The 56,634-nt window shown below is 43.2% G+C and overlaps 1 protein-coding gene across 1 annotated transcript; it reads left to right on the forward strand.

Annotated features, from left to right (window-relative positions):
* The first annotated feature begins 20,386 nt into the window (after nucleotides 1–20,386).
* LOC139382394 (glutamine amidotransferase-like class 1 domain-containing protein 3, mitochondrial) lies at nucleotides 20,387–24,896 on the forward strand. Its single transcript, XM_071126405.1, has 5 exons — nucleotides 20,387–20,485; nucleotides 23,312–23,424; nucleotides 23,763–23,934; nucleotides 24,127–24,328; nucleotides 24,416–24,896. The coding sequence occupies exons 2-5, from the start codon at nucleotides 23,317–23,319 to the stop codon at nucleotides 24,606–24,608; spliced, it is 675 nt and encodes a 224-aa protein (XP_070982506.1). The 5' UTR covers nucleotides 20,387–20,485; nucleotides 23,312–23,316; the 3' UTR covers nucleotides 24,609–24,896.
* Nucleotides 24,897–56,634: the final 31,738 nt, after the last annotated feature.

A 56,634-nucleotide genomic window follows, 5' to 3' on the forward strand; every position in this document is an offset into this window, starting at 1 on the left:
TCGATGGGAGATGGAGGCTAGGTGGTTCGACTTGAATTCACCCGCTTAGACACAGCTAATCATCCGTAGCTCGGGTAGAAAAATATTTCTTTGTCTTCAATCTTGTGTTGCGTTTTGAGTTTGTTGCCTTTTTAGACCTTGGCTGCAGCTTGGGTCACGTAGTCTTGTCTGTAAATTCTTTACTCACAGGTTTTATACCCTCGTGTCAGAAGTGGGCGTAACCGCCTTTAGGGCACTTCTCTGGGCGTACCAAGTTATGAGGGCAAGGTCTAGATTTGACTCAAATCCAATTTTAGACAACTAACTTCACATTTCATCTTTACCGAAACATTCTCTTTGATTTGTACATTTTCCATACAACGTACAATGTATAAACATCAAACATACTAGGTAAACTATTGACGTTACAATGTTTTTGTAATAACGTCATCTATTAACCTTTAATAACAAAACAAAAATGACACATTTTCACATTCCATCTATTGTCATGACCACCATTGTGGATGACGGAAACCATTGTTCCAAGGTCCCTTTATTTCATTTTTAATGTTCTGAGGCTGGTTCTCCATAGTAACAGGACAAAGGAATTTGTCTGTGGCCTAAGATTTACCAGGGGTGTGAGGGGTCATAAAACCCCCACATCTTCAGACCCCTAGATCTCTCCTCCTCTGTTGGGGTTGAGAGATAATCTGTAGGGTTGTAGTCTCCTGTAACCTGACCTGATCAGGACATTCATAACAGTGTATATATACTGAGATCATGTGACAGATCATGTGACACTTAGATTGCACACAGGTGGACTTTATTTAACTAATTATGTGACTTCTGAAGGTAATTGGTTGAACCAGATCTTATTTAGGGACTTCATAGCAAAGGGCACGCACCACTTTTCGGTTTTTTTGAAACAAGTTATTTTTTTCATTTCACTTTACCAATTTGGATTATTTTGTGTATGTCCATGACATGAAATCCAAATAAAAATCAATTTAAATTACAGGTTGTAATGTAACAAAATAGGAAAAACGCCAAGGGGGATTAATACTTTTGCAAGGCACTGTACATTACATGACACTAAAACATTCTATGGCAGCCATGTTAGCTCCCAATTAAGAATAAATACAAATTTGACTGCAATATTTAAACAATTCTACTGTATGTAAATTAATTAGAAGTAGAATATAAAAAAAATGCTAAAAGTTGTAGCAACGTTCTAAACATGCAACAATTTCAACGATTCTACAGATTTACAGTTCATAAAGGAAGTCAGTCAATTGAAACATATTACTTAGGTACTGCTCTATGGATTTCGCATGACTGGGAATATTGATATGCATCTGTTGGTCACTGATACCTTAAAAAAAAGGAAACCAGCTGTTACTGTCATGTACTGTCATGTTGTGTCTTGTCTCTGTCCTTTCCCTTCACCCTGTCTCCCTCTGCTGGTCGTTGTTAGGTTACCTTTTCTCCCCCGCTTTCCCCCAGCTGTTCCTTGTCTCCTCTGACTACCCATTCACCCCGTTTCCCACCTGTTCCCTTTTTCCCTCTGATTAGGTCCCTATATCTCTCTCTGTTTCTGTTCCTGTCCTTGTCGGATTCTTGTTTGTTGTGTTTCATGCCTGAGCCAGACTATCGTCATGTTTGCTGTAACCTTGTCCTGTCCTGTCGGAATCTGCCGGTCTATCTGAGCCTACCTATGTTTGGTTATTAAAGAAGCTCTGTTTAAGTTAGTTCGCTTTTGGGTCCTCATTCACTCACCATAACAGAAGAATCCGACCAAGAATGGACCCAGCGACTTCGGATCCTCTCCACTCAGCCGTCGGGATCCAGGGAGCGATGCTAGGCAGACACGAGCAGGAAGTGTCTGCTGCTCGACATGCCGTTGAGACCCTGGCCACCCAAGTCTCCAACCTCACAGAACAGGTTCACCATCTCCGCCTCGATCCACCGGCCACTTCCAGGGCTTTCGAATCTCCGGAGCCCAGAATCAATAACCCGCCGTGTTACTCTGGGGAGCCCACTGAATGCCGCTCGTTCCTCACCCAGTGTGATATTGTGTTTTCTCTCCAGCCCAACACTTACTCCAGGAGCACTGCTCGTGTCGCCTACGTCATATCTCTCCTTATTGGACGGGCTCGTGAGTGGGGCACGGCAATCTGGGAGGCAAGGGCTGAGTGTACTAACCAGTATCAGGACTTTAAGGAGGAGATGATACGGGTTTTTGATCGATCTGTTTTTGGGGAGGAGGCTTCCAGGGCCCTGTCTTCCCTATGTCAAGGCAATCGATCCATAACAGACTACTCTATTGAGTTTCGCACTCTTGCTGTCTCCAGTGGCTGGAACGAGCCGGCCTTGCTCGCTCGTCTTCTGGAGGGTTTCCGCGCAGAGGTAAAGGATGAGATTCTCTCCCGGGAGGTTCCTTCCAGCGTGGATTCCTTGATTGAACTCGCTATTCGCATTGAGCGACGGGTTGATCTTCGTCACCGAGCTCGTGGAAAGGAGCTCGCGCTCTCCGTCGCCTCCCTCTCCGCATCACTACCATCTTCCTCTGCCGGCTCGGGTGCTGAGCCCATGCAGCTGGGAGGTATCCACATCTCGACTAAGGAGAGGGAACGGAGAATCACCAACCGCCTCTGTCTCTATTGCGGTTCCGCTGGTCATTTTGTCACTTCATGTCCAGTAAAAGGCCAGAGCTCGTCAGTAAGCGGAGGGCTACTGGTGAGCGCTACTACTCCTGTCTCTCCTTCAAGATCCTGCACTACCTTGTCGGTCCATCTACGCTGGACCGGTTCGTCAGCTTCCTGCAGTGCCTTAATAGACTCTGGGGCGGAGGGCTGTTTTATGGACGAGACCTGGGCTCGGGAACATGACATTCCTCTCAGACAGTTAAAGGAGCCCACGGCCTTGTTCGCCCTGGATGGTAGTCCTCTCCCCAGGATTCAGCGTGAGACGCTACCTTTAACCCTCACTGTTTCTGGTAATCATAGTGAAACCATTTCTTTTTTAATTTTTCGTTCACCTTTTACACCTGTTGTTTTGGGCCATCCCTGGCTAGTTTGTCATAATCCTTCCATTAATTGGTCTAGTAATTCTATCCTCTCCTGGAACGTCTCTTGTCATGTGAAATGTTTAATGTCTGCTATCCCTCCTGTTTCCTCTGTCTCTTCTTCACAGGAGGAGCCTGGTGATTTGACAGGGGTGCCGGAGGAATATCACGATCTGCGCACGGTGTTCAGTCGGTCCAGGGCCACCTCTCTTCCTCCACACCGGTCGTATGATTGTAGTATTGATCTCCTTCCGGGAACCACCCCCCCCCGGGGTAGACTATACTCTCTGTCGGCTCCCGAACGTAAGGCTCTCGAAGATTATTTGTCTGTAGCTCTTGACGCCGGTACCATAGTCCCCTCCTCCTCTCCCGCCGGAGCGGGGTTTTTTTTTGTCAAGAAGAAGGACGGGTCTCTGCGCCCCTGCATAGATTATCGAGGGCTGAATGACATAACAGTGAAGAATCGTTATCCGCTTCCTCTTATGTCTTCAGCCTTCGAGATCCTGCAGGGAGCCAGGTTTTTCACTAAGTTGGACCTTCGTAACGCTTACCATCTCGTGCGCATCAGGGAGGGGGACGAGTGGAAGACGGCGTTTAACACTCCGTTAGGGCACTTTGAATACCGGGTTCTTCCTTTCGGCCTCGCTAACGCTCCAGCTGTCTTTCAGGCATTAGTCAATGATGTCCTGAGAGACATGCTGAACATCTTTGTTTTCGTTTACCTTGACGATATCCTGATTTTTTCACCGTCACTCCAGATTCATGTTCAGCACGTTCGACGTGTCCTCCAGCGCCTTTTAGAGAATTGTCTTTTTGTGAAGGCTGAGAAGTGCACTTTTCATGCCTCCTCCGTCACATTTCTCGGTTCTGTTATTTCCGCTGAAGGCATTAAGATGGATCCCGCTAAGGTCCAAGCTGTCATTGATTGGCCCGTCCCTAAGTCACGCGTCGAGCTGCAGCGCTTTCTCGGCTTCGCGAACTTCTATCGTCGTTTCATCCGTAATTTCGGTCAGGTGGCAGCTCCTCTCACAGCCCTTACTTCTGTCAAGACGTGCTTTAAGTGGTCCGTTTCCGCCCAGGGAGCTTTTGATCTCCTCAAGAATCGTTTTACATCCGCTCCTATCCTTGTTACACCTGACGTCTCTAGACAGTTCGTTGTCGAGGTTGACGCGTCAGAGGTGGGCGTGGGAGCCATCCTTTCTCAGCGCTCCCTCTCTGACGACAAGGTCCACCCATGCGCGTATTTTTCTCATCGCCTGTCGCCGTCGGAACGTAACTATGATGTGGGTAACCGCGAACTGCTCGCCATCCGGTTAGCCCTAGGCGAATGGCGACAGTGGTTGGAGGGGGCGACCGTTCCTTTTGTCGTTTGGACTGACCATAGGAACCTTGAGTACATCCGTTCTGCCAAACGACTTAATGCGCGTCAGGCGCGTTGGGCGCTGTTTTTCGCTCGTTTCGAGTTCGTGATTTCTTATCGTCCGGGCTCTAAGAACACCAAGCCTGATGCTTTGTCTCGTCTCTTCAGTTCTTCAGTAGCCTCCACTGACCCCGAGGGGATTCTCCCTGAGGGGCGTGTTGTCGGGTTGACTGTCTGGGGAATTGAGAGGCAGGTAAAACAAGCGCTCACTCACACTCCGTCGCCGCGCGCTTGTCCTAGGAACCTTCTTTTCGTTCCCGTTCCTACTCGTCTGGCCGTTCTTCAGTGGGCTCACTCTGCCAAGTTAGCCGGCCACCCTGGCGTTCGGGGTACGCTTGCTTCCATTCGCCAGCGTTTTTGGTGGCCCACCCGGGAGCATGACACGCGTCGTTTCGTGGCTGCTTGTTCGGTCTGCGCGCAGACTAAGTCCGGTAACTCTCCTCCTGCCGGCCGTCTCAGGCCGCTTCCTATTCCCTCTCGACCGTGGTCTCACATCGCCTTAGATTTTGTCACCGGACTGCCTTCGTCAGCGGGGAAGACTGTTATTCTTACGGTTGTCGATAGGTTCTCTAAGGCGGCTCATTTCATTCCCCTTGCTAAGCTTCCTTCTGCTAAAGAGACGGCACAAATCATCATCGAGAATGTTTTCAGAATTCATGGCCTTCCGTCAGACGTCGTTTCGGACAGAGGTCCGCAATTCACGTCTCAATTTTGGAGGGAGTTTTGCCGTTTGATTGGGGCTTCCGTCAGTCTCTCTTCCGGCTTTCACCCCCAGTCTAACGGTCAAGCAGAACGGGCCAATCAGACTATTGGTCGCATCTTACGCAGTCTTTCTTTTCGTAACCCTGCGTCTTGGTCAGAACAGCTCCCCTGGGCAGAATACGCCCACAACTCGCTTCCTTCGTCTGCGACCGGGCTATCTCCTTTTCAGAGTAGCCTCGGGTACCAGCCTCCGCTGTTCTCATCTCAGTTCGCCGAGTCCAGCGTCCCCTCCGCTCAGGCTTTTGTCCAACGTTGCGAGCGCACCTGGAAGAGGGTCAGGTCTGCACTTTGCCGTTATAGGACGCAGACTGTGAGGGCTGCTAATAAGCGTAGAACTAAGAGTCCTAGATATTGTCGCGGTCAGAGAGTTTGGCTCTCCACTCAGAACCTTCCCCTTAAGACGGCTTCTCGCAAGTTGACCCCGCGGTTCATTGGTCCGTTCCGTATTTCTCGGGTCATTAATCCTGTCGCAGTTCGACTTCTTCTTCCGCGATACCTTCGTCGCGTCCACCCGGTCTTCCATGTCTCCTGCATCAAGCCCGTCCTTCGCGCCCCCGCTCGTCTTCCCCCCCCCCCCCCCCATCCTTGTCGAGGGCGCACCCATCTACAGGGTCCGTAGAATTTTGGACATGCGTCCTCGGGGCCGTGGTCACCAGTACCTCGTAGATTGGGAGGGGTACGGTCCTGAGGAGAGGAGTTGGGTTCCCTCTCGGGACGTGCTGGACCGTGCGCTGATCGAGGATTTCCTCCGTTGCCGCCAGGTTTCCTCCTCGAGTGCGCCAGGAGGCGCTCGGTGAGTGGGGGGGTACTGTCATGTACTGTCATGTTGTGTCTTGTCTCTGTCCTTTCCCTTCACCCTGTCTCCCTCTGCTGGTCGTTGTTAGGTTACCTTTTCTCCCCCGCTTTCCCCCAGCTGTTCCTTGTCTCCTCTGACTACCCATTCACCCCGTTTCCCACCTGTTCCCTTTTTCCCTCTGATTAGGTCCCTATATCTCTCTCTGTTTCTGTTCCTGTCCTTGTCGGATTCTTGTTTGTTGTGTTTCATGCCTGAGCCAGACTATCGTCATGTTTGCTGTAACCTTGTCCTGTCCTGTCGGAATCTGCCGGTCTATCTGAGCCTACCTATGTTTGGTTATTAAAGAAGCTCTGTTTAAGTTAGTTCGCTTTTGGGTCCTCATTCACTCACCATAACAGTTACGAATCCCTCTTGGCCCGACAGTCTAGGGGGGATGGTAGTGAGACCCGTAACATAACTCATGTAAATTATAATTGTGACAAAGTAAGTGTGAACGAAATAACCACGACAACCAAAATAATACCGTCAAACTCAGGGTTTATTTATAAACACACGGTAATGGGGGGGAGCAGGAAAAGGGGCTGAGCTGGACCCAAGGAAAGAAACAATAAGTATTCAAAACACCCCTAAGCTAGACTAGCCTATTTCAACAACAGCTAACTAACTAACCAAAAATACAGTGGGTGGTCCGCCCAGTTCTAACTAGTGTATTTAACAAAATTCACCTACGGGTAGTGTATGCCCATGGGCGACTTGTCTTGGTTTCCCCCTTTTCCCACCAGCAACAAACAAACACCATAACCAAAACAATACTCACAGGAGATGACAAAGTGATTTGGAGGTGCTCAAACAAAAGAAGAGGTTAAGACGCAAAGAGAGAGATCTACATACATGGCATTTACAAAGAGATTGAGCTACTGAAATCTATAAAGAACAGAGATCTACCAACATGGCATTACAAAGAGATTGAGCTCAAGAGCAAACAAATGATGGGGTTTTTAAACCATGGGGAAGGAACTGTGATAGGGTAGGAAACAGGAGGAGGTGTGTCTTCTGATTGTTGATTGGATTGTTGACTGATTGGGGAGTGATGATTTTCACCTGTGAGGGGAGAATGAGAGAAAAGAAACACACACACACACAGGATACACACACAGGATAACTGTATCATTAACACTCCCACCCTTAAAAGAGCAACCCCAGGGGTTGCGACTACAGTATTTAAATGAACACTCACAACAAAACAACAACCTTGCAAAACATACAGAAATCATCTTCACACACGAGACAAAGCATCTGCCAACACATTATCTGAACCCTTTTTGTGGCGGATCTCCAAATTATAATTCTGTACAATCAGCGCCCAACGCATAAGGCGCTGGTTCTGGTTGTACATACGGTGGAGAAAAACTAAGGGGTTATGGTCAGTATATACAATCACGGGTAGGACACTGGAACCAATGTATACTTCAAAGTATTGCAGAGCCAACAACAAAGCAAGAGCTTCTTGTTCTATTGTCGCATAGTTTGTTTGACATTTATTAAATTTACGTGAAAAATAACAAACGGGATGATCCACTCCACTCTTGTCCTGCTGCAGTAGAACAGCACCAGCACCTCTGGCACTAGCATCTACCTCAAGCTTGAACGGTTGTTCAAAATCCGGAGCAGCAAGTACAGGGGTACTACATAAGAGTGCTTTCGCTGATTCAAAAGCTCTCTTACAATCAGGGGACCACACAAATGGTCTTGCCGGACTGAGCAAATCAGTCAATGGAGCAACTACCGCAGAGAAATTTTTACAGAAGCTACGGTAGTAGCCAACCATCCCTAAAAAGCGGCGTAGCTCTCGTCTGGTGGTAGGTGCAGGGAATGCAGTTATAGCCAAGACCTTGGCATCAACAGGGCGCACCTGTCCATGGCCAACCTCTTTACCGAGATAGGTAACAGTAGCCTTCCCAAACTCACACTTTGCCAAGTTCAGGGTTAGAGAAGCAGCTGCCAACCGTTCACATACTACCCTTAGCAAGTCAACATGATCTGACCACTCAGACGAATAAATCACTAGGTCATCAAGGTATGCACTACAATTAGGAACGCCAGCTAATACGGAGTTAACCAGTCGTTGGAAAGTGGCTGGTGCATTTCGCATCCCAAAAGCCATGACTGAGTACTGTAGGAAGTTGTCTGGGGTCACAAAGGCAGAAATCTCTGAAGCACGTGAAGTTAACGGAACCTTCCAGTAACCTTTTAAGAGGTCCAACTTAGTTACATACTTAGCAGCACCAATAGTATCGATACAGTCATCCAGTCTGGGTAACGGGAACAAATCTGGCATTGTGACAGAATTTACCTTTCGATAATCCGTACATAACCTGGACGTACCATCAGGTTTAGGAACCAGAATGCAAGGAGAACTCCAAGGGCTGGAACTTGGCGTAGCCAGGTCATTCTCCAACAAATATTTCACCTCATCCCTCATTATCTTCCTCTTGGAAGCGTTGATACGATATGGGTGTTGCTTGATAGGTGTAGCATTTCCAACATTAATGTCATGTTCCAACACATTTGTGCGAGTAGGAACATCATTAAAGAGACATGGAAAACTGTGTAATAGCCTCACAATATCATTAGCCTGTCCATCCGTTAAATGAGCCAGACCTGACTGGATAGACCGCAGCATTTCTGAGTTGGGCAATCTAACACACTGCTGCTGAGTATTGCGCAACTCCAAGCCATCAACATCATCAATTTGACAGTCCACTATCATCGCAGTAGTAGCAGAGGAGACAGCAGTACCTTCCTCTGTTTTTGAACTATCTAACTGTGTGATGGGTCGGGTGTGGTATGCTTTCAACATGTTAATGTGACACACACGAGATTGGCGTTTTCTATCAGGAGTTTGAAGCACATAGTCAGTTTCACTTATTTTCTTTTCAATTAAATAAGGACCAGAGAAACGAGCTGACAGTGAAGATCCTGGAACAGGTAATAACACCAGTACTTGGTCACCTGGCTGTAATGGACGAGAAACAGCCTCTTTATCATAGTGTCTTTTCATGCTCCTCTGTGAGGAAGACAGAGCTTCCTTTGCAAGAGCACAAGCTTGGTGTAGGCGCTCACGAAAGCGACTAACATAGTCCAACACATTCTCATCTCTGGTACACAACTCTTGGGACAAGAACTGTTCTTTAAGGACTTTCATTGGTCCTCTCACTGTGTGACCAAACACTAGTTCAGCCGGGCTGAAACCTAGGGACTCCTGCACAGTTTCACGAGCAGCAAACAAAACTAGAGGAACTCCCTCATCCCAATCTTTCTCAGATTCCAAACAATATTTACGTAGCATAGACGTCAGTGTCTGATGCCATCTTTCAAGCGCACCCTGAGACTCTGGGTGATAGGCGCTTGATACACGGTGCGTAATTGATAAGGATTTCAACACCTGCTTGAAGAGCTTGGATAGGAAATTGGTACCTTGATCGCTTTGTACCACCTTAGGTAACCCAAATGTTGTGAAGAATTTTATTAAGGCTTTACTCACTACCGGGGCTGTAATCCTTCTCAGAGGAATAGCCTCGGGGTATCTTGTAGCCATACACATTATCGTTAACAAAAACTGGTTACCCGATTTTGTCTTCGGTAACGGTCCAACACAATCAACCACCACATGCTCAAATGGTTCACCTATGACAGGTATGGGACACAGAGGAGCGGGAGGAATAACCTGATTTGGTTTTCCTGTTATCAAACAGGTGTGGCATGTCCGACAGAACTGAGCCACATCTTGTTTTAAACCCGGCCAAAAGAAATGTCGAAGGATCCGATCATACGTCTTTGTAATTCCTAAATGACCAGACCACTGGTGATCATGAGCAAGGGATAACACATTTTGTCGAAAGGCTGTAGGAATCACTATTTGGTAAACAGCATTCCAATCTCCACCCGGGTCAACATGGGATTTCCATTTACGCATGAGGAGATTACCATCAATGAAGTAAGCCACATTCTTCTTCTTCACCTCTTCTAACGAGACAACACTAGAAAAACATTTAGCAAGTTTGTTGTCAACCTTTTGGTTAGCAATCAGCTGCTCACGAGTGACTGGTAAATGTATTGCATCAGCAATAAGTTCAACGTTCTTTGATTCTTTCCTGGGCTGTTTGTCAGAGGTGATCAGCTTCTCAGAGGTATCACACAATCCATCCTCTTGATCATCCTCTTTGAACAGAACAGTGTTCAACAAATCTATCACGTCACCCTCTTGTAGTGCCTGAGCACGAGTGACAGCACAAGCGGGGAACACATGTGGATAACTCTGTGCCAACTCATTCGAGAGAGAGTGGTCACTTTTATCCAATACTTCCAATACGGGTACTACCTTTCCTCCGGCAATATCGTTACCCATTATAAAGGTCACACCTTTCACTGGCAACATAGGACGTACCCCCACTCTGAATATTCCACTGATTAACTCAGAGTGTACTTTCACAAAGTGCAATGGCACTGGGACAAAACCCATTTCAATACCCTGCACTAACACACTGGAACCACAGTATGTATCGTCAGATAAGGGCAACACATCAGACAATATAAACGACTGCGCCGCACCAGTATCTCTAAGGATTTTAACCGGACGCTGAGACGCTGAGACGCTTCGTCATTCGTTAGGGACACAAACCCCTCGAAAATGAATGGTTCATAACTGCGGTCGGGGACTGAGACGTTCAAACTACAGTTACCCTTAGGCACCTGTTTTGTTGCAGACCTCACAACCGTACGAATTAGAGCAACACCTGTTGGTGGCTTGGCACGAAGAGACATCCCTTGTTTGCGTTTAAGCAGGAAGCAATCATTAATCATATGTCCTACTTTATGACAATAGAAACAGGAACGCTCAGTCTTCTGGCGTGCTTGATATACTACTGCTGGCCGACTAGGGCTAAAGGTAGGAAACTCAGTGGTTCTACTCTCAGTTTGAGCCGAAAACACACTCTTGTGCGTCAACACAAACTTGTCTGCCAACACAGACGCTTCTGCCAGGGAGGATACTTTCTGTTCGTTTAGGTAAACTACAATGCGTTCGGGTAAGCAATTTTTAAACTCTTCCAACAAGATTAACTCCCGGAGAGAGTTGAAATCAGTTACCTTACTAGCAGCATGCCATTTATCAAACAGATTTCCCTTGTCTCTAGCAAATTCCACATAAGTCTTACTAGAAGACTTTCTATGAGACCTAAATCTCTGTCGGTATGCCTCAGGCACAAGCTCATAGGCACGAAGAACAGTAGCTTTGACTACTTCATAATTCAAACTGTCCTCTAGAGGTAGCGCTGACAAAACCTCTTGGGCTTTACCAGTTAATTTACACTGAAGTAATAGACACCATACCTCTTCAGGCCACTTCAATGCTACGGCTATACGCTCAAATACACAAAAATAGGAGTCAACCTCCGACTCTCTGAACAAAGGTACTAAGGCAATCTGCCTACTAATGTCAAACGTGTTTGAGGACACAGCTGGTGAGGACGACTCACTAACAGGAACAGTAGGAACGAAGGCTAGCCTCGCTGTCTCTGCCTCCAGTTCCATCTGGCGCATTTTAAACGTCATCTGCCTCTGTTCTCGTTCTCGTTCTTTTTCTGCCTCAATTTTACACATCTCCAAATGCTGCTGTTCTTTTTCTGCCTCAATTTTACCCATCTCCAAATCTAAATGCCGCTGTTCTCGTTCTTTTTCTGCCTCAATTTTACACATCTCCAACTGGAGAGTCTCTCGCCTAATTTGGGCTCTCTCTTCCACCTCTAGTTGGAACTGTGCTAAATGGACATCCCTCCTGGCATCACCATTTGACAGTGGGGAGAGTGGTTCAAAATGGTACAATGTGGCTGGTGTTTTAGCCTCGCCCTCATTCTCAGATACCAATGGGCTTACAGGAGCAGCAACATCCCCTACAGGGGTAGTATGCTCAGGCAGCGGTAACACAAGCACCTGCTCTTCCAACAATACATTTAACACCAGCTTTTTAACCTCCGACTTAACTACATTCTGTGGAATCGATACTGAATAATGGTCAGCCGAGGTCATTAAATCAACTCTACATTTGTCAAAAACCTCCCATAAAGGGTTATCCAAAAAGGACTTCAAATCAAAAGTAGCCATCTTACACTACTTCACAAGAGCCAACAAAAATAGCAAACACTAATGCTACTTCAGCTATAACGTTCAACACTGAACTATACCACTATCAACAATCTACATGAGCGGCATGGGTGTCAGTAAAGACATATCCCGGATGAGCCCCCACTTATGTTACGAATCCCTCTTGGCCCGACAGTCTAGGGGGGATGGTAGTGAGACCCGTAACATAACTCATGTAAATTATAATTGTGACAAAGTAAGTGTGAACGAAATAACCACGACAACCAAAATAATACCGTCAAACTCAGGGTTTATTTATAAACACACGGTAATGGGGGGGAGCAGGAAAAGGGGCTGAGCTGGACCCAAGGAAAGAAACAATAAGTATTCAAAACACCCCTAAGCTAGACTAGCCTATTTCAACAACAGCTAACTAACTAACCAAAAATACAGTGGGTGGTCCGCCCAGTTCTAACTAGTGTATTTAACAAAGTTCACCTACGGGTAGTGTATGCCCATGGGCGACTTGTCTTGGTTTCCCCCTTTTCCCACCAGCAACAAACAAACACCATAACCAAAACAATACTCACAGGAGATGACAAAGTGATTTGGAGGTGCTCAAACAAAAGAAGAGGTTAAGACGCAAAGAGAGAGATCTACATACATGGCATTTACAAAGAGATTGAGCTACTGAAATCTATAAAGAACAGAGATCTACCAACATGGCATTACAAAGAGATTGAGCTCAAGAGCAAACAAATGATGGGGTTTTTAAACCATGGGGAAGGAACTGTGATAGGGTAGGAAACAGGAGGAGGTGTGTCTTCTGATTGTTGATTGGATTGTTGACTGATTGGGGAGTGATGATTTTCACCTGTGAGGGGAGAATGAGAGAAAAGAAACACACACACACACAGGATACACACACAGGATAACTGTATCCGTAACACCAGCTCAGAAAACTAATCAGTGTCTGGTATGACCACCATTTGCCTCATGCTCATCTCCTTCACATTAAGTTGCTGTTGATTGTGGCCTGTGGAATGTTGTTCCACACCTCTTCAATGGCTGTGCAAAGTTGCTGAATATTGTTGTGAACTGGAACATGCTGTCCTACACGTTGATCCAGAGCATCCCAAACATGCTCAATGGGTGACGTGTGTTGAATATGCAGGCCATGAAAGAACTGGAACATGTTCAGCTTCCAGGAATTTTGTACAGATCCTTGAAACATGGGACCATACATTATCATGCTGAAACATGAGGTGATGGCAGCGGATGAATGGCACGACAATGGCCTCAGAATCTCGTAACGGTTTTTCTGTGCATTCAAATTGCCATCGATAAAATACAATTGTGTTCATTGTCCGTACTTTATGCCTGCCCATACCCTAACCCCACCGCCACCATGTGGCATTCTGTTCACATTGTTGACATCAACAAACTACTCCCCCACACAACGCCATACATGTGGTCTGCGGTTGTGAAGCCTGTTGGGTGTACTGCCTAATTCTCTAAAGTTACACCGGAGGTGGCTTATGGTAGAGAAATGAACATTAAATTCTCTGGCAACAGCTCTGGTGGATATTCCTGCAGTCAGCATGCCAATTGCACGCTCCCTAAAAACTTGAGAAATCTGTGGCATTATGTTCTGTGAAAAAACTGCACATTTTAGAGTGGCCCTTTATTGTCCCCAGAACAAGGTGCACTGGTGAAATGATCATGCTATTTAATCAGCTTCTTGATATGCCACACCTGTCAGGAGGATATATTGTCTTGGCAAAGGAGAAATGCTCACTAACAGTGATATAAACACATTTGTGCACAGCATTTTAGAGAAATAAGCTTTTTGGAGCATTTCTGGGGAAAAAACATTTCAGCTCAGGAAACATGGGACCAATGCTTTACATGTTGCGTTAATATTTTTGTTCACTGTATATGGCTCTGACCTGAACTGTGTTGAACATGACGACCCTGTTATAATGGCAGCTGTCTGACGCTCTGTTGAGAGACGCTATCAACACTGTCATTCCTTAAAAGGTACAGTTGAAGGATCTTAATTTAACCCTGCTTCCCACAGCAGGAAACTAATCCTTCAGAAACAGGAAATGTGAATGATTGTGTGGATTATAACAAATGGTAATTTTTGTAGGGAAAATTAAGTCTGACAATTTAAAGTGGAAATTATCAACTTTAGAAGCCTTTTTATACCTTGAATACACTACATGTTAGCATTACCTACTATGCCTGGAATGTCCTGCAACAAAAGGGTGATCAAATTAAGATCCTACATCTGTACAGTACATACACATGTAAAACATGCCCTCTAATTCTCTACATTGACAATATCTTGTGGTGGTGAGCCATTCCAAAAGGTGAATAAGTTATAAGAGTTGTTATTAAGACGGTGCTATCACTGTTCAACATTTCTGCCATCACCCCCTTGGTAAAGAAACCATTCCTTGACCAAGACCTCTCAAACTACAGGCCATTTCTACCTAAAGTTCTGGAGAAGATAGTGGTAACTCAGTTTCACTCACACCTCAATGCCCTTGCACAGTACTGAGACAGCTCTGGTGAAGGTTATAAATGACCTGCTCATGGCTGCAGATACAGGATCTCCCACCATCTTGATTCTTCTGGACCTCAGTGTTGCTTTTGATACAGTAGATCACACCATTCTATTGCAGCGCTTCAAAGAGCACATTGCCATCTGTGGGACTGCACTAAACTGGTTTAACTCCTACCTCTCTAACCACAATCAGTACATCACCCTCGGTGATGCAAGATCAGAGGACTCCATCATAGCCTTCAATGTCCCACAAGCAGGACCCGACTAACGCATTTGGGCCCTGGGGCACTTACATTCAGCACCCCCAAAATAATTATAATACATTTTTTAGGAAAACATTTTTTGGGGGAGTAAACAGCTAACTTCCCGCATTTCAATGCATTTTGACATAGGACAGAGAGAAAATTTTGAAGTCAATTTACACATTCTGTCATTTATTATTTATTATTATTAATTTGCTATCTGCAGGGCTCTGGGAACATGCCCTGCATGCCCGTTCGGTAATCTGGCCCTGCCCAAAAGAGTCAGTGTTAGCACCTATCCTCTTCCTGCTCTACATGCTCCCACTTGGCCAGATCTTCAGACAGTACAGTGTCCAATTCCACTGCCCAGCACACGACACACATTAAAACAAAGCCTGATACAACATCTGATGTCAACATTGTCCAACTGTCTGGAAGAGGTCAAATCTTAAAAGCAGAACAACTTCCTCCAACTCCAATATTGATTATGGGAACGTAGTACTTGAGGGCCTGCCTGCCATTTAAATTCCTCATCTACAGCTCATTCAAAACAGTGGCGCATCGATTCTGACAGAAACAAAGAAGTCTGCCTACATCACCACCATCCTTGCTGATCTCCATTGGCTACCTGTTCCTCAAAGACTTGATTTTAATATTCTCCTCCTCTTCTGAAAAACTCTAAATGGCATCTGACCCAGCTACCTGTCAGACCAATTCTCCCCCATGAACCTCCACGCCCCCTACGTTCAAGCCACGTTAAACTCCTCCATGCCGTCAGGACCAGGCTCCGCACAATGGGTGACCGTGCCGTTTCCTCCCAAGCACCACACCTATGGAACTCCCTCCCAAATAATGTCAGGGCTGTTCAGACTGTTGGGGCTTTTAAAGCAGGCCTTAATGTTCTTCTCTATCATCAGTCCTATCATCTGTCCTACCCTTCCTCCTACACTTTGATTGTTGCTGTTATGATTTGGTTAGACACACAGTACATATTTGTTTTTGAACTACTTTTCAATCTTTTATTAAATGTTATGCACATTGAGATTGTTCTTGTATAATGGATGATCCAAGGAAAGGGTAGATGGGTTTTGAATAATTTAAGAAAGAGATAATAATTTCTTGGGGTCAATTTCCAATTATTATTAGTCAATTCTATAGTTTGGGAAACACCAGTGATTTAAGTTAGAAGGTAATGTCATCTAAAACAATAACATGTTTCCATTAAGTGGAACTATGTCCAAAATTGAAGTAGATCCAAGTAAATGTTTTTAGTACCAGCAGCAACTTTTTGAAGGACCTAGCAGATTTGTTAACCAACAGGTTTCATATTTTGACTAGCTGATGTTACAGGGACAGTCAGTACAGGACATATGTCCAGTTCACTGGTCACGATGGCAACACCCACCCGTAGCATGCGCTCCAGCAGGTGTATCTCACTGATCATCCCTAAAGCCAACACCTCATTTGGCCGCCTTTCGTTCCAGTTCTCTGCTGCCTGTGACTGGAACGAATTGCAAAAATCTCTGAAGTTGGAGACTTTTATCTCCCTCACCAACTTTAAACATATGCTACCTGAGCAGCTAACCGATCGCTGCAGCTGTACATAGTCCGTCGGTAAATAGCCCACCCAATTTACCTACCTCATCCCCATACTGTTTATATTTATTTAATTTTCTGCTCTTTTGCACACCAATATCTCTACCTGTACATAACCATCTAATCATTTATCACTCCAGTGTTAATCTGCAAAATTGTAATTATTCGCCTACCTCCTCATGCCTTTTGCACACAATGTATATAGACTCTCTTTTTTTTCTACTGTGTTATTGACTTGTTAGTGGTTTACTCCATGTGTAACTCTGTGTTGTCTGTTCACACTGCTATGCTTTATCTTGGCCAGGTCGCAGTTGCAAATTAGAACTTGTTCTCAACTAGCCTACCTGGTTATTAAATAAAGGTGAAATAAAAAAAAATAAAAAAAATTGCAATAGGTCAAAATGATAAGATTCCCAGAAAGGGGCTCTGGGATTGTTTACTTTAGAAGCTGCCTATTCTGCTTAACAGGACACTGTATCATCTGATGTGTCTGAAGTAAGATGTTTTAAGACTGACTAAGTTTACCAATGATTCTGTATATCTCCCTTTGAAAGGCTTCCTGAGGCAGGTGCCTTAATAATAAGCAGGTTTAGCATAGGTGGAGTTGCGGTATAAGTTAATAGACCAGTTCCAAACCCCTCTGCTAATAACAGCTAGTTTCAGGTTTGACTACATTTCCCTCCCATTAGGCTCTTCTTCTCTGATGACTTGATCCACACTGTGGTTAATGCACCACGTTGTTGCCCTTCCCGTCCCCACTCAGACCACACCCAGACAGTCCATTAACATTTTGCCATGAGAAATAGTTTTTTGCTAAAAAACAACTATTTTTGTTTCTTTTTGACCCCTTTAATAGAAAAGTATTACAATAAGTTCCAGTTGTTAACTAGAAATAATTTAATATTGAGATAAAAAAAATAATTAATCAAATAAAAACAGCTGCATTGGGCCTTCAACATGCAGGAAATTCGTTTTAAATGCAATAGAAAATTACTCCTATTTACTTCAGAGAAACCTGGGCTTGGTTTGCACTCTGTTAACCCTGACAAAAAGTTACACTTCCAGTGTAGCAAGTAAGACAATTGACTGCTTTTGCGAGTCCCCAGTATAGCTCCTAGTCCTAAACTAATCTACTGGAATTATTTGCTGTTTGGTTATTGTTTAAAAAAATCACCTGCTTAATGCGGCAACCCTGGAGCAGAGCAGGCTCAACCAGCCCGGCTGCCAGAAATGCCAGAAATTGTCCATCTCTTAAACAATGCGGATTAACCAGAAAACTCAGTTTGAGGTTTACTGGAATTCTTAACAGTTTTGTTGTTTTCAACAAACAACTTTAGAGCTAGCTCAACTTCCCAAATGACCAGTTTACTTTCCCCAGGCAATTGGACAACTCTGCTTCAACTAGATTCAGTAGTTTTACCAAGTTACCATCAGGAGAAAAATAAATTGTCCACAATGGGACCTGTGGTGCCACCTCTGCTCACATCTTTCATTAAGCCATTTTGAGAAAGAACCAAATAAAATAATAAGCCAATGAATTAATCGCCACATTCATTAATCTATAATAAATATAATATCGTCGCTGTCTGATGAAAACCTCTTATTTCCAAAATGACTTTACAGGAAATATTTTTTTTTAATTACCATATTTTTTTCATTAACCAACATACAATTTTGGAACTTCAAGAAGCTATTTCGATATATGTTATTGGTACTAGTCATGAAATGTTCAGAGTGCATTGAGGGGAGTTACTTCTTTAAATAAATGTACAAAAAACATAAATTGGCAAAAATGGAGTTCATCAGACAGTGACGATATAAACCTTCATAAAAATATGTTTGATCATAATATTTTATATGAGACATACTAGGATAATCCAAATAAAAGGAAAAATAACAACAACTAAAAGTTCCCACTCCTTTCTTTTTGTATAGAATATGCTTTGATTGTTGATCAATATACTATTATGAAGTCGTCAATAGTCAGTTTTCCATGCCAAGTATTGTTTTTACGATACATTTCTCAAACTCATACACTCATGCAATACAGGCCTACTTCTTTAGACGGTTTTAGGCTATATAAAAATCAGACTTTTCACATAGATCTTCCGCCGGAGATCCCAAGGATGCCCACGAAGTTGTAGCCTGATGTTGAATAAGCCGAAATGTCAAAGCTAGTCACGTCCTTCTTATCTATGTGAAAATGCTGAAAATCTGAAATGGACATCTTTTTTGTTATTGTCTTTTAAAGGGGCAATCTGCGATTGCTACATACATTTTTTTTGAGAGAGACAAATAATCATGTTTTTTTGCAAAATGCTATATTTCCACCTCACTCTCAGAAAAATAGGTAGTACTGCTAGGTTTTACACTCTCAAATGTAACAAATAACTACATTTAAAAAATTAAAATAATTAATAATAATATTATATTTGACATTTTAGTCATTGAGCAGATGCTCTTATCCAGAGCGACTTACAGTAAGTGCATTCATCTAAAAGATTGCTAGGTGAGAAAAGCACATATCACAGGACATGAACAACAATGGATATATAGCATTTTGCAAAAAATAAAAAATAAATGTCATACACATCTAAAAATCTATGTGATGGCAAATCTGAAAACGGTAATATTTTAAACACACATGAAGGTACCCATAAGCAATCATTACTGACAAGAAAAACACAAATGTGAAAAGTTGGTGGATATAGCTTTTTGGAAATAAACTCTTCAATTGCAAACAAACACTGTAGGCTATAGCCTCAAAACATGGTCAAAACTATACGTTTTACATAATGGATGATCAGTCCTTGCATCAATAGTACTGTCTATAAATTTGAGGATGGTTACATTTATTTCAGCCCCATCCCGCATCTGTTTACCAAAACCAAGGCAGGGTGAACACTTTGTTATTGTTTTAACTAGAGATTGCCCATTTGAGCAGAGAGATGAAACTCATAATGCACCTTGTCTTGGTCATTTATGCATCACAGTTCCACTTCATGGTCATGGAAAGGTAGTCTAACGTGAGACAGATGCACCACATAACATATCATAGGTTGCACAGAAGGAAGCCTGGCATTGACTCTGTGTGGTTGATGTTGTTACAATTTGAAATTCACCTGTGAGAAACACACACACACACACACACACACACACACACACACACACACACACACACACACACACACACACACACACATAGTTTGATAATAAGACCTGAAAAGCACTGGCCTGTCGTGCAGGTCAGCAGTATTTGTTGGTTGTCCAAATATTAGGGTCACTTGCCCCAAAATGTGAAACTAGTTGTTTGAATGCAAAAATGGCATCATAACTTGTCTGTCTTTAATCAAACAACAGCAAGGAAACAGAAAAATCTAATTTAATGGCCTGCTACATTGTATGCATAACATTTGCAGAGTGAGACATGCACCTGTGTAATGATCATGCAGTTTAATCAACTTATTGATATGCCACAGCTGTCAGGTGGATGGATTATCTTGGCAAAGGATGAATGCTCACTAACAGGGATGTAAACACATCTATGCACACAATTTGAGAGAAATAAAAGTTTTGTTGCATATGGAATATTTCTGGGATATTTTATTTCAGCTCATGAAAAATGGGACCAACACTTTACATATTACGTTTGTATTTTTGTTCAGCATACAGTGTCTTCATCAATATTGACACACTGACACCATCCATCCAGTGTCTGATTCTGAGAGAAAAAGAGCAAACAGAGAGGGCAGTAAAGGCAAGTAAGTTTCCCCTTTCCCCTACCAGCATCACTCAACGCTGCCTTCAAGAGCTCACTGGTCTCCCGTCCCCGCCTCCATGGGAGGGGCCACAGAAGGAGCATATTAACACGGTAGCGTTCGGAGTGAATAGGAAGACCTACTATTGTAACAAGGTGAGAATAACGTTGTCGATCAATACTGCATTTATGTAGCCTAAGTAAACAGTTTAGCATTAATGTTGGAATTTAGAGTTTAATGTAAAACAATAGCTGTGGATATGTGATGACTGGTTCACATCTAACGGCCGATACTGTTTTAGGCCGTTTTAAGACTTATCTCTGCTGTTTGAGGTAACGTTATTAAAATTCCACATGTTAATTAGCTAAAGACTTGCGACGAGACGGATAGGCTACGTGTTACCAAAATAACATTGCGCTTTCTGTGTTCCGGGTATTATTTTTGCTGCAGTTTTTTTTTTACATAAACGTGGTGTGTGTGTAACCTTTTAATTTAACTTGGCAAGTCAGTTAAGAACATTATCTTGGCTAGCAGTTATGTGGTCTGTTTCTGGTGCATGTATTTCATGGTTCTCGTTTGCTACGACACATGGCTACAGCAGTGGCAACGTTGTTTTGTTTTCGTAATGTTTAACCCAAAGGCCGGCAGAAGGCGATATTGAGTCGTGTAATTTTTACCATCCAAACGCATTGATGGGAGCCGTCAATACATTAGTATCCCTTGTGGACCGGCTCGTACCAAAATGCTTCGATTTTCTCATTAACTTTATTTAATGCAGAGGGGGTGCGTACTTTCCTTATGAAACACCATTTTCCACCACTATGCTAATCCCAGATGGTGCGTTCAGCCACTCTGGTTTAAACTCAGACCAGAGCTGTTAGAATACCCATACTAACATACTGTATACGACATACTTAATGAGTATATACTATTAGTTAATTGTAGGATACTGTAAACGAACAGTATCCTTTCAGTTGAGTTTACTAAATTAGCTCTTTGCCAGTCTACCTGTCTGTTTGTAAATTCAGAGTGTTTAGCACACTGGACGCTCCAGAGTAGGGTTGATTTGAGTGTTGTAATATAACCGGAGTCAAGCACCCAATCTAACGTTGGCTAGCTACTTCCAGACACGCATGAGACCACAGACCATTTTACTCGCCCTAGCAGAGCTGTTTAGGCAGTTCTCATGTTGTCCGTTGGTGACTGCAACTGCTGCTGGCAACAATTTAATTACGTTTTGTTTGCTGACGTTTACTGACACCGCCCATATTCAACTGGTGTTGAGCGCTCGTAAATGTAATTATTCTGCGTTTATAGGAGTGTGCTCTGAAATCGGAGTAACATTAGATAGCCAGAGCGAATTTACGAAAGCCCCTGAATGTCGATTGAGAACGCACGACTACACTATTTAGCTAAACTAAGAATGAGTCAATAGACGATGGGTAGTTAGTTAGCCTATAGTTAATATACTGGCACGTTTGATATATATAAGTAGCCAACTAACGTTAGGTGGCTAGCTAACAACAAAGTTACCGGTACTATTGTAAAGCTATGCTATGTGGTTAGTAATTTGTTAGGTATGCTGTTCTTATCAGCCAACACCGTGTAAGGTAACTTATTTGAAAAGTCCTTACTTTATTACATTGCTCAACATTTTCATACATTTGTCATTCGTTACAGCACTACATTTGTATTCGCTCTCTTTATACGTCCGCTGCATATTTTCTTCAAATCTGAAAACTACGTGAAGCCACGTCCATTTACTTATTAAGAATTGCATTACGGGCCCTAAAGTACTGAAATAGTGTCCTCTGCATGTATACTTAATATTTTGGCGAATTTAGTACGACATCCGGGAACTTTTGGCATACTAAATATATCCATACTATGACCAATAAGCATACTATATACTCAATCACGTCACAAATAGTATGAGTATTCGAACACAGCTCAGGGGTTCCGTTTCTTTTAGCGTGCTGCGTTAGCAACATCGCATTAGTGGAAACCAAGACTGTTTTAAAGGCAGACCTGGTTGTAACTAGATATGTTCGAGTCATATCGGAACATTTTAGCTAATCCTTAACTTATGCAGCAGGTTAGGATAATTAGGTTATCTTAACCTGTTGTAGGCCTATCTGAACCGTGCTTTAGAATGATCAGTGACCCGATGCTTATCACATATTCTCTGGGGATTCTGCACTTTTCCACCCTCCCTCCACACCTGGCTCTTTACCTGTACCAGGTGGTGTTGACTAGAGGCATTGGTGTGTTGCCTGGACACAGTCCTTTAGAGACTGATGTGGTGATACTCAGGAGGCCAGTGTTTATCATTTGGCACTCACTATAGGTTAAAGCATTCTGCCCACACCCCTACAGAAATGGGATAATGCCATTGTGCTTTATTTTAGAAATGATCATGGTCCTGTTCCAACATCTCCAAGTCATACAGCATTATTAGTGTGTTTTTGCTACCATAAAAGGTGACTGGAGAGAATTTAAGGTGGGTTGTAGCCTCGCAATATGGACGTGTGTGTGTGTATCGCGTACGACAGTTTGCTAAATCCCAATTTGTTGCGCATGCAAATCCTAGAATCTCCACATATGCCAGAATTTAGTAAGCAATTTACTCTGTCGATAAAGGCGGCCTCAGGCCTTTAAATGTTAGATTCTGCTGCTGGGAGGTCATTCTCACGTCATGCTCACCGGTCTTCGTTGTCCCAAATTGCACCCGATTTCCTATGTAGTGCACTACCATTAAACCAGGGCTCTGGTCAAAAGCAGTGCACTATATTGGGAATAGGGTGCCATTTGGGGACACTGTTGTGTACTTTACCTGATGCACTACCCGACATGCCATGTGATGTGTATTGATGAGAAAACGATAGGTGTTTTGTGACGGGTACAATCTAGAATTCAGTTTAATCTATCTGCTTGTTGTGCATCACTGTCTCCATACTGTAATTCTTGTCTGTCTGTTGCAGGAGTCATGGTAAAGTGCATAGCCATAGTTCTGTCAGGGTGTGGGGTCTACGATGGGACAGAGATCCACGAGGCGTCGGCTGTGCTGGTCCACCTCAGCAGGGCTGGAGCTAAGGTAAGGACTCTTTAACGTTTCTATGGGTAGTTCAAACTCAAGCTTCTCATGCTAACCTTCTGACTGTAGAAGCAAAATCTATAGTTAGATTCCTGTGACAACTTCAAACATCCTCTAGTGTAGAAAGTGGTGCAGAGTTGGCATTGACGTGCATGCTATCAATCTATATGCCTCTGACTGCTCCTTTTACTGCTGTACTTCTAATCGTAGTCTCCCCCTGAGTGCTTGTCGTTGGGAATGCAGGTTCCAATCTCATTAGCATGGACACTACTATGACACTCCTTCTAGCCTGTACTGTAGATGTACAGTATTGACAGTCTAAACCCTCATCACCTCAGGTCCAGATGTTTGCCCCTGACGTGGATCAGATGCATGTGGTGAACCACTGCGAGGGGAAACCCACGGCGGAGAAACGCAACGTCCTGCAGGAGAGCGCTCGTATCGCCCGCGGTGATGTGTCAGACCTTACCGAACTGGACATTACCGCTTTTGACGCCCTCGTCATCCCAGGTAAGCATTACTCCTTAATTTATACCTTCATCATTATGTACCTCAATCACTATCACTCCATCCTATACCTCCGGCACTATCATTCTTCCATTATCATCAGCATACAACCCTTACTCACCCTTTACCTTTCCAGGACCTGGGCTGGTTTCCACTGCTCTCTACTGTGCTCAACCCAACTGTTGTGTCCTGTAGGTGGTTTTGGTGTGGCCAAGAACCTGTCTGACTGGGCTGTGAAGGGGAAGGAGTACACAGTTCAGCCCCAGGTAGAGAAGCTGATTAAGGGGTTCCACGGAGTAGGCAAGCCCCTGGCTATGTGCTGCATCTCCCCTGTCCTAGCTGCTAGGGCCCTGCCGGGATGTGAGATCACTGTGGGACAGGACAGCGAGTGTGAGAGGTGGGTTACTGTGTGTACAGTATGTCTGTTTGAATGTAAGAGGTATGTGTTTTTAGCCCATGCTGTTCTTCTCCCTCCCACCACTAGATGGCCCTATGCCCAGACGGCAACCACCATGACTGAGCTGGGCTGTAAACACGTGAATAAGAATGTGGGGGAGGTGCACGTCGACGTAAAGAACAAGCTGGTCACCACCTCTGCCTTCATGTGTAACGCTCCAATACACGAGGTGTTTGATGGGGTGGGTGTCATGGTTACCGAGCTGCTCAAACTGGCCTAGAAAGTCTGGGAATCAGAATGATGATTTTGTTTTTGTCCCAAATGGCACCCTATTCCCTTGTTGTAGTGCTTATGGGCCCTGATCAAAAGAAGTGCACTGTATAGGATGTCATTTAGGACTCTCTTAGAATCATGTTTGTTTTCCAGGAGACCATCCTGATCTGATTTTACTACAGTGTCACTTACAGGATTGTTTAAGAAGCTGAAACAGACATCAGAAGCTACATGTTTCTGTTGCACCATATGTACTGTGATCAAAATTGTAATAAAAGTGATGTAAAATAATCAATTCTGGAATGAATGACTTATCATTAGGGGTTCAAGCAGCGCCGTGGGGTGAAATCCAATTTGTATGTGTTTTATTATTATTATTATTAGGGGTTCAGCAGCGATGCTTGTGCATCCTTATTTCGATGCCAAACTTCCACTGGTGTGTGTGTGGCCAAAGAGCTCTATTTTCATGTCATCCAACTAATTTAAACTGCCGTTTGCTAAATGGCACTTGGATTGAAACCCATGCTATGGTCAAATTATATGCACACCAGTGGTGGGTTTGGCGTTGAAATAAGGATGCATGAGCAGAAAAGAACCCCATACCTACCGTAAAATATGGTGGTGGATCTTTGATGTGATGGGGATATTTTGCGTCCCCTGGAATCGGATATTTCAAGACACATTTCAAACAACCTTTGTAGGTGTGCTATTTTGTTTTTCGCATTGTTTGTAATTTATTTTGTAGTTGTTGCTAATGTCTCTTTATGACTGAAAAATGGCTTCTGGTTATCAGAACAGCGACTTGACCTTGAACTAGACAGATGTTTTTCTTTGAATCCAACGCAAAGGATATACAGTGCCTTGCGAAAGTATTCGGCCCCCTTGAACTTTGCGACCTTTTGCCACATTTCAGGCTTCAAACATAAAGATATAAAACTGTTTTTTTGTGAAGAATCAACAAGTGGGACACAATCATGAAGTGGAACGGCATTTATTGGATATTTCAAACTTTTTTTTTAACAAATCAAAAACTGAAATTGGGCGTGCAACATTATTCAGCCCCCTTAAGTTAATACTTTGTAGCGCCACCTTTTGCTGCGATTACAGCTGTAAGTCGCTTGGGGTATGTCTCTATCAGTTTTGCACATCAAGAGACTGAATTTTTTTCCCATTCCTCCTTGCAAAACAGCTCGAGCTCAGTGAGGTTGGATGGAGAGCATTTGAACAGCAGTTTTCAGTTCTTTCCACAGATTCTCGATTGGATTCAGGTCTGGACTTTGACTTGGCCATTCTAACACCTGGATATGTTTATTTTTGAACCATTCCATTGTAGATTTTGCTTTATGTTTTGGATCATTGTCTTGTTGGAAGACAAATCTCCGTCCCAGTCTCAGGTCTTTTGCAGACTCCATCAGGTTTTCTTCCAGAATGGTCCTGTATTTGGCTCCATCCATCTTCCCATCAATTTTAACCATCTTCCCTGTCCCTGCTGAAGAAAAGCAGGCCCAAACCATGATGCTGCCACCACCATGTTTGACAGTGGTGATGGTGTGTTCAGGGTGATGAGCTGTGTTGCTTTTACGCCAAACATAACATTTTGCATAGTTGCCAAAAAGTTCAATTTTGGTTTCATCTGACCAGAGCACCTTCTTCCACATGTTTGGTGTGTCTCCCAGGTGGCTTGTGGCAAACTTTAAACAACACTTTTTATGGATATCTTTAAGAAATGGCTTTCTTCTTGCCACTCTTCCATAAAGGCCAGATTTGTGCAATATACGACTGATTGTTGTCCTATGGACAGAGTCTCCCACCTCAGCTGTAGATCTCTGCAGTTCAACCAGAGTGATCATGGGCCTCTTGGCTGCATCTCTGATCAGTCTTCTCCTTGTATGAGCTGAAAGTTTAGAGGGACGGCCAGGTCTTGGTAGATTTGCAGTGGTCTGATACTCATTCCATTTCAATATTATCGCTTGCACAGTGCTCCTTGGGATGTTTAAAGCTTGGGAAATCTTTTTGTATCCAAATCCGGCTTTAAACTTCTTCACAACAGTATCTCGGACCTGCCTGGTGTGTTCCTTGTTCTTCATGATGCTCTCTGCGCTTTTAACGGACCTCTGAGACTATCACAGTGCAGGTGCATTTATACAGAGACTTGATTACACACAGGTGGATTGTATTTATCATCATTAGTCATTTAGGTCAACATTGGATCATTCAGAGATCCTCACTGAACTTCTGGAGAGAGTTTGCTGCACTGAAAGTAAAGGGGCTGAATAATTTTGCACGCCCAATTTCAGTTTTTGATTTGTTAAAAAAGTTTGAAATATCCAATAAATGTCATTCCACTTCATGATTGTTTCCCACTTGTTGATTCTTCACAAAAAAATACAGTTTTATATCTTTATGTTTGAAGCCTGAAATGTGGCAAAAGGTCGCAAAGTTCAAGGGGGCCGAATACTTTCGCAAGGCACTGTACTGCATCTCAGACCAGGCCCAAATCCTTGTCAATCGCGTGAAGAAAGGATGGAACTCTAGCGGTCGGCGATCAGAATGCCTTGTGAGAATTTGTCGGCAAGTTTGTAACCCGCCTCTACCATCTATTCTTTTGGCCAGCGTGCAATCACTGGAAAATAAACTGGATCTCCATTTGATACTATCCTACAAACGGGACATTAATTAAAAACAATTGTTTCACCAAGTCGTGGCTGAACGACGACACTAATATATCGTTGTATGGGTTTTCCGTGCATCGGGAGGACAGAACATCCACATCTGGTAAGACAAGGGGTGGTGGAGTGTCTATTTTGTCAACCGCTGGTACGAGATGTCTAATGAAGTCTCGAGGTATTGCTCACCCGAGGTAGAGTACCCCATAAGCTGTAGACCACATGATCTACCAAGAGTTGTCATCTATATTTTTCATAGCAGTCTATTTACAACCACAAAGCGATGCTGGCACTAAGTCCACACTCAACGAGCTGTATAAGGCCATAAGCAAACAAGAAAATCCTCATTGAGAGTCGGCACTCCTAGTGTCCAGGGACTTTAATGCAGGCTAACTTAAATATGTTTGACCTCATTTCTACCAGCATGTCACATGTGCAACCAGAGGGGAGAAAAACCACCTTTACTCCACACACAGATGCTTACAAAGCTTTCCCTCACCCTACATTTGGCAAATCTGAGCATAATTATATCCTCCTGATTCCTGCTTACAAGCTAAAACTAAAGCAGCAATTACCAGTGACTTGCTCAATACGGAAGTGGTCAGATGATGCGGATGCCACGCTACAGGACTGGAATATGTTCTGGGATTCATCCAATGGCAATGAGTATACAACCTGAATCCTACTACACTGGCTCTGACACTCGTCACACCGACGGGGCTTGCAAACTATTAGACTACAAAGGGAAACCCAATAACGTTCCACTCATGAGGCCACTAGGACATTTGACTGCATGAAAAGGCAATAAATCTTAAAGCACTTGGGTTACTGCATCTGAACATTAGTAGCTTATTTCCTAAATTGAATTACATAGATCTGGGCTATACAAATAAATTCGTACATTCTGGTATTGACTGAAATGTGGATCTCTAGCGACATTTTGGACAATTAATATTGAAGGGTATGTGTTCAGAGCTGACAGGGTAGAGGTGGTGGAGTGGCCATTTTTATTAAAAAATATATTTATCTGTCTGTACTAAAATCCATGTCCCTTGTCAAAAAAAATGTTAGCCTTTAAGCCTTTGTCTGTGGAAAATGTATCCATAACTTTTGGCTAATCTTCGTGCATTTGAGGAGTTAACTAGTTGTCTTCTCTTACTAAATCTGAATGTATTATCCTGGGTGACCTAAATTATGATTGAGAAATGTAGGCTTCAGACAATCTAAAAGACGTGTAAAGATCCTTCAAAGTTGACTCTCATTGATCTTATTCTAGTGAATACACCAGAGAAATATGTTTCTATTGGTGTCTCCACCCAATATATTAGTGACCATGGCCCAGTTTGTGTTAGATGTGAGAATACAAAAATGTAAGCCTGTGTCAACACTAAAATAAACTTTAAAAACGTCAGTGAACAGGCTTTTTTACATGATCTTTATTTTAGTGACCTTGATTGGTTTTAAACTATCCCTAAACTTGATTTAGCATTGAGCCTTTTTTCAGATGTCTTCAATACTATTGTGGATAATAAATATGGGTTAAGGTTAGATCGTATGCCTGAAATTATCAGAAGTCATTCATAAAATATATGATCTTTGGGTCAAGGCCAGGAACACAGGCTTAGGCCCGGACAGGCAAGCTTTTAAGCAACTGAGGAATCAATGTGTAAGACAAATCAGAAGTTTGTATGTAACCGCTATTTTGGATTGTAATGGGAACCCCGCTAAATTCTGGAAAACTTGTCAAATACCTCAAGGGTTCTACTTCCTCCTCCCTGCCACAACAAATTCATTCAGACACTGGCCTCATTACAGAAAAAAATTTAATCATTGATGCATTTAATCGCCATTTTATTTCAACTGGCTTTCTCTTTGAAATAAATTCTAACACAATTCACAATGATATTGGGTTGGGATGCTAAATTATCAGACAATTGATAGTCAAAACTTTTCTTTCAGGCTATTTACAGAAAAATAAGTCTTGAATGCTTTGCTAGCAATAGACAACAAGAAATCCAAAGGGTCTGACCAATTGGATCCCGGTCTGCTTAGGTGTGGAACACCCATCAATGTTGGCTTAATAACCCTAGTAAATGTACAACTTTGCTCTTTTTTAATCTGAGAAATGTATTTTGAATGTTAACCATTAGGGCCTGGGCATAGCACTATTACAGCAACCACATCAGTTGTTAATTATCTAGGCAATCATTTAAATACACAAATGAAATGGACCTGTCAAAAGCTTTTAAAACTGTTGATCATGCTATTTTATTGAATAAATTGTCCTCGATAGGCCTGAGCTTTGACACCTGTTCATGGTTTAATGATTTTCTTAGTGACCGAACTCTGACCATCGTGATTGATGGGGTTAAGTCTGCATTTCTTGATGTACATAAATGTGTACAACCGGGGTCAATTTTGGGACCTGTTCTCTTCACTATTTAAATAAACACTATTGGTCAGGCTGTTCAAAATTAAAAACTTAATCTATATGCAGATGATACTATTATGTACAATTGAAGTCTGAAGTTTACATACACCTGAGCCAAATACATTTAAACTCAGATTTGAACAATTCTTGACATTTAATCCTAGTAAAAATTCCCTGTCTTAGGTCAGTTAGGATCACCACTTTATTTTAAGAATGTGAAATGTCAGTATAATAGTAGAGACAATGATTTATTTCAGCTTTTATTTATTTCATCACATTCCCAGTGGGTCAGAAGTTTACATACACTCAATTAGTATTTGGTAGCATTGCCTTTAAATTGTTTATCTTGGGTCAAACATTTTGGGTAGCCTTCCACAAGCTTCCCACAATAAGTTGGGTGAATTTTGGCCCATTCCTCCTGGCAGAGCTGGTGTAACTGAGTCAGGTTTGTTGGCCTCCTTGCTCGCACATGCTTTTTCAGTTCTGCCCACACATTTTCTATAGGATTGAGGTCAGGGCTTTGTGATGGCCACTCCAATACCTTGGCTTTGTTGTCCTTAAGCCATTTTGCCACAACTTTGGAAGTATGCTTGGGGTCATTGTCCATTTGGATGATCCATTTGCGACCAAGCTTTAACTTCTTGACTGATGTCTTGAGATGTTGCTTCAATATATCCACATAATTTTCTCTCCTCGTGATGCCCTCTATTTTGTGAAGTGCACCAGCCCCTCCTGCAGCAAAGCACCCCCACAACATGATGCTGCCATGATGCTGGTGTTCTTCGGCTTGCAAGCCTCCCCCTTTTTCCTCATTATGGCCAAACGGTTATATTTTTGTTTCATCAGACCAGTGGACATTTCTCCAAAAAGTACGATCTTTGTCGCCATGTGCAGTTGCAAACCGTAGTCTGGCTTTTTAAAGGCGGTTTGGAGCAGTGTCTCGTTTCTTGCTGAGCGGCCTTTCAGGTTATGTCGATATAGGACTTGTTTTACTGTGGATATAGATGCTTTTGTTCCCGTTTCCTCCAACATCTTCACAAGGTCCTTTGCTGTTGTTCTGGGATTGATTTGCACTTTCGCACCAAAGTACGGTAATCTCTAGGAAACAGAACGTGTCTCCTTCCTGAGCGGTTTGACGGCTGCGTGGTCCCATGGTGTTTATACTTGCGTACAGATGAACGTGGTACCTTCAGGCGTTTAGAAATTGCTCCCAAGGAAGAACCAGACTTGTGGAGGTCTACAATTTCTTTTTCTGAGGTCTTGGCTGATTTATTTAGATTTTCCCATTATGTCAAGCCAAGAGGCACTGAGTTTGAAGGTAGGCCTTGAAATACATCAACAGGAACAACCACCAATTGATTCAAATGATGTTAAGAAGCTTCTAAAGCCATGACATCATTTTCTGGAATTTTCCAAGCTGTTTTAGGCACAGTCAACGTAGTGTATGTAAACTTCTGACGCACTGGAATTGTGATACAGTGAAATAATCTGTATAAACAATTGTTGGAAAAATGACGTGTGTCATGCACGAAGTAGATGTCCTAACCAACTTACCAGAACTATAGTTTGTTAACAAGAAATGTGTAGAGTGGTTGAAAAACAACTTTTAATGACTCCAACCTAAGTGTATGTAAACTTCTGACTTCAACTGTATGCTATTAACCCGACTGTTGATCTGGCTGTGTCAGAACTACAGTTAGATTTGATAGCTATGCAGGAATCCCTTGCTGATTTAAAATGTGTGCTTAATACAGGCAAAATGAAATACATGTTGTTTTTAAACTCTCATAAGAATGTTTCAGATTAACTACATGTCTCTCATTAGATTTTGCTCCAATCAAACGTGTTCCCATATATAAATACTTACGCACATGGATTTGACGTTTAAAAAACATAGATAGATATCCTACCAACGGGACACTAAAAACTGTGATATCTTATGTTTCACCAAGTCGTGGCTGAACAACAAAATGAATAACATACAGCTGGAGGGTTATACACTGCGTCGGCAGGACAGCAGCTTCTGGTAAGACGGGTGGCGGTCTACCTATATTTGTAGATAACAGCTGGTGCACTATATCTAAGGAAGTCTCGAGGTTTCAGTCTCCCCCTCAGGAGACTGAAAAGATTTGGCATGGGTCCTCAGATCCTCAAAAGGATCTACAGCTGCACCATCGAGAGCATCCTGACGGGTTGCATCACTGCCTGGTATGGCAACTGCTCGGCTTCCGACCGCAATGCACTACAGAGAGTAGTGCGTACAGCCCAGTACATCACTGGGGCCAAGCTTCCTGCCATCCAGGACCTCTATACCAGGAGGTGTCAGAGGATACCCTATAAATTGTCAAAGACTACAGCTATCCTAGTCATAGACTGTTCACTCTGCAACCGCACGGGAAGCGGTACCGGAGCGCCAAGTCTAGGTCCAAGAGGCTTTTAAACAGCTTTTACCCCCAAGCCATAAGACTGCTGAACATCTAATCAAATGGCTACCCAGACTATATGTATTGCCCCCCCCCCCCCCCTCTCTTTAACGCTTCTGCTACTCTCTGTTATCTATGCATAGTCACTTTAATAACTCTACCTACATGTACATATTACCTCAATTACCTCGACTAACCGGTGCCCCGCACATTCACTCTGTACCAGTACTACATGTATATGGCCTCGCTATTGTTATTTTACTGCTGCTCTTTAATTACTTGTTACTTTTATTTCTTACTTTTTTAGGTATTTTTCTTATAACTGCATTGTTGGTTAATGGCTTGTAAGTAAGCATTTCACTGTAAGGTCTACACCTGTTTTAGTCGGCGCATGTGACAAATAAAATGTGATTTGATTTGTTGAGCTGGTTAAGAAGCTAAGATTTAAAGTAATCTTTTTCTATAGAAACAGATCATGCCTGACTAAGCAGTAGGAAGCAGATTATTCAGTCAGGATTTTTCTGTTCTTGATTATGGCGATATTATTTATTAAAGTGCAGCTGCTACTACTCTTCAACCTTTAGATGCCATTTACCATAGTGCTCTTTGTTTTGTTACCTGTAACAGTTTTGATAGTCATCACTGCATCCTGTATCTAAAGGTTGTCTGGACTTTGTAGACCTGTTCATTTCTACATTGCTCCCTTTTTGTTTACAAGGGCATACTTCATAAACTTCTGTCTTGCCTAACCTTGCTGTTGAAGTATAGACACCTGAGTTGCCTAACCTGTTAACAGGATTGGTTAACTCTTGAGGTTCCTCGGGTCTCCACGAGCAAGATAAATCTGCTTTTTAGTTTTAATGCACCTTATTACTGGAACAAAATTCAAAATACATTTCATCTTGATGTTCTGGTGCCGTTCGGGTAATTTAAAGCATTGATATGACATAGTCCAAAATGTTGTTTTTTGTTGACAAGGACACTTTAATATCAATCATATACACAGAGAGGCTACATATAGAATTCAACAAACTCTTTCTCCCTCTTGACATTTTCATTGTCATCTGGCTCAACTTTTTCCAAACCACTCATTCTTCAAAAGTATGCCTTTTTACAAATATTCCTCTTCCATTCTTCCAACCAGTGCAGTAATCCATTTTAACCAACTATACTTCCACCGTGGATGTTTCTTTCCCTCCTGACATGGCTGGGAAAATCTATGCATATTCGGCTACCTTTACTCTGTTGATATTCCCATTTGAAAATACTGTTGATAGTCTTCTTCCAATTTGGCACAGAGGCACTTTAAAGTCAGAGAAAAGTCTTTAGAATTGTCTAATCTAATAAGAGCATAGGTCCAGTCTCTTTGGTCTTGGTCTTGCTCTCGCTGATAGTGCCTGCTTTTGATAGTAGCCATTTGTAGCCTACTCAGATCCCAACTACTCCTCAACAGGTACAACACCATGTCATACTGTATATGACCAGAAGAGGGTAATGTAACTCCATTAATAAATACAGGTGGCAGCAAAACACTGCCATGTAGTACAGACAGCCTCTACCAGGGAATTCTACCTCATCCAGTTCAGCGTTGATAATACTGGAGAGGGATAGAAGAAATCCCAGGTTATCATCTCTGGTCCAGACAGCTGTCTCTGAGGTCCAGGGAGAGCCACTCTAGCTTCCCCCGGAGCAGCCTGCCGTACAGCTGCAGCACCTGGGTCAGACTCCGGCTCTGCTGGCTGGGACAGCCTGGGTCTGGATCTGTCAAGTCACCCTGTGGACCAACAGACACACAGTCAAGTGTTTGTGAGGGGAGAGAGGAAGAGAGAAAGAGAGGGCTGGAAAGAATTCAAGTGGGTGTGTGCGTGCGTTTGTCGTCTCACCTTGATGTCCAGTTTGGTGACTATGTGCAGGTAGTTTGTGATTCCATGCTCAAGTCTCTCCAGCAAAGATGACTGACAGCTGAGTTTGGTCTCTTTCCTCACTCTCCCTACACCGTCCAACAACACTCCCAGAGCCCCTCTCACCTCAGCACGCTTCTGCTGTAGCTAAGGACACACATACACACACATACACACACACACACACAGACAGAGAAACACACAATCAAATTGCAACTTGGACTTTATGTGTTATAGAGCGTTATACTGTAGATGTAAGTGTTATAGAGAGAAACGCTTACAGATTTGTGATCCCAGGATGCCTTTAGAATCCTGACACAGGGTATCTGAAGGGAGGAGGGGAGTTGGTCTGAACCACTACAGTCAACCTGGATGGATTAAAGAAACATATTTACAAAAATATAATGTGAAGTAAAGTGTTGGTTCCATGTTTCATGAGCTGAAATAAAAGATCCCAGAAATCTTCCATACTCACAAAAAGCTTGTTTCAAATTTGAGTGAGCATTTTTCCGCCAAGATAATACACCCACCTGACAGGTGTGGCATATCAAGAAGCTGATTAAACAGCATGATCATTATGCAGGTGCACCTTGTACTGGGGACAATAAAAAGTCACTAAAATGTGCAGTTTTGTCACACAACACAATGCCACAGATGTCTCAATTTTTTAGGGAGCATGCAATTGGAGTGCTGACTGCAAGAATGTCCACCAGAGCTATTGACAGATAATTTAATGTTAATTTCTTTACCATAAGCCGCCTCCAACGTTTTTTGACAGTAAGTCCAACCGGACTCACAACTACAGACCATGTGTATGGTGTCGTGTGGGCTTGTGGTTTGCTGATGTCAACGTTGTGAACAGAGTGTCCCATGGTGGATGTGGGGTTATGGTTGGGCAGGCAAAAGCTATGGACAACGAACCCAATTGCATTTTATCGATGTCAATTTGAATGCACAAAAACACTGTGACGAGATCCTGAGGCCCATTGTAAGGCCCATTTTATAAAGGTAATGTATCTGTGACCTATTAAAACAAAGAGAGTCGAACACTCCATATGTATAACCTCCCAGTAACCTCCCAGTAACACCAACGTTTCGACATCACTGTGCCTTCTTCAGGGTGAAGTATCTGTGACCAACAGACGCATATCTGTATTCCCAGTAAGGTGAAATCCTTTCATAAGGACCACATTCATTCATTTAAATATCAACTGTAATTCAGTCAAATCTTTGAAATTGTTGCATGTTGCATTTATATTTTGGTTCAGTGTACATAAAACAGATAAGATAGACACAATGTGTGGATTTCTGTGTGATTGCCAAGTTTCTCTCTCTCACCATGGAAACCTCCAGGTCCTTCACGTTGTTCATGTTTCTCCTGGCGTGTGCGTTGCACACAAAGTCGATTGGTCTCGTCTTGGCATTGGGTACCTCAAAAGAAACCACGCACAACAGCAGGAGCAGAATTCCTAAAGGAGTGAAGAGCAGATATTACTTAGACGCTGGGATTACAATGGTGAATGTGTCCCACACTACAATCAAGATAGCATATATTCCTAGACCAGTTCAGTGGCTCTAAAAGAGGCAGATTTGACCACATTTACACAATCTGTTTCCACCTAATGTCTCTATTACATGGGGTGTTTTTTGGACACTTCTTGGCAACTTCTTCAACACAGGAGCCAAGCCAAGTGTTGTCTCACACTGTTTCTTAAGAAAAAAGTTTTATTATTACAGTCCATCGATTACCCAACACTCTGGTGAACTGAACGGATCGTTCTTGCTTCAATAAGTTCTCCTCAATAATAAAAAAGCATGCCAAGTTAAATTTTCTGATATCCCTGTGGAAAGTTTATAATTATATTGGTCTGAACATCATATTTCAATGTAAGACCTTAAAATGATAGGCTCATACCACAAAATCAGCCCAAAATAATTACATTGCATTAGGAAAGTATTCAGACTTCTTTACTTTTTCAACATTTTGTTTTTTCTCATCAATCTACACACAATACCCTATAATGCCAAAGCAAAAACAGGTTAAGAAATTGTAACAAATGCATTAAAATAAAACAGAAATACCCAAGTATTCAGACCTTTTGCTATGAGACTTGCAATTGAGATCATGTGCATCCTGTTTCCATTGATCATCCTTGAGATGATTCTACAACTTTATTGGAGTCCACCAATCAATTCAATTGATTGGACATGATTTGGAAAGGCACCCACCTGTCTATATAATGTCCCACAGTTGACAGTGCATGTCAAAGCAAAAGCCAAGCCATGAGGTCAAAGGAATTGTCCAAAGAGCCTCCAGGACAGGATTGTGTCAGGGCACAGATCTGGGGAAGGGTACCAAAATATTTCTGCAGCATTGAAGGCCCCCAAGAACACAGTGGCCTCCATCATTCTTAAATGGAAGAAGTTTGGAACCATGAAGACTGCCAAACCATCAAACTGAGCAATTGGGGGAGAAGGGCCTTGGTCAGGGAGAACCCGATGGTCATTCTGAATGAGTTCCAGAGTTCCTCTGTGGAGATGGGAGAAACTTCCCAAAGGACAACCATCTCTGCAGCATTTCACCAATCAGGCCTTTATGGTAGAGTGGCCAGAGGGAAGCGACTCCTCAGTTAAAGGCACATGACAGCCCGCTTGGAGTTTGCCAAAAGGCACCTAAACACTTTTAGAACATGAGAAACAAGAAAACAAGATTCTCTGGTCTGATGAAACCAAGATTGAACTCTTTGGCCTGACGCCAGGTGTCACATCTGGAGGAAACCTGGCACCTCCCTACGGTGAAGCATGGTGTTGGCAACATCATGCTGTGGGATGTTTTTCAGCGGCAAGGACTGGGAGACTAGTCAGATTTGAGGGAAATATGAACGGAGCAAAGTACACAGAGATCTTTGATGAAAACCTGTTCCAGAGCCCTCAGGACCTCAGACTGGGGCCAAGGTCCACCTTCCAACAGGACAATGACCCTAAGCACACAGCCAAGACAACACAGGAGTGGCTTCGGGACAAGTCTCTGAATGTCCTTGAGTGGCCCAGCCAGAGCCCGGACTTGAACCCGATCGAACATCTCTAGAGAGACCTGAAAATAGCTGTGCAGCGAAGCTCCCCATTCAACCTGACAGAGCTTGAGAGGATCTGCAGAGAAGAATGGGAGAAACTCTCCAAATACAGGTGTGCCAAGCTTGTAGCATCATACCCAAGAAGACTCAAGGCTGTAATCCCTGCCAAAGGTGCTTCAACAAAGTACTGAGTAAAGGGTCTGAATATGTATGTAAATGTGATATTTCAGTTGAACATTTTTAAGACATTTGCCAAAGTAAAAATAAAAAATGTGTTTGCTTTGTCATTATGGGGTATTGTGTGTAGATTTGGAGGGGGGGATTTAATCAATTTTAGAATAAGGTTGTAACATAACAAAATGTGGAAAAAGTAAAGGTGTCTGAATACCTCCCGAAATCAGTATATAACAAATAGGATATTTACTATTAAAGTGAAAGCATATATTTTTCTTAAAAATGGCTATTGTTTTTCACAAACAAAAGAGCATCAATCACATACCTAAAATATGTATTGGGGTACATTTTAAAAGATACATTACTGAAGAGCTCAGTGACTTTCAACGTGGCACCATCATAGGATGCCACCTTTCCAACAAGTCAGTTCGTCAAATTTCTGCCCTGCTAGAGCTGCCCCGGTCAACTGTAAGTGCTGTTGTTGTGAAGTGGAAACGTCAAGGAGCATCAACGGCTCAGCTGCGAAGTGGCACAGCACGTAAAAATCATCTGTCCTTGGTTGCAACACTCACTTCCGAGTTCCAAAGTACCTCTGGAAGCAACGTCAGCACAATAACTGTTCGTTGGGAGCTTCATGAAATGGGTTTCCATGGCTGAGTAGATGCACACAAGCCTTAGATCACCATGCGCAATGCCAAGCGTTGGCTGGAGTGGTGTAAAGCTTGCCGCCATTGGACTGTGGAGCAGTGGAAATGCGTTCTCTGTTGTGATGAATCTCGCTTCACCTTCTGGCAGTCTGACGGACGAATCTGGGTTTGACGGGTGCCAGGAGAAAGTTACCTGCCCCAATGCATATTGTAAAGTTTGGTAAAGTCTGGTGGAATAGGAATAATGATCTGGGGCTGTTTTTCATGGTTCGGGCTAGGCCCCCAACAAAGTCTTAAAGAAACGCATTTCAATGAATAATGCACATAGTTACCATTTGTATGTCACATTTTATGTTAGGGTATCACATTGCCAGAAAGGGTAAAATTATCACTATTCATCAATCTATACTTATTCTACTAAAATATCACTTGAGGGGTCTAATAAACCACGCTGATAACTGATCGATTAAACAAACACATAAATAATTCACATTGCATGTGTATTCGTATAGTATGATGATAGCACTAATGCAATGCGCATTTGGATACCCACTGCTTAAAGCCATAGCCCGCTCCTGTGCGCATGACGCCCCTCAATCAAGGCCTTTTCTTCCATGGTGCTCGTCCCCGTGTTCCATTTATTCCAGGAGGGATATCATAGGAGTTCGCGACACCGTTATATAGGTTTAAAGTCACTTATAGTCACCAAATCCCACTTTGCGTCTGCCTTCTTGAGCTGTTTATCCTAGGCGTGTACCTCTGGAAACCTGTTTTGTTTGGTGAGTTTTTTTTGTTTGTTGTGCCAACAATTGGACCTAATGTGCGGAAATGTTTATGATTCCTGAAACGTAGCAATCCGTAAATTCACATGCCCATAAAACGTATAATATCCAGTGAGCGAGTGACGATAACCTAGACTAACTTTTGATTAATATTTTTTTTTGAAAGTAGAAGGTTGGAAAAAATAAATGACCAATTTAATCGAATCCAACTCACATGCGTTTTAGGCAACCGCAAAAAATGTGGACTGAACGTCATATTTGATTTACCCTGGCGTTAATGTTTGACAGCTGGCCATCCTCCTGTCAACCGTGTGCACATAAACGGTACAACTCTCCCAAAAGCAGTATGAAATGAGATACGTGCACGGGAAAACAAATCTGAATGGAACAAGACAAACCGGTATGTTTCTTTTTTTTTTTTTTTTGCTCAAAGTAAAATATAAAATAATATAATTATCTGTTCATGATCTCTTATTTCCTATATTGCCATTATCCCTTTGAGTAGGCCTAGGCAACCTCCATTTCTTTTCATGAGTCAATAGATAATCTAATCACTAGAATATTGATAATGTACCTGGATGTATAGAGGCTATTGCCTAATCTACAACACTGGATTTTGCTTGCTAAAAAATGGCCTTTGGACATTGTGCTGGTTTGGTGAACACTATGTACTCTCATTCACCCCACTCCAACTCCTGCCACACACACTGTGAATTATGCTGATATCAAGATTAGATTAAAAAGCAGTGTTTGGTGGTTAAAGTAAAAGGCACTAGGAATAGTTCAGTGGCGAGATAAGCCCCCTTACCTCTACCCAGCCACAGCAGTCCTCCTATAATAACCAGTCTGGAGACACATTCATTCAAGGGTTTTTCTTTATTTTTTAAAAACTATTTTCTACATTGTAGAATAATAGTGAAGATATCAAAACTATGACATAAAACATGGAATCATGTAGTAACCAAAAAAGTGTTAAACAAATCAAAATATGTTATATTCTTCAAAGTAGCCACCCTTTGCCTTGATGACAGCTTTACACACTCTTGGCATTGTCTCAACCAGCTTCATGAGGAATGCTTTTCCAACAGTCTTGAAGGAGTTCCCACATATGCTGAGCATTGTTGGCTGCTTTTCCTTCACTCTGCGGTCCAACTCATCCCAAATCATCTCAATTGGGTTGAGGTTGGATGATTGTGGAAGCTAGGTCAGCTGATGCAGCAATCCATCACTCTCCTTGGTCAAATAGCCCTTACACTGCCTGGAGGTGTGTTTTGGGTGATTTTCCTGTTGGGAAAACAAATGATAGTCCCACTAAGCGCAAACCAGATGGGATGGCGTATCGCTGCAGAATGCTCTGGTGGCCATGCTGGTTAAGTGTGCCTTGAATTCTAAATAAATCACTCACGGTGTCACCAGCAAAGCACTATCACACCTCCTTCTCCGTTTACCTACTCTGCGTCTCACAAAGACACGGCTGTTGGAACGAAAATGTTGATACTTGAACTCTGTGAAGCATTTATTTGGACTGCAATTTCTAAGGCTGGTAACTTTTTAATGAACTTATCCTCTGCAGCGGAGGTAACTCTGGGTCTTCCTTTCTTGTAGCGATCCTCATGAGAGCCAATTTCATCATAGTGCATGGTGGTTTTTGCGACGACACTTGAAGAAACTTTCAAACTTCTTGACATTTTACGGATTGACTGACCGTCATGTCTTAAAGTAATGAATGATGGACTGTCGTTTCTCTTTGCTTATTTGAGCTGTTCTTGCCATAATATGAACTTGGTATTTTACCAAATAGGGCTATCTTCTATGTACCACCCCTATCTAGTCACTACACAACTGATTGGCTCAAACGCATTAAGAAGGAATGAAATTACACAAATTTACTTTTAACAAGTCACACCTGTTAATTGAAATGCATTCCAGGTGACTAACTTATGAAGCTGGTTAAGAGAAAGCCAAGAGTGTGCAAAGCTGTCATCAAGGCAAAGGGTGGTTTCTTGAAAGCATCTCAAATATAAAATATATTTAGATTTCTTTAACACTTTTTTGGGGGGTTACTGCTAGATTCCATATGTGTTATTTCATTGTTTTGATGTCTTCACTATTATTCTACAATGTAGAAAATAGTAAAAATAAAGAAAACCCCCTGAATGAATAGGTGTGTCCAAACTTTTGTGTGTGTGTGTAAACTCAGCAAAAAGAAACTTCAACTGCGTTTACTTTCTTCTAACTTAACATGTGTAAATATTTGTATGAACATAACAAGATTCAACAACTGAGACATAAACTGTACCAGTTCCACAGACATGTGACTAACAGAAATGGAACAATGTGTCCTTGAACAAAGGGGGAGTCAAAATAAGAGTAACAGTCAGTATCTGGTGTGGCCACCAGCTGCATTAAGTATTGCCGTGCATCTCCTCCTCATGGACTGCACCTGATTTCCCAGGTCTTGCTGTGAGATGTTACCCCACTCTTCCACCAAGGCACCTGCAAGTTCCTGGACATTTCTGGGGGGAATGGCCCTAGCCCTCACACTCTGATCCAACAGGTCCCAGACGTGCTCAATGAGATTCAGATCTGGGCTCTTCGCTGGCCATGGCAGAACACTGACATTCCTGTCTTGCAGGAAATCAAGCACAGAATGAGCAGCAGAGCCTGAAGGAAAGGGTACCACATGAGGGAGGAGGATGTCTTCCCTGTAACGCATAGCGTTAAGATTGCCTGTAATGACAACAAGCTCAGTCCGATGACACACCACCCCAGGCCATGACGGACTCTCCACCTCCAAATCAATCCCGCTCCAGAGTACAGGTCTCAGTGTAACGCTCATTCCTTCGATGATAAACTCAAATCGACCATCACCCCTGGTGAGACAAACCCGCAACTCGTCAGTGAAGAGCACTTTCTGCCAGTCCTGTTTGGTCCAGCGACGGTGGGTTTGTGCCCATAGGCGACGTTGTTGCCGGTGATGTTTGGTGAGGATCTGCCTTTACAACAGGCCTAAAAGCCCTCAGTCCAGCCTCTCTCAGCCTATTGCGGACAGTCTGAGCACTGATGGAGGGATTGTGCGTTCCTGGTGTAACTCGGGCAGTTGTTGTTACCATCCTGTACCTGCAGGTGTGATGTTCAGGTGTACCGATCCTGTGCAGGTGTTACACGTGGTCTGCCACTGCGAGGACAATCAGCTGTCCGTCCTGTCTCCCTGTAGTGCTGTCTTAGGCGTCTCACAGTACTGACATTGCAATTTATTGCCCTGGCCACATCTGCAGTCCTCATGCTTCCTTGCAGCATGCCTAAGGCACGTTCACGCAGATGAGCAAGCACCCTGACCATCTTTTTTTGTGTGTTTTTCAGAGTCAGTAGAAAGGCCTCTTTAGTGTCCTACATTTTCATAACAATGACCTTAATTGCCTACCGTCTGTAAGCTGTTAGTGTCTTAACGACCGTTCCACAGGTGCATGTTCATTAAATTGTTTATGGTTAATTTAACAAGCATGGGAAACAGTGTTTAAATCCTTTACAATGAAGATCTGTGAAGTTATTTGGATTTTTATGAATGATCTTTAAAAGACAGGGTCTTGAAAAAGGGACGTTTCTTTTTTGCTGAGTTTTTATATACACAGTTGAAGTCCGAGTTTACATACACCTTAGCCAAATACATTTAAACTCTTTCACAATTCCTGACATTTAATCCACGTATCAATTCCTTATTTTAGGTCAGTTAGGATCACACCTTTTATTTTAAGAATGTGAAATGTCAGAATAATAATAGAGGGAATGATTTATTTCAGCTTAAATGTATTTCTTCACATTCCCAGTGGGTTAGAAGTTTACATACACTCACTTAGTATTTGGTAGCACTGCCTTTAAATTGTTTAACTTGGGTCAAACGTTTTGGGTAGCATTCCACAAGCTTCCCACAATAAGTTGGGTGAATTTTGGCCCATTCCTCCTGACAGAGCTGGTGTAACTGAGTCAGGGGTGTAGGCCTCCTTGCTCACATACACTTTTTCAGTTCTGCCCACACATTTTCTATAGGATTGAGATCAGGGCTTTGTGATGGCCATTCCAATACCATGACTTTGTTGTCCTTTAGCCATTGTGCCACAACTTTGGAAGTATGCTTGGGGTCATTGTCCATTTGGAAGACCCATTTGCGACCAAGCTTTAACATCCTGACTGATGTCTTGAGATGTTGCTTCAATATATCCACATAATTGTCCTACCTCATGATGTCATCTATTTTGTGGAGTGCACCAGTCCCTCCTGCAGCAAAGCACCCCCACAACATGATGCTAGTGTTCTTCGGCTTGCAAGCCTCCCCCTTTTTCCTCCAAACGTAACGATGGCTGTTATGTCCAAACAGTTCTATTTTTGTTCCATCAGACCAGAGGACATTTCTCCAAAAAGTACGATCTTTGTCCCCATGTGCAATTGAAAACCGTAGTCTGGCCTTTTTTACTGTGGTTTTGGAGCAGTGGCTCGTTCCTTGCTAAGCGCCCTCTCATGTTACGTCGATATAGGACTCATTTTACTGTGGATATAGATACTTTTGTTGCCGTTACCTCCAGCATCTTCACAAGGTCCTTTGCTGTTATTCTGGGAATGATTTGCACTTTTCGCACCACAGTACGTTAATCTCTAGGAGACAGAACGTGTCTCCTTCCTGAGAGGTATGACGGATATATATATATATATATATATATATTACACACACACACACACTCCAGAAAATCACATTGTAGGATTTTGAATGAATTTATTTGCAAATTTTGGTGGAAAATAAGTATTTGGTCATTAACAAGAGTTTATCTCAATACTTTGTTATATACCCTTTGTTGGCAATGACAGAGGTCAAATGTTTTCTGTAAGTCTTCCCAAGGTTTTCACACACTGTTGCTGGTATTTTGGCCCATTCCTCCATGCATATCCCCTCTAGAGCAGTGATGTTTTGGGGCCGTTGCTGGGCAACACGGACTTTCAACTCCCTCCAAATATTTTCTATGGGGTTGAGATCTGGAGACTGGCTAGGCCACTCCAGGACCTTGAAATGCTTCTTACAAAGCCACTCCTTCGTTGCCCGGGCGTTGTGTTTGGGATCATTGTCATGCTGAAAGACCCAGCCACGTTTCATCTTCAATGCCCTTGCTGATGGAAGGAGGTTTTCACTCAAAATCTCACGATACATGGCCCCATTCATTCTTTCCTTTACACGGATCAGTCGTCCTGGTCCCTTTGCAGAAAAACAGCCCCAAAGCATGATGTTTCCAAGCCCATGCTTCACAGTAGGTATGGTGTTCTTTGGATGCAACTCAGCATTCTTTGTCCTCCAAACACAACGAGTTGAGTTTTTACCAAAAAGTTATATTTTGGTTTCATCTGACCATATGACATTCTCCCAATCTTCTTCTGGATCATCCAAATGCTCTCTAGCAAACTTCAGACGGGCCTGGACATGTACTGGCTTAAGCAGGGGGACACATCTGGCACTGCAGGATTTGAGTCCCTGGTGGCGTAGTGTGTTACTGATGGTAGGCTTTGTTACTTTGGTCCCAGCTCTCTGCAGGTCATTCACTAGGTCCACCCGTGTGGTTCTGGGATTTTTGTTCCCCGTTCTTGTGATCATTTTGACCCCACGGGGTGAGATCTTGCGTGGAGCCCCAGATCGAGGGAGATTATCAGTGGTCTTGTATGTCTTCCATTTCCTAATAATTGCTCCCACAGTTGATTTCTTCAAACCAGCTGCTTACCTATTGCAGATTCAGTCTTCCCAGCCTGGTGCAGGTCTACAATTTTGTTTCTGGTGTCCTTTGACATCTCTTTGGTCTTGGCCATAGTGGAGTTTGGAGTGTGACTGTTTGAGGTTGTGGACAGCTGTCTTTTATACTGATAACAAGTTCAAACAGGTGCCATTAATACAGGGAACGAGTGGAGGACAGAGGAGCCTCTTAAAGAAGAAGTTACAGGTCTGTGAGAGCCAGAAATCTTGCTTGTTTGTAGGTGACCAAATACTTATTTTCCACCATAATTTACAAATAAATTAATAAAAAATCCTACAATGTGATTTTCTGGATTTTTTTTCTTATTTTGTCTGTCATAGTTGAAGTGTACCTATGATGAAAATTACAGGCCTCATCTTTTTAAGTGGGAGAACTTGCACAATTGGTGGCTGACTAAATACTTTCTTGCCCCACTGTGTGTGTGTGTGTGTATATATATATGTGTGTGTGTGTGTGTGTGTGTGTATATATATATATATATATATATATATTACTGCTCAAAAAAATAAAGGGAACACAAACAACACAATGTAACCAAGTCAATCACACTTCTGTGAAATCAAACTGTCCACTTAGGAAGCAAATTTCACATGTTGTTGTTCAAATGGAACAGACAACAGGTGGAAATTATAGGCAATTAGCAAAACACCCCCAATAAAGGAGTGGTTCTGCAGGTGGTGACCACAGACCACTTCTCAGTTCCTATGCTTCCTGGCTGATGTTTTGGTCACTTTTGAATGCTGGCGGTGCTTTCACTCTAGTGGTAGCATGAGACGGAGTCTACAACCCACACAAGTGGCTCAGGTAGTGCAGCTCATCCAGTATGGCACATCAATGCGAGCTGTGGCAAGAAGGTTTGCTGTGTCTGTCAGTGTAGTGTCCAGAGCATTGAGGCGCTACCAGGAGACAGGCCAGTACATCAGGAGACGTGGAGGAGGCCGTAGAAGGGCAACAACCCAGCAGCAGGACTGCTACCTCCACCTTTGTGCAAGGAGGAGCAGGAGGAGCACTGCCAGAGCCCTGCAAAATGACCTCCAGCAGGCCACAAATGTGCATGTGTCTGCTCAAACGTTCAGAAACTGACTCCATGAGGGTGGTATGAGGGCCCGACGTCCACAGGTGGGGGTTGTGCTTACAGCCCAACACCGTGCAGGACGTTTGGCATTTGCCAGAGAACACCAAGATTGGCAAATTCGCCACTGGCGCCCTGTGCTCTTCACAGATGAAAGCAGGTTCACACTGAGCACGTGACAGTCTGGAGATGCCGTGGAGAACGTTCTGCTGCCTGCAACATCCTCCAGCATGACCGGTTTGGCGGTGGGTCAGTCATGGTGTGGGGTGGCATTTCTTTGGGGGGCTGCACAGCCCTCAATGTACTCGCCAGAGGTAGCCTGACTACCATTAGGTACCGAGATGAGATCCTCAGACCCCTTGTGAGACCATATGCTGGTGCGGTTGGCCCTGGGTTCCTCTTAATGCAGGACAATGCTAGACCTCATGTGGTTGGAGTGTGTCAGCAGTTCCTGCAAGAGGAAGGCATTGATGCTATGGACTGGCCTGCCCGTTCCCCAGACCTGAATCCAAGTGAGCATGTCTCGCTCCATCCACTAACGCCACGTTGCACCACAGACTGTCCAGGAGTTGGTGGATGCTTTAGTCCAGGTCTGGGAAAAGATCCCTCAGGAGACCATCCGCTACCTCATCAGGAGCATGCCCAGGCGTTGTAGGGAGGTCATACAGGCACGTGGAGGCCACACACACTACTGAGCCTCATTTTGACTTGTTTTAAGGACATTACATCAAAGTTGGATCAGCCTGTAGTGTGGTTTTCCACTTTCATTTTGAGTGTGACTCCAAATCCAGACCTCCATGGGTTGATAAGTTTGATTTCCATTGATAATTTGTGTGATTTTGTTGTCAGCACATATATATTTCATTCATTCAGATCTAGGATGTGTTATTTTAGTGTTCCCTTTATTTTTTTGAGCAGTGTATATATGAATGTCACTTTTATCCAAATGGGTGCATACATTTTTACCTACAGGGGGTCCTAGGAATCAAACCCACTGTCCTGGCATTGCAAGCGTCATGCTCTTCCAACTGAGCTCCCTCTTTATCGTCCTGTCTCCATTCTATCCTCCTCCTACCCCTCCTCCGTCCTCCACACTTTCACCCCAGAAGCCCACTTTGAGCTGGCCCTGGTGTTGTGGAGTGGCCCAAGGAACAATGGCCCCACCAGCCCATATGGAGACAGAAAGTGTAACCACGGTGATGGAGCTGTGGCAGATCTTTATATTCCCATCATGTAGCAAAAACCCTTTCAGATAATTCATGTAGTACAGCAGGAGACGCGGAGAGAGGGGAAGATTAAGGAAAAGGTTTGCATGACAAATTAGTGTCTGTGTGTGACCATTACATTAATCCCTAGTGTGTGTGTGTGCTCAGTGGGCCAGCCTTACTGGTGTCTTTACGTAAAGCCATAACCATGGCAATGCCAAGCAGTGTCCAATAAAAGGCTGCTTCCCTCAATCTCACTTCCTTTCTCTTCCTCTGTCTGCCTTGCCAACCTACGTAGCACAGCATGCTCAACATCAGCAGATGGAGATAGATGGAAGATCGAGGTGGGAGAAAAGGACAGGAATATGTCTAACGTCTCACCCTCCATCGAGTGGAGCCCTCTGTGAATGCAGCCTGCTGTATCATCCATCTATGTGGGGGACATGTTTGGTCTGTCAAAGAAGAGGATCTTTCATTTACCAGAGTTGGGTATCTTTGTGATCTGTTGAGGAAAAATCTCTTTGATATGTGCTAGAAAAGGATGACTGTACAGTGGGGATCTCTCCTCATTGTGTGTTTCTGAGGAGGATCGTTTGTGTCTTTTGTGTTGGCCAAGGCTCTCGGAATAATGGTTAATAGGATACTGTGGCTGCACATGTTACATTGCATCAGCCCATAGGCAAATACGTGATTCAGAGATGGCCCCCTCACTATTTGAATCGTCAACAGTACATGTTGACTATGCTGACCTTTGTTTTGGTGAAGACTAAAAAATAATTGCATGACAAGGGTGATAGGATGATATTGAGCTATAAATGCATTGAACTCAACATCTGTCAATAATGCGAAAGACACCACCCTGTCTTGACGGAACACTACAAAAGAACGACAAGCAACAGGGTGAGGAAGAGGAACAAGAGGAGGAACAAGAGGAGGAACAAGAGGAGGAACAAGAGGAGGAACAGAAGGGAGAATAAAAGGTTCATCATGATTTTGACGTTGCCCTTCTCCTACCATGCTCCCATACCCTGTGTGGGCGCTGTGTCAGGCGTGGGGAGGGGGCAGGGTGATGTGTACTAAGTGAGGAAGGGGTGTGCCATGCTTCCCAAGGTGGCACCCGTTCTGCCCACCACCGCTCTATCAGTCCCCTTATGTGTGCCATTTTGTGCCCTTGCTGTTGCCACCCTGTGGAGCCGCCATGCTGGGAGTGGGCTTCTGCCACCTGCTGCCTGCCTCCCGACCCCTGGGTAGACAGCCAGTAGAGCTGGGGAACAGGCGGAAGGAGGGACGAAGGCCTTCTCACAGGTAAGGAAGCTTATTTTATTTTCAGGTAGGATAGTTAGACATCTTTGTTTTAGACAAGTGAGAGGCACACAAGTCTTATGGATGCTCAATCTTGTCCCATTGCCCTATTCAATCTTCAGATTAATATAGGTCACACCCTCCAAGTGACCCAGTGACTGAACCCTCCCTGACTCACCTTCCCATTCTTTCCCACCCCACTAATCCCACCTGCAGGGGAATCCATTCATCAGGGACACAGGGGATGTCAAGGACCAGAGCACTGCTGCATATGGTGAGTGAAATGGCACCTTGGCAGCAGTGGGGGCTGCTGAGGGGAGGACGGCTAATAATAATGGGTGGAACAGCAAATGGAATGGCATCAACCACATAGAAACCATGTGAACCACATAGAAACCATGTGAACCACATTGAAACCATGTGAACCACATAGAAACCATGTGTTTGATGTATTTGCTACCGTTCCGCTCCAGCCATTACCACGAGCCCGTCCTCCCCAATTAAAGTGCCACCAATCTCCTGTGCTTGGCAGTTAGTCTAGGTCAGACACATTCTGTAGGCTCCAGGTTTAAACTGGGAGGCATGCCAGATAGTTATTGTTGTTGTGGTAACTCTGTTTCTTCAGTGTTGGGTTTCTGGTTCTTCTAAATACTGGTAAACGTCATGGGAAAGTGAGAATAAATGGGTCAAGGATAATCTGGCATTCTTACATCCCTACATGCTTTAAAGGGCGCCAACTGTTTTGTGGGCTGTTTTAACTCTCTGTTCTGTGTATCCATGGATACAGGCTCACCACTGGAGGGTGCTATAGACCTACAAAAGGAAGAGATGGAACAGTCTGTCAGTGAGTCCAATGCAAGACTCTTTATCCAAGAATGTATTGATATACTGTGTAGAACAGTGGAGGCTGCTGACGAAAGGATGGCTCATAATAATGGATAGAATGGAGTGAATGGTATCAAATGAAACACATAAAAATCAAGTGGTTGATACCATTCCATTTACTCCATTCCAGACATTATTATGAGCCATCCTCCCCTCAGCATCCTTTACTGGTGTAGAAGAAGAGTACAAATGCACATCTTATTATTTACAATGCCCCTGATTAGAGTAAATCAGGTTTCACCTTCTCTTTTGTCCTAATCTCTCCCTTCCCAGGTCTGACGTTCACCCTGGATCCCTCTGCTGCTGCTCCATCCCTCCACCTCCTCCCTCACTGTGACCTTCCATGGACCAAGCCCTCCGTCACTACCCTCTCGTCACCATAGCAACAGGGTCACTGGTTCAGTATCCCATGAGTCTTCCCCTCAGCTCCTCCCTCAGGTGTGTGGGGACGTGGTCATCGTCAGGGGTCAGTTTTACTGGGAGGTGGATGTCTGCAACAGCACTCTGTATAGTATAGGTGAGGATGTGCACTCTACTCCACCTGGTCATGAGTTAATGGTAGTGGCAGAACAAGTACAAATCACTGCTTTGATTACAATACTCTTAGTCTCTGGCATGCTGATATATTTCTACTGACAGATGGGCTACATTTCTTACACATAATCATGTGGCGGTTGTAGCCTACAAATACATACAGGCAGTCTTGTGCAAATACTCCCACACACTCATAATATTGTCCCTAGGACATAGATGACACAGGCTCTGTCCTACATAAAGTTCATTCACGTCCTTTAACTCTGCTCTGTGGTGCCGCCTGGTGGTGAACAGGATGTCAGCATGGATTTCCCATTGCTTGGCCGAACCACTAACAATTAAATAGTTTCTTTAACAATTTCATTTTGGCTTACAAAGCATATTGACATCTGCTCTCTGTAAACAACAGAAACTCTAATAATTTGGCCCAGCAACAAGCCACAAACAATCTGTTGATTTGAATCAAATATGACAGAAATGTGCAGCTTCATCATTAACTGTAGAGAGTCAGGCCAAATGCCTATTAGTGGTTGTTGACCAGGATGACTGGCACTGTCGACCGAACATGGGATGGGAACAGCATTGATATTTGACATATTATTGCTCACTCGTGCCTATCCCACATGAAAAAAATACTATGGTTTACTATAGAATGCTACAGTACTTACTATAGAATGTTGTAGTATACTATTGTAAATCCTACAGTATACTACAGACCACAAACACTCCAGTAAATACTACAGTAATCTTCGCAAAAACACTACTGTAATTACTATAGTATATACTACAGTATTTAATTTGCATATACCCAGCACATTCCCCTCCTATATCCCAATTTGTTCCACCCATAAGTGAGAGATGTTTCTCTCTTATGGGTGGCACCAATATTATTGTGTTCCCTACATAGAAAAGAGCAGAAGCTGACTGTCCATTCAGACCTCAGTTCTACCTACCTACTGTATAGGTTATGGAAAATTTGCTCTTTAAATGTTTTGTTCATTAGGGTTCCACAAGTATTTTACAGTCTGCAAAAATACTACAGTAATTACTATAGTATATTGTTTTTCTTACTACGATTTTTATACCATAGGAAACTAACAACTACAGTCTTCATGGGGTCTTCCTGGGGCATACATATAACAACTTTTTGTTTTTATGTACAAGTGCCTGCCACGCACTGCCGCTACTAAATGCATGTAGGGGAAACACTGTGGGTGCCTGGGGGCCAGTTTGTTCCTGCTCCAATCAACATGTTTTAGTCAGGCCAAACGAGGCAACAACTATGTAGCTTTGTTGAGTGCAGAAAAAGTTGGACATAAAGACCACCCCGTTTCATAATGACATTGCAATGTTTATTCGCACAATATTTAAAGACATAAGTTCCTTTCCTATTTTCCATACAGGAGTGAGCTCATTGGACGATGCTTGCGGCTGGTGACTTGAAAGGCGGGGCTTGTCCTTCTCCACTGTGTACGATAGCCGTCGGGAGCCCTTACTGCCCACTCGCTTCAGCAACGCTGGGGTGCGTCCCGCTCTGGGGCTGGGCCAGGGCAGGCTGAGGCTCCGCTGTGGCCTACCCCCTCCACCCCACATCTTCCTCAGCCGAGCGTCCGCCGCGTCCACTGGTGGGGGTCGCTGGCGCAGAGACATGCCCTTCCAGTCTGTTAGGGCGGTCATCCAGAAGTTTGAGGAGCTGGCGATGTCAGATTCTGACTCGGGGCTGGTGTCCAGTTTTGGGTCGTCCTGCTCCACTCTGGCCTCCTTGGCCGAAGCAGGCCCAGGTCTAGGCTTCAGCCTCAGCCCAGGAGCAGCTTGCCATCCTGGGGAAGGGGGCTTGGGCAGAGTAACATGTGGAGGACAGATGGGATTGTACCTTGTACAATGATGGGCCTCTACCCGCTGGTGATAGGAGCAAACTACTACCAAGTCACATTACAAATAGTTTTTTATAAGGTTGGTGATGACACTGTGTCACAAATTTGGGATAAACTTGTGAGATGGAAGGGCCATTCTTCTGCTTTATGATAGGAGAAAACCATTTTGCATGAGCTTGATCTTTGGATGACTATTTCCATTACTAATTTCTCATCTCTGAGGAACTTTCTCATCAGTGTGATTGTGACCTAGTAGTTTACTTTCTCCCCAGGACGCTGGGCTTCCTCTCAGCTACACAACCCCCAGAGGTTTGGGGCTGGGCCCGGGCTGTCTGTAGGAGGAGGAGGAGGATTTCTCACTGGGGGTCCCACACTCTGGTGTGGGGGTTGATGGTAGGACAGTAGGGTTGATACGGATGGTGGCGGTGTGTGTGAGAATGTGAGTTGTGGGAGTCAGTGGCAGGGACACTACCAGTGTTAACACTGGGTCACAAAGACAAGTGGTAAAGTACATTTATCCAGTGGTGTGTGTGTGTTTCTCCCTCGGCCCCATCTTGTCTCTCCATGATCTCTCTGTTTTCTCTTTTTTTCTGCTTTTTGCATGTTCTGGAAAGGACAATCCAATCATTTGGTCAGACCACCCAAGTTTTAAATCACATTGTAAAAAATAAAAAAAATTCACCAAATGAAAACAACCATCAATCACGGGAAGAGCCGTTTGTACCTGTGGAGAGGAGAAAACAAGAAGTCCACCGAGTTGGGCTGGGCCAATAATTTAATTCATTGACGTGCTACTTGTCACGCATCTTCAGGGAACATAATTACGCACAAAAGACTGCGTCAGTATCAGTGGAATAATTCGGAAGAGACGGTTGGTCTGTGAGTCAAATGCGCTGTTACACTGTCGCCCCCCGAAACACTAATCTTGATGACTGTGTTGATGTTTAATGGTCGAGGTATTTACCGCAGGAATAAAAATGTGTGTACTGCGGCCAGTTATCACTGGGTTCTCGACTCTTGAGAACTATCAACTTTCCAAAGCCGCTTAAAATAAAGTGTGGAAGTAATCTCACTCTTATAAACAAAATTAGAAGGGGTAATGCAGAATTCAAAGGCACTCAGTAATGAGGTTTCTGTCGGGGTGGGATTCAAGCTTGGTGTTTGCTTATCGAGGGGGGAGCAGATCTGTAAGCAACACGGGAACAGCTGTAGAGAAGAACAGAACCACATAGACCCTGAACGTTACATACAGTACTGTAGGTGTCAGTGAGTTATTATTTTGGTGCCAACGTTTAGGCCGAGTACTATAACGGACACAACGGTCTGGTAACATTAGAGAATCAAGACTAGGCCTAAACTACTATATAATATCACATATATACAGCAGGCTGCTACAGTGACGACTTGGAGTGACGCAATTGTACAAGCCTAAAGTGAGAGATATCACAGTTGGATCCGAGGTGTCAAAGACAAGTGGTGTTGTGTCCCCGTCCTCCCCACGTTTCCATGCCAATGGCTTCTGGTCGCTAATTGCATGGATGGCAATAATTTGACTCACACTCTCCATCTAGGGAACCCTCGAAAATGGATTGTGAGAAAAAGACAACCAGGAGCACCAATTTAATTCGCACCCCCGTCCACTTTCATTTAGCCGTTTCGGCAGTGTATGCGTATTGATTCCGAGCGTTTATACATGAATAAACATGAATTCTAACCAGACCGGCATTTACATTTTGAGTGGCTATTCTCTACTTTCCATTGCTAGGAGTAACACAAGAATTAGCCTGACAACACCAGGTCATGTAGGCCTGGTTGGTCTTATTACCATCATTATCAACATCAGCATAACAGTAGCTATAAAGACATCATCCCTTACCGTTTTGTTGTTCTGTCAGTTGCCATTAAGAACCAAATTGGAGACAGCAAAAGGTTCCTTCCCGAGACACATCCTGGTTTCAATTGAATAATGTGTCAGTGTAGATGATTAGTGCTGAATATGACCGATTTATATTTCATCATGTATAAGTTTAATTTATAAACACTGGCATGACTATTCAATCACTGGCATGTTATTATTTTTTCCATCATTAGGCTAAATAATATCCACCTCCTCCAAGAGTCATATTAAGGATTTTATCAAGGGTAAAATAAAATGAGTCATCGTATTTCTGACGACGCTCTATAAAAGTGAACTAATCAGTGAGCAACTTTCCTTTTTTCTGAGTTGTTCTTGAGAAACAAAATTCCGTCTCGATGTCTGGACTTGATAAAGCGAGCAGTGGTCCAAGGAGAGCGCGGGAGACAGGATGTCCATACTCCATTCAGCGCATTTGTTCTGGTTTGTTTCACGACATTTACACTCGAGTCAGAAATGATTGAGACTGGAATGTAAATTATAATTAAGGACATCAGGCATATTACCAAACAAATCCATCTCTCAGGTGCCACAGCGGGTTAAATGTGCGTGCGTAAAAGAGGGACTGAAATTGTAGTGACCTCGTTGTCGACCTCTGCCATTTGATCAGTGTACATAAAACCGTGATTGGGGAACAGGTGGTGTTGGGGGCTCCCTGTAACCGGTTGGTACACATCTGCCAGGCTATCTGCTCCCCCTTCTCGCTGTATATTCGGCTGGGCTGGTATATTCACACCTCCCAGTATAATCCAACCAGCAAACAGGATGTGGTCCCGAACGTGTGCCAGTCAGACGGAAAGAGGATGGAGTGAGGGTTTCTGGGGTAGTAGGCCTACACAAATGAAACATGCGCTGCTGCGTTTATGCACTTTCGGCTGTCTGTATTCGACACCATCAGCAAATACACAGAGAAGAGGCATGATTGCATCAAAAGCAACAATATGTTCTCACATAGGCCTATATAGCGTCTCTGTTTCTTTGATCGGGTCCTATTTTAGGCCTCGGGTGTGTCCTATCTTCAGGGAGAACATATTACACAACACTTTGACTATAAAAATAGGCATGGTGTCTGGTTTATATTAGGTTGGGTCTTATCGGAATTGTAACCTTACTCACTCTCCTATAACGCTGGTCACGGTTAATCGATTGTATTAGAACGCAATCAATGTTTTTTGGCATATGACTTCAGACGCGTGCGCTCTCTTTCCTTTTCCCTCTCATTTTCTCTTCCTCTCGCTCCTCTCTTCTTTAAATGATACCACTAGTCAGAATGAGACTATTTTTTTTTAAATCGGCAGGTAAGGACAAACTCTACACTAGCTACTGAGGTGGAGAGACTACTTTTCAACCCCGAATCCGTTACTTTTACATATACAATAATAGGAGGCTGTACAATAGACCCAATAATATGGCAACATTAAAGAAGGTATTACAACACCCAGAATCTATAAACCAGATCAGGCATGTCCACACACACACATCATTTTTGGAATTCAGAAAAGTGCACCTACTGTGTAGCAATCCATGTGTGTGGGGAAATACACAAAAGCTCCCCTCATTACTCTGAGTGTGACCCGCATAATATAAATGTGTGGTGTTACCTCCAATTGACAATTCGCTAGCCAGTCTAATGAATTGGTCCGTGCAGCAATAAATAAAAGCGGCGGTTATCACTTCGTGATGAAGTGCAAATAGACCATCATCGATTCAATTTCACGGGTGCGCGAAGTGGACGGAGGAGAAGGGAACCCGCGTGTGAATTCACTCACCTAAATGGAAGTCTCTCACAGCCACATAACGTGACATATGCATAAAAATTGCACGCTGTCCTCACACATACAACTTCTCTTGCTCCAACAGTGCAGTAATACCTAGCAATACAAAACAATACACACAAATCTCAAAATAAATTAAAAGAAGGAAATGAAGAAATAACAGAACAAACAATGTCAGGAATATAAAATGTAATGTATCTACACAAATGTAGACAAATGTGTGGACACCTACTCAAGGGTTTTTCTTAATTTTTTTACTATTTTCTACATTGTAGACTAATAGTGAAGACTTCAAAACTATGAAATAAAACATGGAATCATGCAGTAACCAAAACAGTGTTAAACAAATCTAAATATATTTTTGACTGGTACTGTATTTGTGTACTTTATATGTACTTTCACCACCAAACTGGCATGTCAGATCTGTACTTTTTCAATAATAATGTTTATTTGCTCTTCAATTTCGGCTACAATGTCTGTCTATAGCATAAACACAAGGGGACAAAATAAGTCAGTTTTATTCCAATGCTTTGACAGATATTTAGGGGTTCCCACATTCACTTCTATCTCCACCTACACTGGCTATGGGGAACTAGCCATAAACACAAACGGATGCAGAAAATAGAATGCAATTTTATTCAAATAGCCTAAGACTAGTGCTGGCACAATTATCATATAATAATACAACCGACAATTATAGACAATAACCATGGACCCCCAAAAATATATTGACATAATTGTCTTAATATATTAATTTTAGGAGAAGAGGGGATTCAACTTCATACCGTATGCAAGTAGATCTAGCTTACCCAATAGCAGTTTTTCATTTTTACAGTTTTTTTTATGAGTAGAACACTACAGTTGGGAGGAAAAGCTTAATTCGTGTTTTGAAGGGTCTCGCCAAAATCTGTGTTGTGACATCATACCTAATGCATACATTTTCAGAGATGCATTATTAAAAAAAAATATATATATATATTTTAACTAGACAAGTCAGTTAAGAACAAATTCTTATTTACAATGACGGCCTACCGGGGAACAGTGGGTTAACTGCCATTGTTCAGGGGCAGCACGATTGATTTTTACCTTGTCAGCTCGGGGATTCGATCCAGCAACAATATTCTGTTACTGGCCCAACACTCTAACCACTAGGCTACCTGCCGCCCCAAACACAATTATGATGCATTAGGCCTACAAATTTAAAAAATGTTTCGACAGTAACAGTTCCTCAAAATGTAATAATCGTCACAGCCCTACCTAAGACTTTAGAAAACTTGAATTTGGATAAAGGCCTATGCTTCGAGACATCGTTGTCCCTTTCTTTTCATAGTTGTTGTTTATAGCACTTGTTAGAGCCAGGGTCATTCGGGCAGAATAGGGGACGTGCTGGTTTCTTATTGAATGGGATAGGTTATCGCCATTGAGCATATTGTATCGTCATGTTTAGCATGTGGATGGATTGGGGAGGGTTTAGAGGCGAGAGACCTGCACCGTTTCCGGAGCGCGACAGACAAAGCTACAATCAGTTTAAAATGTGTTATTATGTGCCATTATTATTTTGATTAATCTTATCATTATTATATT

Source organism: Oncorhynchus clarkii, chromosome 24 (assembly GCF_045791955.1).
Source record: "Oncorhynchus clarkii lewisi isolate Uvic-CL-2024 chromosome 24, UVic_Ocla_1.0, whole genome shotgun sequence".
NCBI classification, from domain to species: Eukaryota; Metazoa; Chordata; class Actinopteri; order Salmoniformes; family Salmonidae; genus Oncorhynchus; species Oncorhynchus clarkii.

What these genes read in the sequence shown, in the direction of transcription:
- LOC139382394 (XM_071126405.1), top strand. Translation starts at nt 23,317, where the DNA reads ATGGTAAAGTGCATAGCCATAGTTCTGTCAGGGTGTGGGGTCTACGAT. An exon ending in TCAGCAGGGCTGGAGCTAAG is followed by an intron (nt 23,425 to 23,762) that starts GTAAGGACTCTT and finishes TCATCACCTCAG; the next exon opens with GTCCAGATGTTTGCCCCTGA. An exon ending in CAGGACAGCGAGTGTGAGAG is followed by an intron (nt 24,329 to 24,415) that starts GTGGGTTACTGT and finishes TCCCACCACTAG; the next exon opens with ATGGCCCTATGCCCAGACGG.